This window comes from Danio rerio, chromosome 17 (assembly GCF_049306965.1).
Source record: "Danio rerio strain Tuebingen ecotype United States chromosome 17, GRCz12tu, whole genome shotgun sequence".
Taxonomy (NCBI): domain Eukaryota; kingdom Metazoa; phylum Chordata; class Actinopteri; order Cypriniformes; family Danionidae; genus Danio; species Danio rerio.
In genome coordinates this window covers 55,665,123-55,737,211 of record NC_133192.1, presented here as the reverse complement: position 1 = coordinate 55,737,211, position 72,089 = coordinate 55,665,123, and the positions used below count along the sequence as shown (strand labels likewise).

General features: G+C 39.1%; 3 protein-coding genes across 15 annotated transcripts in view; 1 reads left to right on the top strand and 2 right to left on the bottom strand.

Moving 5' to 3' along the window:
* Positions 1 to 38,987: 38,987 nt before the first annotated feature.
* On the bottom strand, positions 38,988 to 44,114 carry zgc:113372. Of its 9 annotated transcripts, none has more exons than NM_001431091.1 (4): positions 43,817 to 44,114; positions 42,556 to 42,630; positions 40,203 to 40,567; positions 38,988 to 39,753 (listed from the first exon to the last, which is right to left on the bottom strand). In NM_001431091.1, exons 3-4 carry the CDS (start codon positions 40,417 to 40,419, stop codon positions 39,347 to 39,349), a joined length of 624 nt encoding a protein of 207 aa, NP_001418020.1. In that variant the 5' UTR covers positions 40,420 to 40,567; positions 42,556 to 42,630; positions 43,817 to 44,114; the 3' UTR covers positions 38,988 to 39,346. The 9 variants fall into 9 exon arrangements, with proteins under 9 accessions (NP_001418020.1, NP_001025405.2, NP_001418019.1 ...); NM_001030234.2 differs by having other exon boundaries at positions 40,203 to 40,499; XM_005158920.6 differs by having other exon boundaries at positions 39,151 to 39,753; positions 43,766 to 44,073.
* A 122-nt stretch (positions 44,115 to 44,236) lies between these two features.
* zgc:171599 lies at positions 44,237 to 52,248 on the top strand. 3 transcript variants are annotated; one of them, XR_012392853.1, is made up of 4 exons: positions 44,237 to 44,604; positions 45,458 to 45,756; positions 48,195 to 49,742; positions 49,912 to 52,248. XR_012392853.1 is itself a non-coding variant. In XM_017351686.4 (3 exons), exons 2-3 carry the CDS (start codon positions 45,588 to 45,590, stop codon positions 49,028 to 49,030), a joined length of 1,005 nt encoding a protein of 334 aa, XP_017207175.1. In that variant the 5' UTR covers positions 44,237 to 44,681; positions 45,458 to 45,587; the 3' UTR covers positions 49,031 to 49,513. The 3 variants fall into 3 exon arrangements, 2 of the variants coding, with proteins under 2 accessions (XP_017207175.1, NP_001104691.2); XM_017351686.4 differs by lacking the exon at positions 49,912 to 52,248 and having other exon boundaries at positions 44,237 to 44,681; positions 48,195 to 49,513; NM_001111221.2 differs by lacking the exon at positions 49,912 to 52,248 and having other exon boundaries at positions 44,331 to 44,604; positions 48,195 to 49,510.
* Positions 52,249 to 68,982: 16,734 nt separating this feature from the next.
* LOC110438053 (uncharacterized) overlaps positions 68,983 to 72,089 on the bottom strand; it is a 21,597-nt gene continuing 18,490 nt past the window's right edge. For all 3 annotated transcript variants that reach the window (XM_021467495.3, XM_073927664.1, XM_073927665.1), the window contains 2 exons: positions 70,944 to 71,011; positions 68,983 to 70,816 (listed from right to left, as the gene is read on the bottom strand). In XM_021467495.3, the coding sequence (XP_021323170.3) occupies positions 70,718 to 70,816; positions 70,944 to 71,011 (167 nt within the window). In that variant the 3' untranslated portion in view covers positions 68,983 to 70,717. The remainder of the gene's footprint in view (positions 70,817 to 70,943; positions 71,012 to 72,089) is intronic.

Genomic DNA, 72,089 nt, shown 5'->3' with positions numbered 1-72,089 from the left:
GAAAAAGCGTGCCCATAGTGTGCCTAAAGCGCATCACTCCATGGATTTATCAATTTCATTGTAATCGTCACACACCAACCTATCTGGCCCAGTTCAGGCCCAGTTATAAGTTATTAACTTGGCTGAGACTTGGCCCAGATATGGTCTGTGTTTGGCCCTTGTCTGGAAGCCAGATTTGGTCCAGTTATGTACCGTAATTCACTGCGGCATGTGGGCCAAGCAAAACCTGATTGTGTGGGCCAGAGCTGGGCCAGAGAAATTTTGCTATGTGGGAGGTTATAGTTTCATTAAAATGTGTCAGTGCTTCAGGCACGTGGACACATAGAGCTCAACCTGTGCTGTGCACATGCCCTTTTTAGTCTTGGATAGAAAGTGCCCTTCCAAAATGGTCAAAAGTGCCCTCGTGATCCCCCCCCCCACCGCCATTCAGTAGCCGCTCACCAACTTATCCCATCTACCTCCCCCCACCCCCCGCTTTACAGTACACGCGCGACAACACAGCTCTTCAGTACGCGCGTGACGACAACACCCCCCCCCCCCCCCCCCCGGTCTTCAGAAAATTTCAGCTGTCTCATTTCTTCCGTCAAGCCACCCTTGAACAACAGACAGTGTCAGAAGCGTCTAGCCTGGGCTAAACACTGGACTGCTTTTCTGAGTGGTCCAAATATTCTTTAATAAAATTGTTCTCTAAGGTTTTACAGTCAGTGATGGTTTGGGGTGCCATGTCATCTACTGGTGTTGCTCCACTGTGTTTTCTGAGGTCCGAGGTCAGCTCTATGCCAGGACGTTTTAGAGCACTTCCTGCTTCCTGCTGCTGACCAACTTTAAGCAGATTTCATTTTCCAACAGGACTTGGGGAAAAAAATCATCAAAATGAAAAGAAACACTTGAAATATATTAGTCTGTGTGGAATGACTGTATACATTATACAAGTTGCACATTTTGAATAGAATTAGCTTGAATGACCAGCACCTGTATATGGTAGTGCTTGTTATAATCAACGCATCTGTACACTTCATTATTTTCTAAAAATGTATTTGCCATAATTTTTTATCAAATACCATAACCACAAGTTGTTTTTACCCTTCTCGTTCTTCATTTTCAGCTCATCGAATAAAGCAATGACTAATGGGAGAACCCTTAATTTAGACCACAAATTAAAAAGGCCGTAAAGTGTAATGAGCTTATTTTCATAAAGTCACTCGGACTGTTATAGGGATTTCTCAGCCTCCCGCACAGATGTACAAACAAGCAGGAGCTACATGTGCTGCTTATAATAAAGCCCTTTGCCATTCACATGAACTGTAAAATCATGAGTCAGATGGGTGTAGAGCTCTGGGTCACACTGCCCCAGTTTACCAGCAAACCCTCCGGCCCATACATGAATATCTGTGGAGGGGGGGACACAGGGAGTTAAAGCACTGGAAGAGAGAGTAAGGCTATTTCAGACCTACACTGACACTTAGTGGTGAAGCTTGTGAGTTTTAACATGTTCTCTCAATGTTTGTGCTCTTAAGAAGGAAAAACTTGTTAGAAAGGTTCAGCAGGACAAAATTTTGTAAAGCATTGACAATGCTTTGTCTGAATGTAAAGTTCTTGATGATGCAGATAAAGTATGAAAAACGACTAGCTAGCCAACACGGTTCACCCCAAAATTTTTATTTACTTACTATTTACTTAACTTCAAGTGGTTCCAAACCGTTTCTTCTGTTAAATACAAAATATATTTTAGGGTGAGCTAAATATGCTATAAAAAAAGTTTCTTATTTAGATTTTTTTTCAAGGAATGAACCGTTAACTTATCCAGCATATGTTTTATACAGTGGATGCCCTTCCAGCTGCAATCCAGCACTGGGAAACATCCATACACACTCATTATAATCATACACTGTTGTCAATTCAGTTTACCTATACCACATGTCTTTGGACTGTGGGGGAAACCGGTGCACCCGGAGGAAACCCATGCAAATATGGGGAGAACATGCAACTCCATACAGAAATGCTAACTGACCCAGCTTGGAACTTGAACCAGCGACCTTCTTAAAGCTGATTTATACTTCTATGTTAATTGCATGCGTATGCTCTGTTGCATAACCGTTGCTGTGCGACACGCATCTCTCCAAAAAAAAATTTAAAAATCGCAATGACATGTAGCGCAAGCTCTGTGATTGGTCGACTTGGTAGTGCTGATGAGGTGAGAGTGTTTACAAGTGTGGAGTCTCGTAAAAGTGATCAAGATGGAAAGTGTTGTTTTTTGTTTACCTTATGATTAAAGTTGTTGCACATCCGCCGTGTACTATTCGTACACGTCGGATATGACTGCATATATATAAATTATAAGGTCTTTGCAAGTTATATTTCAACTCTTTGGAACTAGACACCATGTAAAACTTCTCTGAGTTCATGCATTGATTAATTGCATGCGGAATTGTGGCAAGCATTCATGGCCTTGTAGAGAACACTCTATGCCTCATTCACAATAGCAGCCACTTTGTAGCTGTCTGACGCTCTGAGTGGCGACCTGCTGCAAACGCAGGTCTGTGTAGGTATTCAGCACAGAGAATGCCACCGGCTCCTGAGTGAGCTGAGAGAAGATCATGTGAGTTCTACTGGTGCCCCTATTGGCTGTCGCTCAAGAAAGTCGCTCTTCATTTGCATAAAGTTGAAGATTCTCAACTTTGTCTTGTCACTCAGCCTGATCTCACGAGGAAACGTAAGTATTTTACGTTTTGTCAGTTTAGTGGCTAATTATTTTCGTACATCTGAACTACGAATCGTACGATTCGTAGTTCAGTTGTACGAAAATGTACGATTTTAAAAAGGAGGCATGGCACCTAACCCCAACCGTCATTGTGTGATAAGCAAATCGTACTAAATTGTACGAATTAGATCGTACGTATTCATTCGAATTAGCCACTAAAGCAAAAAGTTACGAATTGCCGTGGGATTGCGTTGTGTCACTCAACATGCCTGCCTGGTCGCCAACGGTCGATGTCGCTTGCGTAGACAGTTTGCCAGAAGTCGCTCACTCTGTTAAGATGAACCGTCGTCTGTCGCTGCAAGTCACTCGTAGTAAGTGATGGGTTGTTCTTGAAAGATTTGTTCATTTTAAACTAATCTTGTGACTCGAGATCAATGACTCCATTCAGGAAGAGATTCGTTTTCACCTTTATTCGACAGGATAGTAGAGAGAATTGACAGGAAAGCATAGGGAGCAGAGAGAGGGGAAGGATCGGCATAGGACCGCGAGGCGAAATCGAACTTGGGTCGCCATGAGCACCGGAGTGCCTGTGTCGACGCAGTAAGCACTACACCACTGACGCCGTATAGCTTGTATTTTATGTCCAGCAAGGAATTATGGAAAACATCTGAGGCAAAATGATCCAGTAACTCCTGAGCAAAGCTCTGAGCCGTAAAACTTTCCTCTGGGTGTGCGTGTCATGGGGCTAAGAAGCAAAACACTGGAGAGATCTCCTCTTTCCATAAGTGCTCTCATTGCAGATACTTGTCTTCACCTTTTAACCTTGCGAATGGTTCACTTAAACGCTGTTATGATGTCATCCCTCATGCATGTTGTCAGCACTGCCTTTCAGAGCTCCAGGTCAGGAAACCTTTCCACCGTTTCGGAGCGAAGGAGGGTAAACGTCTTCAATCCTCCGCTGACGAGATAATTCAGACTGAGAGGCCGGTTTCAAGAGTAATACGCTAAAACTAGTTTAAAAGAGAGCAGAACGCTATTTCCAGTGTGTCAGATACCTGCGGGGCTTTGGGGGAAAAGTGCTGTAATTTATAACAGCTTTAATAGCTGTGCATTTTATTTGCTGTTATTTCCTGAAGTCTGGCTTCTCCAGATCCTTGAGGGTTTTTTTAGACATACAGAGATGACTTTTCATATTAATCATTTTTTAACAGCACACATGTCCAGACGCTGTCACTAGCTATGTTTCCATCCAAAAATGCGAATGAACTTTATGCGCAAAACTGGATTATCGCAAAAAAGACGCGCGAATAAAGCAGCGATTCCATCTAACGAGTCAAAGCGAACAAAATCGTCACTTCCTGACTAACTGCCGCCAAATATCAACAGTTAAAACTGAATTTGCTGCAGTAGGAGAAGCTGCGTCAATCTTTTGTTCATCTCATAAATGACTTGCGCCTCAGAAGGCAATCCTGAGACGCAGTGAACGCGCTGTATTAATTATTATCCTAATAATATAATAATGCTAATACTTAAACGGTAAGGCGTTTTAGAATGACCTTTTTTAATGCGCATACTGAAATTTGTGCGGTAACAGTGTTTACATTGTAGTTTATATGCATCTTTTCTTATCGAATAAAAAGTTTATTCTACTCAGTTATGCGCATACGTTTTTTTATGCCTGATTAAATAAGGTAAGCTAATATCCCCTCGTTACATTATGAAGAAGTAATTCATGTATATACAGCTAAAGTCATAATTAATCTCCCTCAGTTGATTTTTTTTTCTCTTTTTTAAATATTTGCCAAATGATATTTAACAGAGCAAGGAATTTTTCACAGTACTTCCTATAATTTTTTTTTCTTCTGGAGAAAGTCCTATTTGTTTTATTTCGCCCAGAAGAAAAGCAGTTTTTAATTTTTAAAAGCCTTTTTTTAATAGCCTCTTTAACAATGTTTCTTTTTGATTCTCTACAGAACAACAATTGTTATACAACTGTAACCCACCGATCCTAATGCACCCAAATTCATCCTACTGAGCTGGGATTGAACCAGTATTCTTTGTATTCTTTGTGATTATCCTAACAAAGAGGCTACAGACGACCATGGCCTCTAGTGTCTGTCGCACCTTTTCAGGTCAGGTTAGTGAGGTTTACCTGCATAGTTAAAGACCATGGCCTTCTTGTCAGAGCAACCAACTCCCATACAAAGAATCAGCGGCTCCATCCCAGCTCAGATCAGGTTGAGTGCAGTAGGACCGGTAGGTTACACGTGGGGGCTCGTCCGGGATGGTGATGTAAACCTCACTCCTCTGACCTCTAAAGGTGCTCTAGTGACAGATGTTAGAGGCTATGGTCTTTAGCTTTCTTGTTAGAGCAACTAACTCCCATACAAAGAATCGCCGGTTCAATCCCAGCTCCGAACGGGTTGGGTGCAGTAGGATCGGAGGGTTATGCCGAGTTCAGACTGCGTGATTTTAGCCCCGATTTTGGCTTGCCGACAGGTTTTGAGAAATCCCCGACAAATGCCTGAAATAACAGGCAAATCGGTGCACGTGAGTGACAATCACACAGTATGAACTATCAAAGACGTGATCTGAGAGAATCGCCGATGAGTCGCCGATGCCTGCGAGATATTTGGCGTGCTGAATATCTGGAGCTGTCGGCGATTCAAATCATGCCGTTTGTATTGCGTTTTGACTGAAAATAACATCAGCGATCGCCTACAGCCAATGAGAGAACAGTATTCACTTGTGTGTGTGTGTGTGTGTGTGTGTGTGTGTGTGTACCTGCTGCAGGCCAGCGGGAGGCTGGGGGAGAAGTTAAAAGCGCTCTTTTTCGGTTTATTTGGACCCACGAAATGTAGGAAAAGCTAGTGGAGGTTTGACAGGACTCAGGAGCAACCGTGTCTGTTTGACGTTTCATACAGAAAGAAATTAGTTTATTATCAATGTTGAGGAGAAATGGCTAATTCCCTTTAAACCCAGGTGAGCAAATATGTACATTTTCTACCCCATCAGAGGCTTCTTTCTCATTATGTAGTAATAACAAAAGATATACTACGTGTTTTTGGCTGTGAGACGTAGCTTGGACGAACTTGTCGGCGATTCTTCCTATAGTAAAGTCATGCAATGTGAAAGTCCCTGTCGCCGATCCATCTTGCAGTGTAAACAAAGCAGCGATGAAACGCTAGCCCAGATAGTCAAGCAGTGTGAAAATATCTGTGACACGACTACTTTGAAAATCATGCAGTCTGAACTTGGCATTACCCAATAATTTCACTAAATAACCTAGTTAATCTTTAAATGCCACTTTAAGCTGAATACTACTATCTTAAAAAATATCTAATCAAATATTATGTGCTGTCATCATGGCAAAGATAAAAGAAATCAGTTATTAGGAATGAGTTATTAAAACTATTATGTTCAGAAATAGGTTTAATAAAACATTCCATTAAACAGAAATTGGAAAAATATACAAGGGGGCTAATAATTCAAAAGGGCTGTATGCTGAAATTGTAAATAATTTCATTTAATCGTCCTGGAAATGGGTTTTTGCAGGGTAGAACTTGTGCATAAGTTTATTTCGCATCTTCGGATGCGACAGAATAAAGATAAAGGTTTGGATCTACATAGGGGTGAGTACATTTTATTTTGGGGTGAACTGTCCCTTTGAAGCATTTCACTTGGCTAAATTTTGACTTTGTCTCTCGCTTGCTTTCTCTTCAAATTTTGGGTTGTTAATAGATTGCAGGACCTCCTGAATCATCGTCTCTCATTCTAACACAAGCCAGATGTGAATTAGTATTCCCTGGAGTTTCGAGCCTTTCAGATTATACACAATGTTCTCTTAATTTTAGTTATGTTTTATATTTCATTAATAAACAGAAAAGAATTTCAGAATTTCCAAGCTTTAGTGAGTGTGATTTCAATTACGTGGCTCAGTGGTTGGCACTGTCGCCTCACAGCAAGAAGGTCACTGGTTTGAGCCCTAGCTGGGTCAGTTGGTGGTTCTTTGTGGAGTTTGCATGTTCTCCCCATGTTTGCTCGGTTTCCCCCACAATCCAAAGACATGCGCTAAAGATGAATTGAATAAGCTGAATTGTGTGAATGCGAGCATGTATGGATGCTTCCCAGTACTGGGTTGCGTCTGAAAGGGCATCTGCTGCGAAAAACATTTGCTGGATAAGTTGGCGGTTCATTCCGCTGTGATAACCCCTGATAAATAAAGGGAATAACCCGAATGATTTCAATTGTTGCAATAGTGCAGTAACTTTTATTTTGAAATCCGTTATTCTCCTTTAGAATGACTTGAAGCAACAGCTTTTTTATTTGTATTAACATGGTCATTAATCCTCAGAATGATGCTTGTACATGAATTATAACAAAGTATGTACTGTTTTATTTACAATATAGTGGGAATATGTCCAGTGTCATCATGCATTCAGTACAGATCGTTTATAGTGAGACAAAGTGAAGCTGTATACAATCCAAACAGATGCTCCAGTGTTTTATTTAATTTAGACGGTTGTTTTTGGGCAATGTGTACTTTTTATTTATGTCTGTCAATCATGTGTATGTTTTGTTTCCCACAGGCTCATCTTCTTGCATCAACAAAAACACTGAAGACAGAATGTTTGGAGCTAAACAAGCCTTCGGTCATTAGTCTGAAATCAGATGGTGGATCCAGATTGAAAGAGGCAGTTGAATCATTTATTCCATTGGGTCACACATCAGATCTGTTGCTTGCTTGTTTGCTTTTTTAATAATCCTTGGTGGTTAGTGAAAGACCTCACGACTAATTCAGAAAAATAGTATTAATGTATTATAGCAAAATATTTGTATCTTGTTCAACTTTCATTAGTTGCTCTAGATCAGGGGTGACCAACCCTGTTGCTGGAGAGCCACTGTCCTGCAGATTTCAGTTGCAACCCATATCAAACACACCTGCCTGTAATTATCACGTGGTGTTCAGGTCCTTATTAATTGGTTCAGGTGTGTTTGATATGGGTAGCAACTGAAATCTGCAGGACGGTGGCTCTCCAGGAACAGGGTTGGCCACCCCTGCTCTAGATTTTTATCCTTATGTAGTGCTGGCGATATTTTTATCTCAACTACTAAATGTGTTTTTTTTAAATACGATATGTAGGAGCAAAACCAGTTACAAACAGTAAATTAGAGAGAAACTATTGAAATATTATGCTGCAAAAAAACTAACCAAGGCAATGTTGTAACTAATTTTTCACTTCCAAGACAGACAAATTTTTAATCTAGTCCACAAGTGCTTTTTATATTGAGAATAAATTGTTATTTTTTTCACCAAATTGTAAAATTGTTGACTTACCATGTGATAGAGCAGATAAAAAAAAATGTCAGAATTTTTCTATTATTATTATTATGCGTTTTTTTCGTGTTTACACGGTCAAAGAACAGATCCGATCTGTGTCACATATGAGCAAAAATCGGAATTGGGTCACATTTAACTGGCAGTGTAAACGGGGCCTTAGAAAACTGGTTTGTGTTGTACTTTTTTTTAAGGTAGCAAGTGTCTTTACTAAGAGTTTTCAGTGTAGACTAAAAATCCCATGACAGCTGTTGAAAACTGTAAAAAAACAAAAAAAAAAACAGTCATAGCTTTGGCTAATGCACAGAACACGTGTGAACAAACCTTAACCTGAGAATTCTCCCTCAGCAGCTCATAAAGTGGATGAATCAGAGGGGAGATGCTGCTGATTCCACACTTCTCACCATTGTTGTGGCTGAAAGCTGACGACACACGAGTCGTGAGATTAGCGAATGGAAAAGTACGGCTGTGGGCTATATCTGCAACACAATCTGGAAAGTGTTTGGGACGCTCGGCAGCGGAAAGGAAAGGAGCCCGGGCCGCCTGTGGTCTGCAGGTATGTGCTACAAAACGTGAGATCTGATGGCAGCACGTTTACTCATGCAGGAGGCTTTAACAGGCCTGAAAACAGCTGTTAGTATACGGCATACCTGCACCGCTATGTCAGCCAGTACAGCGTGTATTGCATCCACTTAAAGGTAATTGGGTGATGTGAGTCCACTTCTTACTGAATAATTGCTTTAAAATGGATCAGACGCTTTCGCTCTGCAGCTGTAACTGAGCAATTAATACCCAAATTAATTTTAACAAGCAAGCACACACATGCTTAGTGAAAAACTAACATCATAATCAGTGAACGAAATCAAACATCAAATCAATGTGGATAAAATCAGTCATTTTAACTAGGAGACTACGCAGTGGCGTAGTAGGTAGTGCTGTCGCCTCACAACTAGAAGGTTGCTGGTTCGAGCCTTTGCCGGGTCAGTTGCCATTTCTGTGTGGAGTTTGAATGTTTTCCCTGCGTTTGCGTAAGTTTCCTCCGGGTGCTCCGGTTTCCCTCACAGTCTAAAGACATGCGGTACAGGTGAATTGGGTAAGCTAAATTGTCGGTAGTGTATGAGTGTGTGTGTGGATGTTTCCCAGAGATAGGTTGCGGCTGGAAGGGCATCCGCTGCATAAAAACGCGCTGAATAAGTTGGCGGTTCATTCCGCTGTGGCGACCCCGGAATAATAAAGGTACTAAGCCGAAAAGAAAATGAATGAATGAATATTACCGAGGATCTATTGAAGGGATAGTTCACTCGAAAATAAATATTACTTAACCCTTTACTCGCCCTCATGTTTGTTTCTTCTGTTGAACACAAATTAAGATAATGATGGTTGATGTTACTTACCGACTTCCATAGTAATAATACAAAAGTCAATGGGTTCCAGCAACTAGCATTTTTCAAAAAATCTTCTATTGTATTCAACAGAATAAACTTTTTAAACAAGTGAAGGGTGAGTAAAAGATGAGTTAATTACATTTTTGGATGAACCATCCCTTTAATGTTCAACAACTGCAAATGTCATTGATTTATTCATTCATTTTCCTTCTGCTTAGTCTTAGCGGAATGAACTGGCAACTTATCCAGCATATGTTTTACACAGCGCATACACTTTCAGCTGCAACCCAGTACTGTGAAACACCCATACACCTATAGCACATGTATTTGGACTGTGGGGGAAAGCGGAGCACCTGAAGGAAACCCACGCCAACATGGGGAGAATATACTACAAACTCCTACTGGTCCAGCTGGGACTCGAACCGGTGACCTTCTTGCTGTGAGATGACAGTCCTAACCACTTAGCCACCGTGCCTCCCACTGCAAATGTCAATACATTTAATTTTTAAGCTTTCTATTATTTGTATTATTTGTTTTATTCATTTTCACTTGCTTTTTATTTTTGTTTTGTCTCATTTGTTTAGTTTTGCTTGTTTTTGTGAGAGATCTTTTAAAACATGCCATAACTCACTCTCTTTCTCTCCCTGGTTTTACTGTAATACAGTTTGTTACAAGAATATAGCTCATTATTTTGATATGTCATTATATGACCTAGTCATGACAGATGGATTAGTCATTATTACGAGATTAATTATTACAAGAAATATCTCAAAATTGAAAGTAAGTCATCATCTATTATTACTGAGAAAGTTAGTCTATTATGCTGCGTTCACACCAGATGTGGAACACGCAGATAAATTGGGATATCCGCGCGTAAATAGCCGTGTGAACATTTGAGGTTACTCGCTTCATTCACGCTTCAAATCCGCTTCATTCGCTCGTCAAATTCACTTCAGAACAGTCACGGACTCGCGTGATGTGCAGGACTTCTGTCTGCCGGGTGACTAGCTTCATAGCTAAATGGCTAACATGGATTTTATTGAGAAAATAACAGTGTTTATGTGCTTTATGAAGACTGAAAAACAGCGTTGATACTTTTAGGGTCGTGTCTGAGTCCACTAGATTCTTTCAGAGGTGCATCCAGCTCTGTGAGCACAAACTCCACCAGAAACTTAACCTGGATGACGGAGGCTTTCAGCGGTGCTTCTGACTGTGCCGAGCCCAGTTTGATTATTTTTTGTCGTGTCAGCTGGAGGATTTCCCCTGGGTCTCCAACAACAGGTGTACGTCACAATCACGCCCCCACAAGAGCCAGCTACTGATTGGTTAACGCGGCGCGAATGCCCGCTGAAGTTCAGACTTTTGAACACAAGCAATTCGCACGGCAAACACACAAACTGCTCAATTCGCGCCGCGCCATTCACATGTATCGCGCCACAGGATGTCTATTCGCGTGTTTGCATTGACTTAACATATAAATCACTAGCGCTTGACGCGCGTTCCGCGTCTGGTGTGAACGCAGCATTATAGTTTCACATTATGATAGAATAAACCTCCTATATATTTTTTATATGGATCTTTCTATACCATACAGATCAAATGTGGATCATCATAACCTGCGTCCAATCCCAGCTAGGGCGAGTAACCAATAAAGTTAGGCCTGTAATCTGCTTGCAGTTCACTTTTCGCGCGTAAACATCGCTGCTGCGCTCGATTAATTTTGGCATTGATTTGCCGCCATACTTTTTGTTTCGTTTTTTTTTTTTTGTTTGGTTTGCTTTATTTAATTAGTTTACTTCAATTTAATCCTATTTTGTCGTAGTTGCAACATTTTGGCATACCATTTCAAAGAGACGGAATGTAAATAAACGGCAGGCGGATATAATGCAGGTACAATAGTCTTTAAAATGAAGGTTTTTATTTTTCTGGATTGCTTTTGAAAATTGTTGGTTGGGTTTAGGGAAGTGGGTGGACAGGTCAATCAATACAATTGATTGGGTTTAGGGAAGGAGGAGGGTGGGTCAGTCAATCAGTTAGTCATTCAGACAGTCGACGACGGCCTCTGGTGGGTTTATGCGAGAACAGCAAGCACCCGCGAGAGAAATCTGAAATCTCAAAAAGCGTACACAGCGCCTCTGGTGGATTTGCTAAAACAAAAACTGCAACAAAAAAAAAAGTACCTCCTGGGACATATTTGGCGCTCTCCATTAATATATCTATTGAGGTACGTTTTCAGAATGAACCTGGGTTGGTTCATCCAATCAGCTACCATGACAATGCAAATAAAAATTGTAAACCCAGGGATTAGGAATGAACAGTGTGAAACAGATCTTAATGAATACCCAGGATTATTTGTTAACCCCAGGTATAGTATTTGATCACTCTAAAACATGATTAAAGATAACCCACGAGGGTTTAAGGTGATACAGGGTTAACAATTTCACATGTGAAAAGCCCTATGAAGCTTAAGCAGTGCATCAGAAAAAGAACTGCAAGTGCTCTGTGTTGGCTCAATCTGACGCTTCTGAACAAAATAATCATGACTGTAAACATAAATCAGCTGAAATTAATTTTAACTGGACCATATCAGTAAAAACGAGAGAGAAATCACAAGCATGTGTTCGCAGTTAGCAGCAGATGCCAGTTTTTAAAATCAAAACATTGTGCTAATAAGCAGAAAATGCAGAATCACAATTTATCCTTACTAATAATACTAAAATATCTTCTGCCTAAATTAATGCTTCATGCTTCTTTTTGTGTACTGTATTTGTCAAACTGACTAATAACTGATGTAGTTTTTAATATGTTTTGTGTAATAGCTTTGAAGTCAGCAATTAAAAGCATTACTTGTTCAGTGACTCATCTGATGTAACAATATTCAATCATTTTCATTCATTAGAAGTACATTTTGTGTCCATTACATCGGTTTAACTCTAAAGCACCTGGAAGAACGCCGACTACTGTATTTTTGTAGTACAATATGTAAAGCTGGGTTGTTTCAGATTGTCTAATTCTTATTCCAGTGAACTCATTGCCAGAAAAGACAGTCTTTCAGTGACTCAGTCTTCATCATCTTCTCTGCTCAGCAGTGTGCAGGTTTGAAAGAGATCTGTCTCACGGTTGATAACTCTTAAGACTCTTGTGGTTACTGAATGTATCATTGGCTGTCTAGACAAAAGTTTTTAAAAAAGACGCCTGTGTCTTCATTACTATTTTCAGAAGCCACCAAACTAGGTCAGAGGTCACAGAGACCTTGAGTGGAACTGATGGCTGAGGACTGGAATCAACTGTTTCTATTGTTATTTCTAGTAGTTATTACTATCGAAAATGTCTAAAGTGATTTTGCAATTTGTACGGTTAAATCTTTTGTGATTCTACTTTTATTCAAGATATATACTTTGTATAGTAAGAATATAACTGCCTGAATGTAGATTATACCGGTTTTTAACCAGTTTTGGTTAAAGAAACAGATTATACTTTGTGTGTGTGTTCTATTTGATTGTTGATCCATTTCACAGGTCTGGAGTTAGCTCTAATCAGTCTAAGGGATGTCTGACGTTTATGCTTAAGATAATGTTCAGAATTGTACGCACAAACCCCACATGGAAATGTTCCTAGTCTATCTGCGTTTTAGCCAATCAGGTTAGAGCACCTATATGTATGACGCAGTTAATGATGTTATACGAGAGTATAATTGTTATTGATTGGTGATTGTAAGTAGAGCGGCCTAGGAACTCATTGCGAGTGTTGAAGCTGGCTTCTGCTCATGTAACTGCAAACTATCTTCAGTGAACTTGATTTATTTATTTAAATCTCTGACTCCGACTCGTCTTCATCTACCAGACTGGTCATTCTTTGGGTCAAACTGTAAACTATCCCTACAACACTAAAATATGCGAGTTGCTCAGAGGGTTTTGAATCCTTTTTTTTATTTTAAGAGTGTGCACTGACACTACTCATGTGCAGATCAGATGTTTAAAGGCAGCCATTTAAAGGAAATTCCAGAATATTTTAGGAAAAGTCTTCAGATCCTGGTATGTGGTGCTCCTCTAGAGAGATGAATTAGAGAGAAAATAAGGGAGAATGTGAGGATTGGAGAGTGAAAGAATGATAAAGAGTCAGCAATAAAGGGTCTTGAAAATTTCTCAGAAAACCGTGCTATTTGTCTGTCTTCCAACATCAAATTTTCAGTATCACACCCTTGAGAAAAAGTGAGATAAAGCAGAGTAAGCATAATCATGCTGACATAGGTGGCATTCACTGATTTAGATCAAAGTATTCAGGCATGTAAACACCTTATTTGCATTATTGCCATCCGCTCATGAGGATGGCAGGACATTGTGCCCTCATTGGAATGTGCTTTCAAACTGTTTGTTGTGTTCCTCGCGTAGTCCTCATTTTGCAGTTCCACTGAATTAAATGACATTCCTATCATATATTTACAGAATAACTACACAATCTTGACAGTACTTTTATAGAGTGCGACTGGAAATGACCTCACTCCCCACAGCTTGTATAACCTGCAGTGCTCAGGTAGATGAATAGAAAACGCTAGTGGACTCATTCGGTGATGAACAAGTTCATACAACTCAATGAATGATGTCTGTCACTGAAACTTTCCCTCCACTCTGAATCACTGAACTCTGCTAAACATAACTTGCTTCCCCAGTCTCTGCTCATTCATCCACAATAGGCTTGTGGAAGCACAGATTAACCCAGCTAAAGTGGCATTTACATCATAATTCCGTGGTACTAACTGGGGGTCCCAATCAGATGGTGAGGTATACAATCTATTTGATAGGCCTAAATATTCATTCTTTTTAACATTATTAAATGTACATGCAAGAATTACTGATCCCTACTGAAAAAAACAGCTTAAACCAGCCTAGGCTGGTTGGCTGGTTTTAGCTGGTCGACCAGGCTGGTTTTAGAGGGGTTTTGGCCATTTCCAGGCTGGTTTCCAGCCTGGTCTTAGCTGGTCAGGCTGGAAAATGACCAGCTAAAACCAGCTTGACCAGCCTGGTTTAAGCTGGATATAGCTGGTTTTGGCTGGGCTCCCAGCCTGGTTAAGCTGGTCAAGCTGGTTTTAGCTGGTCATCTCCCAGCCTGACCAGCTAAGACCAGGCTGGAAATGGCTGGAAACCAGCCTGGAAATGGCCAAAACCCCTCTAAAACCAGCCTGGTCAACCAGTTAAAAACCAGCCAACCAGCCTAGGCTGGTTTACGCTGCATTTTTCAGCAGGGATGTGTTAGTTTGCATTGAGTCAGTTCTAATGTTTGCCAGTTATTTTATTAGATTATTATTTTACTGCTTCTGCTTTCAAGATGGCAAAAATGTTACCAACCCAGGCTCATTCTGAAAACATACCTCTATATACCTCTATATTTTTATGGAGACCGGCAAATACGTCCCAGGAGCTACTTTTTTAACAAGTTTTGTTTTCGCGAATTCAACAGAGGCTGCTGTGTACGCTTTTTGAGATCTCAAATTTCTCTTACAAGTGCCATTCTGGCGTTCTCTTGTAAATCCACTGGAAGCCGCTGTCGACTGACTGTTTGACTGACTGTTTGACTGACTGACAGACCAATCAACTGATCCACCCTTCCCTAAACCCAACCAATGTTACTTTAAAAGCACAGATTTACTCGACCACTCACTTTCCTAAACACAACCGACAAATTTAAAAAGCCATTCAGAAAAAGAAAAGCCCCTTTTTTACCACATTCTCACCCTGTTGTTTACTTATTTTATTTTTTGGATTCTATTTTTGTCTTACCTTTTTGTCGTTTGGAATCGTTTTTTGCCGGGCCCGCCGTTGTGGTCATCTCCTCTGCATCTTAAGTCCACCAACTTACATGGTGAGCTAACTGGACAAACTGGTAACAGCGGGAACTTCGCCCATTCTGAGGTAAGCGGACATCTGTGAGTAAGGTGAAAAGGTAAGCGTGAAAAGGAACATCATCATACTACGTTTACAAACGTAGGGTTTATTTAAAAAAACGAAATGCAGCCATACGTACATCTGGCTACATAAATCTCGATCTCCAGAAATGTATAAAGGACTACGTTTTCAGAATTAGCCTATGTTGAATGATACATAAAATAGGTTTCAAGCTCATATTAGTAGTATTTAACGTTAAATAAAGTACATAATCTGTACCTGAGGTGATCATTGTCATAGTAATTTATGCCGTTGATCAGTCGAGTGATGTGTTTCATAGTTTAGGGAGCATACCGTGTTTTGTTTTTCTGATATGGTCTGAGTAGTTACTCAAGGTGTAACTCATTTATTGGAGTTATTATTAGTGTCTATGTAAATGTAGTCAATGATTCATAATAACGGTTTAAGGGTCAGGTTTTATCATTCACTTGACCTATTTGAAAGAGAATTGCTCACTTTAGATTGAAAGTCATAACTGGCTTCTCATTTTAATTCATGACCTCAACACTCTCCCAAAAATGACTTCCTGGCAAAGAAGAACAGCTGAAATTATCACCCGTCCCATTCAGAGTATTGCAAAGCAAAATTTCCATTTTAAAGTGATTATGGAAGCTCCTGTTTGGAAGAGCACATCTGTCTCCTCTTCAGACTCCCACACTCTTATTATATTGAACACAGATGCTGATCTGACCATTTGCTGCATTTCATGTGACTCACGCTTTGAAATACTTGTACAGAGGCTGCACGGTAAGTGATAGTCACATCTCTAATTCTTTCTCAAGCATCTGTGAAAGTCTGTTCTTTAACTGCATAGAGATGTACTGCGCATGGATTAAAACCATGTATTGTGTCTAAGATGTTGTCTGGTCTGATGTTTTCGGAAAATCAAAAGACACAGTTGAACAATTTAGCCATAGTGTCCCAGTTAACATGAAAAATTGTTTTAAAAAATGTCAGGATAAAACATAAGATAACATGCGAAGACTAGTTTACATAAATATGTGTCTTCATGATGTTGAATCAGGCCCGGATTGGCTTATCGGGAGGACTGGTCTGTTTTTTGGCCGCGAGGGCCGGTTTCCCTAGCTCCAGAATCTGTTGCTCTCAGCAGTCACATTTTTAAAATTTATTTATTTATTTACTTGACCACAGCCTTTTTATTCATTATTTTACCGCAGCTCTGCTCTTTTTATCTATTTTCTTGCAGCTTCGTGAGCAAGATGCAGCCTGCAGGTTAATGAGCCAAATGATAACCATCCTATTTATAGGTTGTGGTCCAGTGGTTAGCATGTTAGGTTTCGACGTTGCTGTCCCGGGTTCGATCCTCGTCAGAATAATTTATTTTTTTCATATTTATTGTTAAGACATATAATACTGTTAGGGTTGTTGAACATTTGAAGTTCTAAAGCAGCTGTTTTCTCAAAAAAAAGACGTGATAGTGTCATTAGAAACTGAATTGGAAATGACTTTATTTTAATATAGTCAGTCGTGAACTGAGGTGGGCCGGTCTGAGGCTTGAAACTCCAGGGCTGAAAAGGAGTCCCACTCCGGCCCTGTGTTGAATGAAACACTTCTGGGAATATTTTTCTGGGTTGTGCTCATTCTCTTATTTATTATAAGTTCTCTGTATTCTCTGAGTTATTAGTTGGCCCACATGGAATCTGCGCGCACAGAATTTTAGATTTTTAGCCCATCATTAATTCTGTTTGTTTACTTGAGTAAATGTGTGTAAATCTATATTTATTCCGTTTTTTTATTAATAATTACAGTAATATTATTGACTAATGTGAAAATGTTCATCTGATTTATGTACAATGCAGTTTGTAAAGTAATATATTCCGTCTTTTTGTAGATACATTACATGAGAGACTAGCTTTGTTTATCAAATAAAATTAATTCATTTATTCATTTTCTTGTCGGCTTAATCCCTTCATTAATCCGGGGTCGCCACAGCGGAATGAACCGGCAACTTATCCAGCAAATTTTTACGCAGCGGATGCCCTTCCGGCCGCAATCCATCTCTGGGAAACATCCGCACACACACTCATACACGAGGGACAATTTAGCCTACCCAATTCACCTGTGCCGTATGTCTTTGGACTGTGTGGGAAACCGGAGCACCCGGAGGAAACCCACGCGAAGGCAGGGAGAACATGCAAACTCCACACAGAAACGCCAACTGAGCCGAGGTTCGAACCAACGTCCTTCTTGCTGTGAGGCGACAGCACTACCTACTGCGCCACTGCCTCGCCTGTCTATCAAATAAAGTGAATCTAATTGGATTTGCATTTTAAACATTAAGAGTCACTTGCATTGTGCATTTGCTATTTACATGGACTTTGTAAGTGGAAAAACTGAATGCTTCACTTACGAAGAAACAGTTAAACACACCATCTGCAGTGTAAGGACAAAGAACGAACCTCCTCCATTCGACCTCTTTACCCCTTTCTTTAAGGAGTAAGGAAATGCTGGAAACTCCCTCCACTAAAGACATCCATTAGCCTACATATTTAATTTTAAGAGTTCACGCTTAGCTGATGATCTATCAAAGGCTTGTTTGGCATGCTGTCCCGGGAGAGAGACCTGAGCTCAAGGGATCCTCGAGCCCCGGGCTCCCTCCCATTCACAGAGCAAATGAAGATAAAGTGGACTGAAGACTGGTTATTTATAGTAGCTTAGGATTCGTGTGATTGGAAGATCATGATTCGCTAATACGAGACCGCCTGTAATAAATAAGCACGTGATCCTCTCGAAATTAGTTTATAAAAAAACTTCACTTAGTTTAAAAGCAAAGATTTGTTTCAAAACTATTTTTAAATTCTAAGTTTCAGCAATAATACAATTAAAAATGGCAAGTGTGAGTTGTAAAAAAAATATAGTAAAAAATTAGTTACTGTGAATCCAGACACATCCAAATCGAAAGCCTTATATAGTGATGTATACCTCTCCAAAACTCAACAGATGGACAAATCTTGTTTTAATTAAAACAAATATAAATTTGCAATTAATAAATAATACTGCTAATAATAATAATAAAATTGTACAAATGCAAATTGTCATGAATAAACTGAAAATGGCATGATGTCACGTTTCAGGATTGAAACAGGAACAAAACCGGGTGTAAAATCCAAGTGCAGATCTTTAATGTAAAATAGTGCAGCAACAGTGACAAAATCCAAAAATCAAAGTAACAAAGTAACAAAATAAACAAACAAACAAGTTAGTCAAACATATTAAACTTGAACTAGACTTTAACACTAAGACAAGATACAAGAGCAAGATCGGGAACAACATACCAACAAGGACAACGACCAACTGACAAACAAAGGATGAATGACTGAATGGAGACAGCTGTGGTTGTAAATCAGTGTAGATGACAGACCGGGTGTGTGTGCGAAAGAATGTATGGAAATGTAGTTCAAAAGCCACTGTAGTTCGCTGGGGGTTGCTGGCGAACTACAGTGGCATCTGGTGAACAAACACAGTCATGACAGAAGAGGGCATGGAGGCAGTGCTTTTTATATTTATGTAGAAAAAAAATTAAAGGATTAAAATGTTTAAAAGAAGAATTATTTTTCTAACATTTAATTCCTTTAATAAATTTCATTTATAAAGATATTTGTTTTGCTATCCATTGTGTATTAAGCATTGTGTACTCGTTCACATAGAACACATGCGAAAATGTGTTGGTTCTTCAGCAACGTTTGCTCCTCTCAAGATTACAAAAAGTAATTTTAACATGCATTAATAGGCGACAAACTAGAGTACTCAACAATGTTCTTTAATGAAAATAGTTTTCTGATTACATCTAACAGCTTTTAGACGAATTGGTTTCAATTGAATATCTTCAAGCTTTCTAAAATGTCTATACATAGCACAGAAATAATCTGTATGGTCCTTTAATAAGAATGTCTCCCTTCTGGTGCATCAAACCCCATTAGTCAATGTGTGCTTGTGTTGGAAACAGTCATCTTGGATGTTGGCCGCTGGACGCACTGAGTAAATAATGGGAGAAATGTCATTTTTTATGAACTTCTGCTTTAAAACACAACTAAAATAGACTGGGACAGCATGCACACTGTTCAAAGCATTTGGCTTTCAGAGAAATGCCAGTTCTTGGCAATGAGTGCTGACATGAGGATGATGGGAAAGGTATTATCCAGACTATGTTGAAACGGTGACACATTCCAGCATACTTGGTGTCATCGGCGGATGGAAAACAACAAGACTAGACCAGTGTTTAAACCATCATTGAGCAAGAGGCCATGAAATGCAACAGTGGCTTTGCCAGACACATTAATATAGTTGTGCTGTGAAAGAGCGGGCCTATCAGGAAGTCATTGAATTTTTGAAATACCGTATATATGGCGCAAATAGCAAACGCTCTGTAAAGTTTCAGTACTTTATTTGTTAATAAATGTCATTGTCGGTTCGCGCTGGGATGTTTAGCACTGGACTAATTTATGAAGTGTAAATGTGTTGCAGAGATCATGATATCCCTGCTGAAAAATCCAGCTTAAACCAGTCTAGGCTGGTTGGCTGGTTGACCAAGCTGGTTTTAGAGGGGTTTTGGCCATTTCCAGGCTGGTTTCCAGCCATTTCCAGCCTGGTCTTAGCTGGTCAGGCTGGAAAATGACCAGCTAAATCCAGCTAAAACCAGCTTGACCAGCCTGGTTTAAGCTGGACATAGCTGGTTTTGGCTGGGCTCCGAGCCTGGCTAAGCTGGTCAAGCTGGTTTTAGCTGGTCATCTCCCACCCTGACCAGCTAAGACCAGGCTGGAAATGGCTGGAAACCAGCCTGGAAATGGCCAAAACCCCTCTAAAACCAGCCTGGTCGACCAGCTAAAACCAGCCAACCAGCCTAGGCTGGTTTAAGCTGTTTTTTTCAGCAGGGATGCGCTTTACATTATGAGTGTAAATGCAATAAGTGACTCAAGCGAAATCCTCCATCATAATTCTGGAAAGAACATCCATAAAATAAGACCAAGGTAAACCAAAAAACTAAGGTTTGTCTTCCAGCTCAAGTTGGTTATGCTGTGCAATGAAAAGCGAACGCAGAATTAGCTCTGGAAAATCATTCCGGCTGGATTTAGTCTTCTCATCGCTCCTGCAAAAGTCTTCAGTTTGTGACAGGCCATATTTAGATAACAGTTCAGCCCTGTCAGTCTCGGGGAGACACAGTGGTCCCTGAAGAAGCTGGTCAGGACGTATGAGAGGCAAGGGAAGGAATTGTGCGTCTGCCTGGAGCAATTCATTTTCACACTGCTTTTTTTTTTTTCTTTACCTCACCAACATTTTAGAGGTTTGGAAGCTCTTCATTAGCCGCCAACGCATACGTCATTGTAATAACAGCGAGCAGGGGTTTATTTGAACAGGCCCGACCATTCATCAACCCCATACCCTCTGCTACTGCGTATAGGTTTCTGCGTATAGACTTGTTGTATTTTCCCACTTGATACGAGACTCAAAGCCACGGATAGCATTTGCCCAGACTCATTAACCAGGCATGGCTTGACATCATCAAGAGAATGGGCCTTTGGTTTATTTTCCACTGGTGATCTCTCTATTGCCCCACGTGCCAATCAAGGCCACCGAGAACAGCGATGCCTGGGATCCAGCTGCTTTTGATTTAACTAACTGGCTGAGGAAGTTTGCGGTGTCTCTTTGAATTTTTTTTTTATATTTGCATAAAAGAGATGGCGAGGCAGTGGCGCAGTAGGTAGTGCGTTCGCCTTACAGCAAGAAGGTCGCTGGGTCGAACCTCGGCTCAGTTGGCGTTTCTGTGTGGGGTTTGCATGTTCTCCCTGCCTTCGTGTGGGGTTTCCTCCGGGTGCTCCGGTTTCCCCCACAGTCCAAAGACATGCGGTACAGGTGAATTGGGTAGGCTAAATTGTCTGTAGTGTGTGTGTGTGGATGTTTCACAGAGATGGGTTGCGGCTGGAAGGGCATTCGCTGCATAAAAAACTTGCTGGATAAGTTGGTGGTTCATTCCGCTGTGGTGACCCCGGACTAATAAAGGGACTAAGCCGACAAGAAAATAAAAAATGAAATAAAAGAGACCAAAATCTTAAGCTGACTCTTAAATAAAAACAAAGATTACGTTCTGCATTCTCTAAAAACTTTTAAGGATATAGCTGTTAAAGGAGACCTTTTATTTAAATATTACAATTATAAGGTGTTTAAACAGTTGTGTGGCAACAGTGTGTGAATATAGTCATACTCTTATGATAAAAATTCATTAAATCAGTTTTTTCACATTTTGATTGACATTCTATCTTTGTACGCGTCATCAGTGAGAGAGAGCCCCATCCATTGGTGAAAATCTCTCCCTCAGTAACACAGACAGCCCTAAGTGAGAAAGAAGCAAGCAATTACAATTTGTCATTTAAAACTGTCAGCGACTGATTCTGTGTTCACACCATAGACTGTAAAATATATGGACGTAGTATCCGTGACGTCACCCATAGGTTTCTAAAGAGCGCAAAAGAAGCCACAAGTAGGCGCGGCCAACCGTCGCCATTTTGTTCGCGCTTCATCACACCCACGGCGGGATACCAAACAAGGGCAAAGAGGCGGAGAGTGAGCGGAGCTTCAGACACCTGCTGGCATTTTGCTTGGACCTGGCTCAGACACACTTTACTTTGGGAGAAATGCTTAATACTTTATCACCTGTGACTCGTTTGTATTCTGACCACTTGTGCTTGGTTGTATACTATATCAGTAAAGTGTTTAGACTTTTAAAAACACTGCTGTAATACATTGAGCCATTAAACATTGTTCTTATGACGTTTTTCAAACACTTCAGATATAGTGTGTGTTAGTAAATGCAGGACTATTGATGACATCCAGCATAACACTGTATGATAATGCTTCAGATGACTGTTCTAGTGCCTACAGGTAATCAATTCGTCAGATTCTGCAGTGCATTACAGCTCTAAATATAAACGATAAATGATCTTAAATAAAACAAATACATGTATAGAGATGGTATATAAGTATATAACTTTACTCACATGGGAAACGGAGGCCACGTGAATGGTTTGTGAGCACAATTAAGTGCCCTCAGCATGCCATGCCATCTAATAATTGTAGGAAACAAGTCCAAAAGCCAGTTGACTGTGTAAAGCCACATAAAACAACACAGAAATACGATAAATATGCCGAGTTCAGTGGCTAATCTGCAGGAGTCAGCTGAGGTAACATGACGGCGACCAACGAGACCTAGCTGTCACTCAAGTGGCCACGCCCTTAATTATGCAAACTTAATATAACTTAATATAAAGGAAACGGATGAGTTATAAAAAAATTCACCCCCTCACAGTTGTCATGAAGGGTAATATTAGCTGTATTAACCAAAATCCTTTTTTGTACCAGGCTGTAAACACCTTTTTTCTGCTGTAAAGTTGGCCATTCTAACAGTGGGCTCAATTGAAAGTTGCTCTATTTTGCGGCCAGGACTAGCGGAATTTCGAATAAATTGCAGTTTTAGTTACTTCCATATTGGCTTCCTGAGGGAGAGCAGGGGGTTGCCGCTTGGTTCACACCAGACATGATGTGCGCGAAAATTAACATTTTGAGTTTACTCGTTTGCGCTTCAAATTTACTACACAATAGTCGTGGATTCGCATTATGCTGGGCTTCTGTCTGCCTGATGACTCTAGTTTCGTTGCTAAAAGGCTAACATGGTTTTTATTGAGACAGTAGCTGTGCTTTAGGAAGACTGAAAAACAGCGTAGATTCATTCGGCGCCATGTCCACTAGATCCTTTCAAAGGAGCACCCAGCTCTGTGAATTTATCAACTCCTCCAAAAAATATACCTGATTGATGGAAGCTTTCAGTGGTACTTCCGACTGAGCAGAGCCCAGTCTAATCAGCTGTTGTCCCGTGTGGACAGAAGGATTTCTCAAGTAGGTATCGCAGCAGTAAGAAGACCTCCAAGTGGGAGGGACTTAAACCACAAATAGGATGGGTTTAGGTGGTGTAGGTGGGGGAGATATTTATAAAACGAATCAGGTTACTGTGAGGTTAGGTTCATGATTGTGGTAGGTGTAGACATTAACCCTCTGGGGTCGAAGACCGCGTATACGTGTTTTGACCTGTGGTGTCGTCAAACTGTTGAAATGAACTTAAATTACACTTTCAGTTTTGATTGTACAGGTGAGACCAATACATCAATCGAATCTGTTATGTGTCTACTTTTTTTGTGTACACTCACAACAACAACAAACGTGTGTGCTTTTGCAAAATAAGGAAAACAAACAGTGTAGGCATTCTGTCTTTTCTCTCTCCGTAAACTGCTTTTAGAAACGCTTCAGTAAAATGCGCTGAAGCTCCGCGAATACAAAACACACACATATGAGACATGTATTTCTAGAAAGCTTAAAGTGTCTACTTTTAAACACAGCTATGCATGTTGAAAACAAACATTGCTTGAAAAAGTAATCGATATGAAATCAACGCCATGTTTAGTTTCTTAGCCTGATCTCATTAGTTTTAATGCAACCACGCCCACGAGGCATTGTTATTACAAGCGTCTGAAGACGTGAGCAGACGGTGGTCAGAAAAACACGTCACTAAAATGAAAGGAAACTCGGCAAATAGTCAACAAAGATTATGATTTCTGATATCTATATAAAGCTTGATATGTCTACTTTTGCATTAACCAATTCAATACGAAAACAAATTATCTCTTTTTATGTAATCCGTATAAAAGTAAGGACTGTACGGATTCCCCTATATCGCCTCATTACAGTAGCGTGGTCCCGCCTCTCAGTAAGCGCGCTTCATATGTAAATCCAGATGTGAAAACAACGGAGGTAAAGGACCAGTGGCAAAGCGAGCTAAAGTAGAGAAGTGCTCCGAGTTTGGTCAGTATAATGCAAGTAATGATGGTCTGTGTTATGCCGACAAACTGTTAGATGAAGATGTAGCCTTCAACGTCACAAAAATGTATAAAAACACTACAAAAGTGGACCGGGATCAAATAATCCTGCGTCTGTGGGTCTCCGCTGATGTCAAGAAGAAGGCCAGTTGTTACAGCGAAATACTGCTATTTTCCTGCGCTGCTCCCCATCACAGGATACCTGTCTGCAAGACTACATTTCTAAGTGTCCTTTGTAAGTTTATTCTTTAAATAACTACTGTGATTACGGAATGAGAGGATGATAACTTGCGCTAAAAGCTTTTTCACCTGCTTTCTTTTACTCAGTTATTTTTGTTAATTTGGATTAATCATCATTCTTTAAAATAACATTGTTCTAATATGAGATTACCAAAACTAACTCAGAATCATATTATTATAATTCAAACTTTGTATATACTATTCCATATATTTATGATGTATTGTTTTTTTTTTACCAATTTAAGATGTTTAACAATATTAAGATAACATGTTGCATTTTGGCATGTTTTTGACTTATTTATAAACTATAGACATAAAGTTAAATTAAAAATATCCTGGGTTTGAAGAATATTGTGTTCCTGGACTTCATTAAGCTTAATAGTTTAATGTATAAAATTGTGAATGAGCTTGACTGTTGATGCCTTAAATAATAATGTTAAAAAAAACAACATTTCTCAAAATGGATAAATCTCATTTTGCAACTAAACTCTTCATTTAGAAAAACAAACAAAAAAACAAAAAAAAACTGTAGATTTGCTATGTGTAAGTTTAAAAGTTTGCAGAGTTTTATAATGTACTGACTCTCACAAACGTATCTCAAGTTATTTTGTGTGATTAATATATTTTAAATAAACTGCAAACAAAAAAGTAAATAACTTTTCTCTGATTCCTTCTTGAAACTCTTCCTTCCTAGTCACATACTGTACCTGTCTGATGGCTCATTATGCAGCTCATTATACAGGTCTTTGTCCTCTCAGGTGTGACTCACTGCATAATGATAGTTCACGCCTTCCCGCATAAACCAATTTCACTCAAAAAGTGACTTAGAATTTTTAATTCATTGTATTGTTTTCTGTGAGCAAGTGAACAAGATGATTCTCACATCATTTTGAAGCAAAAACACCAGACTACCAGATCCAGTTCCTAAAAGTCTTGTGCACAAATGTTCTCTGTGTGTTTCATGGCCTTGTTTCAGTGACTTCAAAATTTTTGTTTTTCACTAACCACGCATAAACGTTTCTTTCTCAAAAACACTAACACATACAAACATGCTGCTTAGGTATAATTGTAGCCCAACTTGTGCTGTTTACAGTGTTATCACATTTTAGCCATTAATATGTTTTTAAGATACTGAAAACAACACAAATGTCAGTGCATGTCAAAACTTCTCTAGAGCCCCAAAACACCCTCAGATGGTTCATAAAACACAACAAGTTACAGTGAGGTTGGGTTTAGGGTCAATATATGTGTAGCAGACGTTAATAAATCACAATACGTTACTGTGAGTTTGGGTTCAGGGTTGAGGTAGGTGTAGACATTTATAAAGCACAATATTGGACTGATGTACAAGTAATTAAATAAATAAAAACTCACGGTTTGTACAGCCCCCTTGGAGCTTGAAGGCCTGAATGTCCGCTAAAGTTCAGATTTACAAACTCAATCGATTTGCGTTTTAAGTGTGTCGCAGGATGTCTATTCGCTTCTTTCCATTGAGTTAACAGTTTCCAAAGTCCTTTGCGATTGATGCTTCATCCATATCTGTTGTGAATGCACCTTAAGAGGTTGCATTACAAATATCAAGTTTTAAGAGTGTCCATAGACTGCATTCTTCTGGACCATTATTTATTTACATTTTCAGTTTACATAGAGATAATATAAGTCCTGTTCTGATGCTGATGCAAAGATGTTTGTTACTCCAGCTTTTGAAAAGAGCACCATCTCATTTGATTTTAATGTGACCATCACTAAACCAGCACAAATTGGATGAAAGCCTAAAAGTTTTAAAGAGTTCACATAAACCCTCTTGGAACATCAGAGACTTATTTTACATTGGTGTCAGTGTTGCCAGATTGGAAATGTCAAAGTATCGTACCAGAACCTCAAAATTATCGTATTTGGAGGAAAATTATCGTGCATGAGTCAAACTGATAGTATACAGCTATTATCTAGACACATAGCGTTTTGACACAACGTGCAAATGACCACAATACGTAAAAAAAAAACTAGGTACCTTAGTGGGAAGGTTCAAACTCCACCTCTGAGTTGCTGTCATTGCATGTTGCCAGATGTTGAGGGATTTATTCTTCCGTACAAATTGGATGCCGTAATGGACTGCAAAATAGTGCTGGTTGGCTTGAAAGCAGTGCACACTCTGAGGTGTGCATGCTTTGTTTGGATGAGACTAACTTTGATGAGACTATTGTTTTAACATTATTGCTTAAAAGATCGACCTCAAACTGAAAACTACTGACCTAACCACGGGCACGCGCAGCAGGAGTGTTAACTCGTGAGTTAATTCTCCACGTTGATTGGCTGAGAAGAGGCAACGTAAGATGAGATAGAAAACGTGCATAACTCCACCTACTCCTCACAGACAGTAAAGAAAAGATGCAGCTAGATCGATAAGAAGCCCGAAGATTACAATGAAGTTACTTTTTAATGCCATAAAATTTTGAAATTATCGTACAATATAGGGTTTTTCTCATTATTGATCGTACATCGCACAGAGGTCGAAATTATCGTACAAATATGATAATTATCGTATGTCTGGCAACACTGATTGGTGTAAAAAAATGGCATAATAGATTCCCTTTAAGAGACTTTTTTCACTATAAAGAACATTTTCAGCAATAGAAATTTTACATGGATCATCAACGCTAATAAAGAACCTTTTAGTAAAGATATTTTTAGCTGACTTCAGTTAACTGTTCTGACTGAATTGCAATTGTTTAATGTCATTCTGTGTTTTGTTTAGGCTAAAATATGCTGTGCTATTCTGGTTTAATGTGCTGAGGGAACTATGAAAGACCTTAGTGGGCAAACTTGCTGAAAAGTGTAAACACTGTCATGACGTTGTAGCGCTTCAGTATTTGCCTGAGCGGCCTGGCATGTCAACATCTGACTCAACAAGTGGCGTCAGTTTGTGACAGTATTCCTGCTTGTCCAAACATGGAGGATGTATGAATGGATGCTCGGAACAAGAGGTTTTGCTGGTTTACATGAGCCAATAAGCACCTGCTGTTAAAAGATGTCATTACATTCTCAAAACCGAAGGTCTCAAAAGGCCAACTTTGGTTAAACAAAGAACCTTTCGTTCAACAATTCTTAAAGGGCCATGAAACCCCCTCGTTTCAGCAGGGTGTTTTCAGACCTCTACTTTGGAAAAAGTCAGAAAAGTGGGCGTGTCCAGCTCTGTTTAGGGGGGAGTGTCGGAGGAAGAAAAGTGGGATGGTGTGGGAGTGTCTATTTGGGCACGCGCGAGTTTCAGAGTCAAAATACACACACACAGTAGAAAGACATCTGTAGTCGAATTATTTGCCAAATTATTAAATGTTGAACTTTAACTGCAGTTTGGCTCTTTCATTCAGGGAATTCATTCATGCCCCTCGCGACAAACGAGATATTTGATTCGAGGAGCTGCTCTAAGCGTGTATTTTTCATGCAATGTTTTATACCGCACGGCGAATGAGAGAAAAAAAAACTCTGCATTTCCCGGAAACTTAGATGCACACGGCAGGTAGTGTCAGAAAGCCGCGTGTGTTATTCCGGTCACTAAAAGCAGTAAAAACCCTACACGAGGTTAAAGTTTGGTTATGGTGCTAACGTGTTTACACTCTGTGCAATAGTTTGTTCGATACAAACAAACTGAATAAACAAAGAGCACTGGTCGCTCACTTACCAAATCTGTAGAGACAGGACAATCACCAGCAACTAGAGCCGCGTCTTTATGAAGAGAAGACTACAAGCGAATCCGGATCTCAGCGTTTGCAGATGAGAACAGCTCTCAGGTAAACATTGTCCCTCCTTAGACACGCAAGTTATTGTTGTCGAGCGTCGCGTACACTGTTAATCCACACGTGAGTCTGAGCTCTCACAGAGAGAAAATGAAAACTAAACTTAACAGCAGCAAACAATAAAAGCAACACTTCACGCTTGTTTTGCCAACACAACGTGGCGTCTCTGTCGTCTAAACACTGTGATAGTAATGAATATTAATGAAGTTGCACAATAAAGCGCGCTGATTGGTTTGAACCAAGCCTTACTCATGCATTAATGCATCACACTGTAAGACGTAATAAGACTCACTCTGGCACAGACACCCAGTCTGCACGCTGGAATACACGCTATTATGTCATGGCCGTGACGCAGCTTAAAAAATGTGTTTCAAACCGGAAGTACGAATTTGCTTGAAATAACGCAAAAACAACCAATTTACACTTTTTAGTGAAATATAGGTGTCCTAATAGTGTTTATAGCAGTGTGGGACACATATACGACTGTCAACAGCTCAAAACATGTGTTTTGGTGTTTCGTGACCCTTTAAAGTTTCCGTGAAATAAAAATAGTTTTGTAGATGTCAGTTTCAGTCTGTCTTTTAGCTAGTGTGTGCATTAAAACAGTGACAAAATTCGCATTAAGAAGATATAAAACTAACACTAACATGTAAAGCTTGCAGTTTGTTACTTCCATCTAAGTCGATCAACGATTTGTTTTCATACATCACCCCATCTTTTTTTGCCTCCACAGCTTTTAGCTTTACTCTTATTATCATACTAGAAATCCCCCAAACCACGATTTAATCTGTTATTACATTAAAACACCTCTTTCTTACTCACACAAAGTTGTGTTTGGGGTCATAAAGATGTCACTTTCTGAGCAGAAAGACAGTCTGAAGTGCAGGATAACTGATCTCCTGCACACCTGGGGCAGGATCTGCTGCGGGTGGAGAGACATCTTAAATTTGAGTGATAGGGTAGAGTTTGGCTTTGGGGTTAAAACTCTTCAAGTCTGACTTTTTTTTAAAAACAGAACCCCCCTGCTCTTGATTTTGTGCAACAGCTGCTTGAAACGGTATGTGTGTTAAACATCCTAAATCTTAAAGTCTTAACAGGCCGCTGCAGGACTGCATGACGTGTACAGTACAATATAGAGGCTGTGTAAACAGGCAGACTGGGTGGGATGAAATCCAAAGAATTTTCCATACGTCACCCTGATGACTTTAACATGTCCTGCAAACAACTGCAGACGTTCTGACAGAAAACCCCCTTTGGCCCACACGACGCCCGGATGCATATCCAAGGCTTAAGTGTCTTTGTTTGGACCTCTGGATGTGTATTCGCTGGAAGTGATGTTGGATGTCTGTGACCCCTTCAGCAATCAAAGTACCTCATGTTCAGGCATTTGTTCAGTCATAAATACGACTATTTCTACTAGCAGGCTGGAACACTTTGAACAAGACCACAGTGAGAGTGTCTGAATGAAAATAAAAGATGACTGCAAGTATATTCAGTTAAACAGTATCAAGATTTAGCCATAGCTCTTATTGTTTTGTTAGCTAGTTTTAAAGTATAGCATACATTTTGTACAAAGCACCTCATGTTCACTCAAATATAATTATTTTTATTAGGAGGCTGGAATACTTTGAACAAGACCACAGTGGGAGTATCTAAATAAGAATAAAAGCTGAATGCAAGTACATCCAGTTCAGCAATATCAAGATTTAGCCATAGCTCTTATTGTTTTAGGTATGCTATACTTTAAAACCAGCTAACAACTGTAATGTATTATACGGATTAGAGACTGTCAGGAACAATGATGCTTTTCATAACCATCAATCATTCATGCATGTTTGTAATTATTCAGCAACTGTATTACATTGCATTGGGTTTCCTGTTGGTTTTGATTAGCTCCCACTTTAAAGCACAGATCACAGGACAAATTCAATGCTGCCATCTAGCGGCGTGATTTCATAATACATGGAAGTTGGTATGGGAGTCATGGAAGTTGGTATGGGACACACTTTCGGCAACTTAAAGATTACAATACAACAGGGGCGGACTGGCCATCTGGCAATTCTGGCAAATGCCAGAAGGGCCGGACCATTTTTTAAATGTGGGTCGGTATGCTATTTTTTTTTATAACATTTTTTTATATGTATTGTTTTTACATGCAGGCAGCTTTTATCTCTTGCAAGATGTGAATATTATGATAATGATGGTGATGATGATGATGATAATAATAATGATAATAAATGTTAAGCATTGGCCCATTCGGCAATAGCCGACTGGTTTTGAGATGGGCCGACCCAATCAGAGGTTACGTGGACGTAATCAAAATTTGGCGAGAATGTCAAACAAACAGTGAGTGCAACACAAGCTAATTGTCAGAGATGGACCGTAAAAAAAGGAAAGGCGGTGCCGAAAAGGCCAGAGAAAGCCAAAAATTGCTCTAAAATCAGACGCTGCCAAATGCATAAAATTAACTGAAATAGTTTCGTAAGGACAATGTCGACAGCAAGAAGGTCAATGGTTCAAACCTCGGCTGGGTCAGTTGGTGTTTCTGTGCGGAGCTTGCATGTTTGTGTGGGTTTCCTCCTGGTTTCCCTTACAGGACCAAACACATGTGCTATAGGTGAATTGGGTAGGCCTAATTGTCTGTGGTGCATGTATGTGAATGTGTGTGTATAGGGGTTTCCCAATGATGGGTTGCAGCTTGGAGGACATCCACTGCGTAAAATATGGTACTGCTTACATTATTTCACCATCTATACAACAATATAAGAAGTGAATGTGCGTGTCCGTGGATGGGGCTGTGTCGGTGTGGTAATGTGAGCTGGTGTGGCTACAGTGCCAGGGCTGATTTTTAGTCCCAGTCCGCCCCTGCAATACAGGTTTATTAAGCAAGTGTTAAACCACATTAATAGTATTGTGTCTCTTTGAACTCCGTATCACAGCAACTTTTACTTTGGTATTCTCTGGGTTAGGGTTATTATGCTGACTTTTTTGGCTTCACTCATTTGCCTTGGCAACATTTCTCATTTTCATTCAGTTTACTATGAAACTACTCTGCTAAGAACTGAAATATACTCATATTTTAAATAAAATCTTTGTTTTTTTTCTAGAATAACTTAAACAGGGATTCTGCAGGTTTCATCGAGTCAAATTAAAGACCATTTTAAGTCTATTATGAATTAAATTTCAGACTTATAAATTGCTAAACTCTAAGGATTGGGTGAATGGATAAGATTTTTACTTGCCTTAAGTCATTTCTTAGGCACATACTTTAACTGAACGTGTTAAAACAAGCAAACTCTAGTTGTTAATTTAATGTGTACTTAATAAAAAAAAATTTTAAAACTATAATCAACTAAAAGTTTTCACAACAGTCTTTTCTCACCTGTATGAAGAAGAGAATGTTTAATCAAATTATATTGTAGGGCAGATAATTAAACACAGTTAATACATTAAACTTTTTTTAAAGCTTTTTAGCCAGTCAATTGAGTTTGAGCTTGCGAAATTCTGTCGTACAGCAAGGGTGGGATTAATCAAGATGATTAGAGATTAAAAAAAGCAAGCGATTGGTCCATATTTTAAATATAGTAGTCACGTGATCTGATTTTGCAGGACAGAGTTCACCAAGCTTGAACTTTGCAACGCAGTGAACTGCAAAACTTGTCACACAAGCTCGGAAGTTCTAACCGTAGTTTAAATGAAAAAATTGATGGTTGAATTATTAGAAAATAATGAACTCCTGAATTTTAACAGCTACTCCACTTCATGTTGTAGTGAGTCATCTCAGGTGTGTGGTATTTTCTAATAATTCAGTGGCTCATCGTCAATTATTCCTAAAGCCGACCGTGGTCACACTGCACTTTCATACGCACGTGAATGTGGCAGATTGGAAACGCAAGCTTGTGCTTCAAGTTTCGCAATTTTCTGCATAGGAAAGTTCAAGCTTGGTAAACTCTAACCTGCAAAACAGCATCACATAACTGCGTGAGACCAATCGAAGATCTAAACATGACTTCTCTGTGGAGAAATTTAAAATATGGACCAATCGCTTTTTAATGACTAATCATCTTGTTTAATCTGGCCTCTTTTTGCAGTGTCGAATTCCAGAATTTCCAACACAATCTCACGGCAATTCGTAACTATTTCATTTAGTGGCTAATTCGTATGAATTCGTACAATCTAATTCGTACAATTTAGTACGATTTGCTCATCCCCCAATGACGGTTGGGGTTAGGGGTGGGGTTAGGTGCCACGCCTCCTTTTTAAAATCGTATCATTTCGTACGACTGAAATCGTATGAATTTGTACGAATTAGCCACTAAACTGGCAAAACGTAAAATACTTACGTTTTCAGGTGAGATCAGGCTGGAATTTCACAAGCTCAAACTAGTGTGAACGCAGCAATACACAACCACAGAGTGAAAGGACTATAACTATAAACTCTTAAGTGTTCTAATTCCAGAATATTTTAGACACTCGTGTCATTTTAACTTTTTATTCTAATTTACAATTCATTTTTAGAATAAGAAACTAAACACATTACAAAATGTGACTATAAAAGGTCTGCTTGGACAGTGTTTCTGCATGTAGTTTTCATATGTGAGCACTCAACGTATGCTGTTGTCTGTATTTTTTCTTATCACACACTTCAAGCTGCTTTCCATTAGCAGCACGACTGCTGTGATCTGATACCATTTCATAAAACAAACATTTCCAATGTCCTTGAGAAATGCAAATACCAAATCCTTGGGATAAATGAAAAACTACAGGAGTGATTTTGCCAGACACATGGAAGAAATCTGAAAGATATCAGAGTTGTTGGTTTTTTTTTTAAAGCACAAAATGCCAACATGATTCATACAGGATACGTAGAATCAGATTAAAACAGCAACATAAACAAAGCTAAAATAGTTAGACCTACATTTCTGATTTTTGTCTGGGAATTCACACACATTTTCAATCCATCTGAACACAAGCTGAAATGAATCAACTGCAATACTTATATCAATTAAGGGTCCCACTTTATATTAAGTGTCCTTAACTACTATGTACTTACATAAAATAAAAAAATACAAGGTACTTACTGTGTTTATAATGTATTTGAGAACACTTGTGGTGCTTTTGAGTTGGGATAGAGGTTGGGTTATGGACAGGTTTGGTGGCGTGGGTAGGTTTAAGGGTGGGTAAAGGTGTAAGGGATGGTCAACAGTGTATTTACATGTATGTAATTACATCTGTAATTAACTTTTGTAATTACATTTGTATTTAATCAAGCATAAGTACACAATAAATACATGTATTTACACAATAAGTACATTGTAACAAACTATTAATTCCTGTGTAAGTACATATTAGTTAAGGCCACTTAATAGAAAGTGGGACCCAATTAAGAACCACATGAAGGCTGTACATCTCTCTTAACATTACATTCTCAACTAAAACCCTTTGTGTCTTGGATTTGTTTGGTGTTTTTCTCTGTTTTACTAAATTTATTTGGTGATACTGAGAATATTGCTGAAAGAAATGATTTAAACTTGCATTCAAATCTTTGCAGATATACTTCAAGCATTATAGTGGCGATCAGGGAAGACGGTTTAATGTGCACAGACTGTTAGCCATCAGGCAAGACTTTTTTAGTTCTATAATAAAGTTAATCTTGTTATTCTTGGCTTTGTAAGTTTAAGATAATATAGAATCCCATGGAGAGAAGAAAAAATGAAGCGGGAAAGGACAAGCACATTAAAGGCTTTTTTGCAGTTGGGGTTATTGTTTATTGTCATCATTAATCTTCAATAATACTGAAGATAAATCTCATGGCCTCAGCTACAAATTCCACTTTTGTGGCTGTTTCTTATTGGCTGATGGACAGATCTGCAAAAAGATTAATGACATGACAACGTGGCATGAGAAATGCCTTTTGTGCTGATCTGAGCAAAGCAGATCCTCCAGAAGTGAGTTAAGTGCTTTGTAGGTCACTGCAACATCAACAACATTAACACGGATTTATTTACTGGGTCAAGAGACATGCAAACACTATACTCTGTACAGCAGTTTATTAACATGATGGAAAAACAAAACATAACACACCAGTTTAAGTAATAGTATGTCTGCGTTTAAGTGCCTCTTCATTGTTACCTGCGCAGGATCAAGATTCTTTTTAATACACTACCTGGCAAAAGCCTTGTCGCCTATAATAAATATTAACTTGACTACCACTTGATTTTGGAAACAGAAGTGGCTTATATGAAAGGCAAAGGCCTCTAGATAGTTAATTTTTCCAAAATAAAACCATATCATGTCTACCCAATTACAGAGACATTTATTATTTATGCAGCTTCTTGACAACAGAATAATAATAATTCCTTACATTTATATAGCGCTTTTCTGGGCCCTCAAAGCCATACCGGTCAACATTGGGCATAAGGGATAATATATATATATATATATATATATATATATATATATATATATATATATATATATATATATATATATATATATATAACAATTCTGAATTTAAAACCATTTAATAGTTACAAAACTATAATTAAAGTACTTTTGATAACTTTAAAGAAATATCTGAATCTAGGCCCAGGCAGAATCTGCAGACATTTTGTAATATTTCAGTGCAGAATTTTGTTAAAGCTTTATGCGAAATGATTTTGGGAGTATCATACCTAAAACTTCATGTATGAAAAAAAAATAGATACCTTTTTAAACTTGTTTAATGTTTCCAATGCAAATCCAATTAGATTCACTTTTTAGGTAAACAAAGCAAGTCTCAAAATATCTATTAAAGGCAGAAATTAATACTTTTTTTTACTGAATTGTTACTGAAATTAATTAACTATAAATTTACACAAGTAAATAAACCGAATTAATGATGAACTTAAAATCTGCTGAATTCAGTGCGTGCAGATTTCAAGTTTACCTACTGGTAATGATGCCCTGTTATTTTAGGGCTTTATAGGTGATAATGGTCTGGAATGTTGGACCATGATTGCCTTTTTAGCATACGAGTAGAGAACACAAACAATGATCTGCAATGCAGGACCATTATTACCTTTTTAGCATATAGGTAGAGGAAACAAACTAGCCAGATGGTAATGTGTGAATTGTGGTATCAGCTTAATTAAAATAAAGTCAGTATCTGTGCTTGAGTGGATTTTTTTTTATTATTTAGCAAGGTAAAACTGCTTTTCCCTGATTTGAATCACCACAAATGTTTGTATATTATGTCACACACATAGTTAATTTAACACACGCAGCCTCTAGACAAGTGGTTCTCAAACTGGTGCGTGTACTACTAGTGGTACGCGGAGGATTAGCTGAATAATTGAAGTTAAAAAATGAACACACTTTTAACTCTTTGATGCGTACGATAACACCAATGTGATCAGTAAATTGATTGTAATAGGCTAAACCTTTTGTTTTATTTTCAATATTCTAATATTAGTTATGTATTCTATGATTTGAAGTCAATCTCCCCATATTTGTAACGGTTATTGGGGATGTATGCCATATATTTACATCCAACACAAATAGCCTACTCTATCGTGCAGTAAGCAGTTCTAATTTAACTATGTAAATCAAACAAATAAAGCCTATATTATTGAGGTCCAATGAACATTTCCAGATTTTGATGAATAGGCTACTACTATTTGTTAATGCTTTACATTTAAGTACAGCAGTTTTGTGTTTACTTTTTAAGAACAGTGTCATTTTTTATTATCTTTTAAAAGCACATTTTAATTAAAATGTTGACATTTTATTTATTTTTTACTTGTAAGCACAGTGCAGTGTTAATGTTCAAACTATTTATAATGTTCAAAGTGGCTGACAATAATAAATATACTTAATAATAGGAATTAATCTGCCTCTTTTTTTTTAACTGTGCTTAGCTGTAGCTGCTTAATTAGGCCTACTTTGCTACTCTATTTCAATGCTGGTCTTTGGTGGTACTTGGAGAGACAATTTTTTTCTGAGGTGGTACTTGGTAAAAAATAAAGTTTGAGAACCACTGCTCTAGACCAGGGGTTCCCAAACTTTTCAGGCCCCCAAAATGACAATGCCAGTGACTCGTGACCCTCCCAATATCCTCTGAGGTGGTTATAAATGCAGAAACCTTGCATGCAATGGCACACACACACCAATGGACCCAAGTCTAGTCTTCTTTTAATTTTTTTTTATGTATGAGAGCTGTAAATGGGCCACAAAGTTTAACCAGGTGTTATGAAATCTGCTGCATCTGACGCTATTGCTGTGTCTTTAATACAATGCAATTACCCCAGGGGTTGCAATCCAATAGAAGTAGTAACTATAAGCTACTATAGTAACTATGGTATAAACGACTATTTTTTTTCTCTTCAGAAGGTTATGGATAAAATATGGTAATTCTTATGGTTTAATAAAAATAGATTTTTGGAAACCACCAGGCGACCCCCCTTCATTGTCCCACGACCCCTCGGGGGGTCCCGCCCCCCACTTTGAGAACCATATGCTCTAGACTACTACTATATATACTTTGCAGGAGTCAACAATAAGGACTGCACAGTGGCCCATGGCCAGCGTGAAAGACGCTCAGGACAGTAGACAGAATTGTCACTGGCCACTGTAGGTCAGTAACGATAAGCACATTATTTTTTTTTCCTAATTTTTTTTAAAAATAATATCTCTTGGAAGCAGATAATTGCATGGGTACAAAAAAAGTCGTCAGTTTGGCAATCCAGATTAAAAAAATAATTTAAAATTGAAATATAATAGCAGCACATTTTGCACACTGCTCTTTCGTTTGCATAAAACATTTATGAACATTTTTAAAATGTTCAAATTCTAGATTCACAGACATTATTTTGCCACATCATTTAAAATATGTGGCTAAGAAATAGCTATTAACTTTTTATTATTTTGGTGGGGCCAGAAAAACTTTGTCAGGGCAAGTAAAAATCTCAAACACTGGCCCGATCGGCCCAGTAGGAAAAAATCCTTAGCGTTGGTTGAACCTTACTTTGTAAATAAGGAACAAGCTTTTAAAAAAATGGCTTTTTCATTGAGGTATGATTTGAATAATTTTCTTTATTTGTGCAAAGATTTGTAGGTAGATCGATATAATAGCTACTGTAGTTAGCTAATTGTAAAGGTAAAAATTGAGTATGTTTACATGGGTAACAATACGATTTTAATATGATTAAGACAATACTCTGATTAAGAGTCTACCATGTAAACATTTTTGATTACCCTAATCCGACTAAAGTAATAATTTAACTAAACAGAAATGGAATTAAGACATGTGAAGTATGCATATATTAGTGGCATAATTGAAGTAAACACCACAATCAAACTATTACCATCACGTAGGACTTTTCGCCGTATTTTGTGACAAGATACACACATCACGAAATGCAGAAGTTTTTTTTTCCTTTACATTTAGACTGCAGTACCAAATTCCATTAAAACAACACTCTTCCACCAGTCCCTACTTCATATTCGCATCAAATACCGTAGTTTGTCACGAGGCCTTGAATGAAATGTTCATGATTGAAAGTGAAACTGCAGTTGAATTCGAAAACTGAAAGATGAAACACCCAAAATTACATGAAACTCTGCAGGAAACATGGATATTGTCTTATTAAGGCAAATATTAGTGATGTGCGATACCACTGGTTTTCAATCCGATCCGATACCAAGTAAAATGAAGGTGAGTATTGGCGATACCGATACTTTACCCAAAAATTACTGTTTGCGAAATTAAGTAACAAGTAGTTTACTTAAAAGTGTCACTTCATACTGAATACGAGACATTATGGGTTATTCTTGCTCATTGATGAAGAATTATCATACAAAAAAGAGCCAACTTACATATTTATTGACAGCATCTGAGCTTGTATATCTTAAAATGCCTGCCTGAAGATCTAAACATTAAAGCCTGGTTTATACTTCTGCGTCAACTGACCGGCGTAACCCACGGCGCATGCAACGCGCGTAGCTGTGCATTTATACTTCTGCGCGCTGTCTCTGTCGGTCTGCATTAACACTTCCGAAACGCTAGTTGGCAGTGAGGTGTAAATGTTCCTCTGTGTCGAGTTTCTTCGCTGCTGTTTTGCTTTTCCTGAACACTTCCTGGATGTACAAGTGGCTCAAACTCGCTCATTTTGAGGCAGGAACCGGCGGACGTGCAACAACTTTAACTATGAGGTAAACACAAAACAAAACTTTCCATCCGGAGCTCCTTCACGGGACTCCACACTTGTAAACAATCGCTCCATCAGGCTCGCACCATTCACGCGGCTCTCGGTCCCGCCCAGACTCGTCAGCGCTACCAAGCCGACCAATCACAGAGCTACACGTTGCGGCGTGTAGTTACATTTTTTCAGAGGTGCACGTCAGCGACTCCGACGGCCACGGCGAAGGGCTATGCGTCAGCGCCATAGAATAGGCCGGTGTTTGACGCACAAGTGTTAAATCAGCTTTAACACTTTTTATTTATTTTTTATTTTAACTCCAAGCTGAACTATTTGTCATTTAACTATTTATTTCATAACCAAAGTTCTAAACAATTTTGTTTTGAGAATTCAGTGAACTGCTGTTGTTTATCACAACATCGCCACATTTTCTCCCTCTGTGCTTTGATAGCGCCTGCCATTTCTATGCAATTAATCAAAGTTTAGTTTCAATTTTGGCCTCCACAACAATTATGACAAACAACAATCGAGATAAAATGGCTATTATAATGGTAAATACTGATTATTAATGGTCATATGCTTTCCCCCTCCCAGAAGTCTGCATTCATTCCTCCAAGAGGAAAATCATGTAAATTAGGTCTCTACCAATATCAAAAGCATCTACATGCACCAATATCAAAAGCACATCTACGCAATTCAATTCAATTTTTAATATGCAGATCTGCTTAAATAAAAAAATGTATCCTGACATATTAGGTAAATGGAAAGAGATGAAGATCAAATTAAAGAAATGGTAAAAGAAGCAAATACTCAAAGAGAATGGATAGACTTCACATTCAGCCTCTTATTAAACCTCAGTTCCACATGAGATCTTTTAGTGCTCCATTTAAATTACGTGTCCTGCTTTTCTGTGCATGTTTGTGTGTTTCTGAAGTTGTGACAGCTGTGTGAAACGCTTCAGACACTGCTGACATCTGTAGGGTTTCTCTCCAGTGTGAATCCTCTCATGACATTTTAGGTTTGGTAACTGGGTGAAGCTCTTGTCGCAGTGTGAGCACTTGTACGGTTTCTCTCCAGTGTGAATCCTCTCATGTCTTTTCAGGTTTTGTACTTGAGTGAATGCCTTGCCGCAGTGTGAACACGTGTATTTTGTCTCTCCTGCGTGAATCACCTGGTGCCGTTTCAGTTGTCCAGCAGTAACAAAAGTCTGACTGCAGGTCAAACATTTCTTCCGTCTCCTTTTCTTTAAATCCTTTCGTTCATCGTATTCGCTCTCCTCACTCTCGTTTAAGTCTGAAAGCACAGTAAATAACTTTAGCAAGTTTTTTTTAAAAACTGGAACAAATTATGAAGTGAAAAGAAACAGGGAATATTGTAGACACTCAAACTTTAATTTTGAGACTTTTTTACGAATTGTTTTCTCAAATTCAATGTCAGGTTTGTAGCATGCATTTAATATCAAATTCTGGTAAGATGATTAAAAAAAACATCTGAACAAGATGTAAAACAAATGCAAACATTTAACAGCTCAGCTGTTATTTAGTTTGTCCTCATAATAGTAAATGTTTATTAATTAAGTTTCATTCTCTATTTTCTAACCTACAGTCTATTATTTATTATTTTTTTTACATTTGTAATCTGTTTAATGTATACTGCACAGAATAAATAAGATGATCCATTAAAGGTTTTTATCCTTAAAATTAATCAACATCATTAATACAGGATTAGATATAAACACCAACCTGTTTGTTCTTCAGTCTCTTCCTCTTTAAGTTCTGGATCACTCATGTTCTCTGTGTCCTCAGTCTCTTCCTGTTTAATTCCGCAAGTTTCAGGATCATTCATGTGCTCTCGGTCATCGGTCTCTTCCTGTTTAATTCCGCAGGGTTCTGGATCATTCATGTTCTGTCGGTCATCGGTCTCTTCCTGTTTAATTTTGCAGGGTTTTGGATCACTCATGTTCTTTCTGTCCTTCAATAAACTCTCTTTGTAGATTTCACTTCATTCAGATGGGAATATTCCAGTATTTTATAGCTGGACTGAAAGGAAGGAGGAGCTTCACTACAGGAGGAGGAGCTTTATAAATTGAAGAGAGGATCTGCCAAGACTAAAAATATTTCAGTTAACATTTTCTTCTAATTAACATATTTGTTCACTTAAATTAAAACTTAATTTTTAATACAACTAATTACAAAATCTTGTTGTTATTATACTATCAGAATTCCAACTTATTTTGCAAAAAAAAAAAAAAACATATAACCACATATCAAATATCAATATACAGGTAAACAATCAACTTTTTGTGTTTTGTAGAAGGAAAAAAAATGCTTGTTTAATAGTAACAGATTCACTTTATTTCCAAGTGATGTTTAACAGGCCAAAGACATTTTCACAGTAGTTCCTATTAGTCTTTTTTTCTTCTGGGGAAAGTCTTTTGTTTCTTTAGCTGAAATAAAAGCTATTTTAAATTTTTCAAAACGAATTATTTGTCCCTCAAGAAACTGGCTACATTTACGGACTAGCTCCACGAGAAAATTTATTTGACGAATCTACATCTCAAGAGCAATCCACTGACCCCTCTGAGGTTTAAGCTATACACGCTCTCTAGTTTTGATTGTATGTTTTGAGACTATGAGTGTTTTTTTTTGTTGTTGTTTATTTTGTCTCTTTTCTTTGTTGTTTACTTTTATATTGTCTTTTGTTTGTCTAAAGTAAGAGTCAATGTTTGTTCTTGCTCTGTGTGTGTGTGTATACAGTTGAAGTCAGAATTATTTGCCCCCCTGAATTAATAGCGCCCCTGTTTATTTTTTTCCCCAATTTCTGTTTAATGGAGGGAAGATTGTTTCAACACATTTTTAAGCATAATAGTTTTAAAAACCTATTTCTAATAACTGATTTATTTTATCTTTGCCATGATGACAGTAAATAATATTTGACTAGATATTTTTCAAGACACTTCTATACAGCTTAAAGTGACATTTAAAGGCTTAACTAGGTTAAAAAGGTTAACTAGGCAGGATAGGGTAATTAGGCAAGTTATTCTATAACGATGGTTTGTTCTGTAGATTATAGAAAATTTTTTTAGCTTAAAGGGCTAATAATTTAGTCCCAAAATAGTTTTTTTTTTTAAATTCAAAACTGCTTTTATTCTAGCCAAAATAAAACAAATAAGACTTTTTTTCTAAAAGAAAAAATATTATCAGACATACTGTGATTTCCTTGCTCTGTTAAACATCATTTAGGAAATATTTAAAAAAAGAAAAAAAATTAAAAGAGGGCTAATAATTCTGACTTCAACTCTGTATATATATATATATATAAATATATAGTCTGGGAGCCCAGCCAAAACCAGCTATGTCCAGCTTAAACCAGGCTGGTCAAGCTGGTTTTAGCTGGTCAGTTTCCAGCCTGACCAGCTAAGACCAGGCTGGAAATGGCTGGAAACCAGCCTGGAAATGACCAAAACCCCTCTAAACCAGCCTGGTCGACCAGCTAAAACCAACCAACAAGCCTAGGCTGGTTTAAGCTGGATTTTTCTGCAGGGATGACACCTCCATAGAGTTAGAGATGTTGTGCAATCAGCTAAAATGTTGCCAGAATTGTTTTTTAAGTATCTGCAATGTATACTGCGTCACTAAAAATGATTAGGGTCATCTCAATGAGTTGTGTGACAAGTCAATATATTGATTATTGTGACAGGTCTAGTTCTATTGTCTAATTAAAAAAAAATCTAACATGGCCTATCTCAGTCAATATTAAAGATATCAAGGTTACATTTATTTAGCATGCCAAATATTTCACAGGCGTCTGCAGATCAGATTGTGTCTTTGATTGAGGTAAATTAGGTTTTACATTTATACATTCGTTTGTTTTTATGAAGAGACAACTTGTGACGCGCTACTTTAAATATTCAATCTGAAATCGCATGCAAGCGTGACTTAAAAAATATATTAGCACTATTTTAATGACTGTGAACAATACTGTACTTTTATAGTCTGCTAATATGATTTCACAATTTAAAATTAGCAAAGAATACTTTTATCAAACTATATTTAAGGAGAAAGTCAGAATGGGTGAATTTAAAACCAACTGTACCTCAATGTGTCTTTGATAATGCTGTGTGGTTGTCGGCTGCTTGAATGAGCACAAATTTTGGCGATTTCACAAAACCTGTCGGTGAGGAAACATAGTTTAGAGTTGGTTTTATATTCAGACTTTCTCATTTTATAAAATATTAAAACAGAATGTAAAAAGGCCGATGTCAGATCAATCATCATGACTTTCAATTATTCATAACTGCATTTTAAAACAGCTGATAAACACGCTTATCACAATAGAATTTTTTACGTCATTTATGAAGAATATCACTAATATGTGTTCAAATGAGATGTTATCCCTTTTTTTAATTATATAAATGATTAAAACCTTTTTGAAACAGATCATTTGTATATGATTCATCACATACAACATTCTAGTGGTAAAGTTGGTATTAGATTCGCACATTCGTTCATTTAGAAGTCTCTATATTGTTTACCATGTTACTTTGAATATTCGATCGGAATTAGCATGCAAGTATGACTTTAAAACAACATTAACACTATCTATATCACTGTGAACAATGTTGTACTTTAATAGTCACTGGCTGCTAATATGACTTCCCTATTTACAAAGAATACTTTTCTGAAATTATATTATTAAGGAGAAAGTCTGAATATCCAAATATAAAACCAACCAATTCAAAAAATGTAATGGGGTAAAGTTGGTTTTATATTCACACATTCTGAGTTTCTCCATAATAATATAATTTCAGAAAAGTATTCTTCGCAAATGATAAATAGTAAAATCAAGTTAGCAACAAATGCAGACATCAAAGTACAACATTGTTCACAGTCAAATAAATAGTGCTAATGTTGTTCTCAAGTTATACTTACATGTGATTTCAGACCAAATATTAAAAATACCATGGTAAACAATACATGATAGAGGTAAAGTTGGTTTTATATTCGCTCATTCGTGTGTTGTTTACCATGGTATTATGAATATTCGATCGGAATTAGCATGCAAGTATGACTTGTAAACAACATTAACACTCATCTAATTCACTATGAACAATGCTGAACTTTGATAGTCATTTGCTGCTAATTTGATTTCCTTATTTACAATTTGCAAAGATTACTTTTCTTACTTACATTATTAAGGAGAACGTCTGAATATCCAAATATAAAACCAACTTTACCTCTATCAATATATGGAGCATGACACAAGTTGTCTCTTAATGAAGGTGCAAATATACACCCAACTTTACCTCAATACTAAACGCCGCTTAACTCTAGCGAGCAGATACAAAGATATTTACTGTTGTTTGGTCCCAGTGATGCGAAGACCCGACGACCAGGGCAGATGACATTGGAACAACTGTGTCAGCAGAACCAACAATCGTCTTGAAACCAGCTTCTTCTACGACTTTCAGTCATTTGTTAGTCACCCGTCTGGACGCAATGACCGATTTCAGTCCATAACTAACCAAAAGCAACTTGAAGCTTGGCGCGCGACGTCGACAGTCTTCAGAGAGGAAGACTACACTTCAAACAAAAGCATAATAAAGAAAAGAGTAAAAAGGAGTCTCCAACAGACCCTACTTCTTCTTACAGTTTACGGCGGTTGACATCTATCATCGTTCCGGTGCGCCACCTTCAGCTCTGGTGTGTCGATCAGTCTGTACTTCATCGCTGACACTCCGGAGCTGAAGGTGGCGGTAATGCAACAAAACGATGACGGACATCAAGCGCCGTAAAGTGTACAAAAAACATGCAGGATCCGTCAGAGGCCACACGCAGATTGCTAATAGCTGTTTTCTTTATTATACTTTTGTTTAACGTGTAGTTTTCCCTCATAGAAGACTTTCGACATCGCGCGTCAAGCTTGAGTCAAGTTACTTTTGGTTTGTTATCGACTGAGATCGGTCATTACAGCCAGATGGGAGACTAACGAGACTGAAAGTCGTAGCACGAACATTAAATCATTCCATATAAAAAAAAAATCTGGTTTCAAGACGATTGTTGCTTCTTCTGACAGAGTTGGACAAGTTCCAGTGTCATCTGCCCTGGTCGTCGGCTCTTCGCGCATCACTGGGACCAAACAACAGTAAATATCAGTTTATATCTGCTCGAGTAAAGAGGCCTTTAGTTTGTGCCACAACTCTATCAGCACCCACAATAGAGGTAAAGTTGGTTTTATATTCGCACATTCGTTCATTTAGCAGTCCCTATATTGTTTACCATGTTATTATGAATATTCGATCAGAATTAGCATGCAAGTATGACTTGAAAACAACATTAACACTGTCTAATTCACTGTGAACAATGTTGTACTTTGATAGTCATTGGCGGCTGATTTCCCTATTTACAATTTGCAAAGAATACTTTAATAAAATTATATTATTAAGAAGAATGTCTGAATATCCGATTATAAAGCCAACTTTCATTCAGTAATTTCACTTTGATGGCAAAGAAAAGGTTATTTTCAACACTTTTAACATGAAATAACTGAACATAAACACAAGAATCTGAAAAAAAAATGCTCACTGTAGAAGAAAATTTCAGATGGCACTTTGAGGTTTTTTTCTTCTGAACTCGTTATATGCGTTTCTAAAGTAAATGTATAACTACCATACCAAGTGTTATGTTTTTTTCTTTTATAAAATAATTTTTAAGTTGTTACCCACAGTCGATGGGTTGTCTGTTTTTTTAACAATTTGTAAATTTCTTGGTTTATACTTATCTATTCCTGTATTGATGTTTGATATGTTCAACTTGTCATTTTTTTGCAATTAAAACCAGTTAAATTTTTGATAGTATAATAACAAAAAAAAAAGATTTTGTAGTTGGTTGCATTAAAAATTGAAAGATTGATTGAAGCAAACATAAAATGTTAAGTAAAAGAAGAAAATATTAACTAAAGAGAAAAATATTAACTGAAATCTCTTTAATCTTGGCAGATCTCTTCCATCTATTAAGCTCCTCCTCCTGTAGTGAAGCTCCTCCTTCCTTTTAGTTCAGCTATAAATTCTGGAATATTCCCATCTGATTGAAGTGAAATTGCAGAGTTTATTGAAGGACAGAAAGAGCATGAGTGATCCAGAACTGTGCAGAGTTAAACAGGAAGAGACCGATGACAGAGAGAACATGAGTGACTCAGAACCCTGCAGAATTGATCGGGAAGGCACCAAGGACAGAGAGAACATGAATGATCCAGAACCCTGCAGAATTAATGAGGAAGAGACCGAAGAACAAACAGGTTGGTGTTTTTTTTCTGACCCTTTATTAACGATGTTGATGAATTTTAAAGATAAAAACCTTTGAACTGGTTTATTCTGTGCAGTATACGTTAAAAAAATTATAAATGTAAAAAATAAGTAGTAGACGCTTGCCCCTTTCACACATACAGACCTTTGTGGAAAATGAGTAGCAATTTTGTATGTGTAAACAGGCTCTTTTGTAAAATATCGGTAAATTTGTAATGGCAATTTTCAGGAAAGAAGGTTGTAACATTACTGGTAATTTGCCGGAAAGAGCGCGTTTGTGTCTAGAGCGTGCTGACAAATATTTCGCTAACCAAATCAGCCACTTTTGACGCTCATAAACAATCATAAAGCCTTCGTACTTAGGAGGTTTGCTAAAGGTGCGCAGCTGTGATTCAGTGAGGCGTTTGAGTCATTAATAAATTACTACAGTTTGTGTTCACTGAACAGTAATAATGATTAAATAATCCACATTAAACGGTCCCTTAAAAGTCACGTCTCGCTTTCAGTTTCGGGCTTAGGTGCATTTTGCACTCACACACACAAGCGTACCGTGCCAAAGCCCAAGTGAACCGCGCCTGAGCCCGATTCAGAGCACTGTTTGGATAGCATAGTGTGAATAGGCCCTAATATCCTTTGAACATTTTTCCAGACACATTTAGCTGCTAGATGTTAGTCAGATTACGTTTCTGTTCCTTCTTAATGCCAACTGTGTAAAAAATATCGATAAAATCCTTATGATAAACCGCCGTCCGTTAACCTTCAAGCTGTGCTTGACGTATGTGCACTAGAGCTGCACAATTAATCGCGATCTCGATTCGACCCCCTAGATGATCTTAATTCTGCATTTCTACGATTCTGCCAATCATATTTTCAAGTTCAGGAGAGAAGAAAAGGCGGCTTGTCGAGTCTTTTCTTTGTTTCAAATATGTTGCTCAGTGACATTGACACCTCCAAATGATGTTGAATGAGTCACATACTGTATTTATAAGGTATTATTCACCTAAAAAAATGTCAATTTTTGTCTCCAAATAATTATGTTTTCGCGGCTGGGAAATCACACGTGACGTGACCTGCTGACCGTGAGCAGAAAAGGCGCGCGTCTACTTTAGTGAACAGAACCTGCATATGTTGCGAGTAACAGGTAATACAGTTGTAAATAATATTCAGTTTGTGGCACAGAGTGATCGTTTGGGAGCCGTGCGGGAAGTATTAACAGTACTTAGCAGTCAAAATGAAACCGAAAGTGTGCACTTCATTTAAATGATCATATCGCATTTTAGAGTTATGATTACGACAAGCATTTGATATGTTTTTTCTTTCATAGCGAACCCACAGTTGTGCATGAAAATAAATGTCAGTATAACTACTCTAGCCTATATAATGTTGAATATAATCTGATAATGGCAAATGTCTGATTTTACCAGTGAATAAAATTGTCTAATATGACAGATTGCAAGCATATATCTCAAACATAATAATTCAACATCAGAATTATTATAAGTAGAATAGAATTTTTTATAGAAACCAGTAGACCTACACATAATAGTATTATCAATGTTGTGCCATCTGTTTGTTTTTACCATACCTTTATTTTACATCTACAGAATCGTAAAGAATCCTGATCTTTATTTTAAGCAAAAAAATCGAGATTCTCATTTTAGCCAGAATCGTGCAGCTCTAATATGCACGTGAAGGAGCCGGTAAATGCCAGCGCACACATACTATGAACATCTCGACATCTGAAAGTGTTCCTCCAAATGTTTTCATATAAGTTGTTCACAATATTTATCCATCTATGTAATTTACCATGTAATGTTGTCAAGCGTTTTAACACGTAGCTGCAGTTCGCGTTTCTGCCTTTAGGTGTCTTACAAAGCAGCCGCATAAATGGTTTCATTTTTATTTAACACTTTAGCATCAAGAAAAGCCATAACTCTTCGATGTTTACAAATACAAGCGACACCGTTTATAGATCATTTCTGGTTAATGATGTCAGAATTTACCGGTATTTTGGAATGGATGTGTGAATGGTCTTTTCCGGAAAATTTACAGAACGTCCGTGCCTGTGTGAACGGAGCTTTTTTTTTTTTTATTTACCGGTAAAGACATTCTGAAAATTGTCTGGGTATTTACCGGTATCACTGTGTGAAAGGGGCTTATATCTGTAGGTTAGAAAATAGAGAGTGAAACTTGAATGCTAATCATTTACTATTTTAAGGGCAAGCTAAATATAAACCGAGCTGTTAAATGTTTGCATCTATTTTATATCTTGTTCAGATATACTTTTCCAGTTTCTAACCAGAATTTGATATTAAATACATGTTACAAAACTGAATTTGAGAGAGATTATCTACAATGTTCAGTATTTTTCACTTCATATTTTGCTCTCCAGTTTTAAAAGACTTGCTAAAATGATTTGCTTTGATTTCAGATGTTAAAGAGAGTGAGGAGAGCGAAGATGATGAACGAAGTGATTTAAAGAAAAGAAGACGGAAGAAATGTTTGACCTGCAGTCAGTGTGGGAAGAGTTTTGATTGCAAAAGCTATTTTAGGATTCACATGATGATCCACAATGGAGAGAAACCGTTCACGTGTACTCAGTGTGGGAAGAAATTCAGACAATCGTCACACCTTAATCGACACATGATGATCCACACTGGAGAAAAGCCGTTCGCATGCACTCAGTGTGGGAAGAGATTCAGATATACATTAAACCTTAATCTACACATGATGATCCACACTGGAGAAAAACCACACAAATGTGATCAATGCGGCAAATCATTTTTGTCGGCTGCGCAGCTGAAGGACCATCTTAGAGTTCACACAAAGGAGAAACCTTATTCATGTTCTGTGTGTGAAAAGAGTTTTTCGCTGCAGTCAACTTTGATAAAACATCAGAAGATCCACACTGGTGTGAGAGAGTTTGTGTGCTCTGAATGCGAGAAGACGTTTGTTACAGCTGGACAACTGAAACAGCACCAGGTGATTCACACTGGAGAGAAACCGTACACGTGTTCACACTGCGACAAGAGATTCACTCAAGTACAAAACCTGAAAAGACATGAGGTAATTCACAGTGGAGAGAAACCGTACAAGTGTTCACACTGCGACAAGAGCTTCACTCAGTTACCAAACCTAAAATGTCATGAGAGGATTCACACTGGAGAGAAACCCTACCGATGTCAGCAGTGTCTGAAGCGTTTCACACAGCTGTCACAACTTCAGAAACACACAAACATGCACAGAAAAGCAGGACACTTGCCTTAAATGGAGCACAAAAAACAGGGGTTAAGAGACTGAATGTGGAAAGTCTATCCATTTACTTAGAGCAGTGGTTCTCAAACTTTTTTCATCAAGTACCACCTCAGAAAAAAAAATTCTCCCCAAGTACCACCAAAATGAGCAGTATTGAAATACAGTAGCATGGTAGGCCCAGTAAAGCAGCTACAACTCTGCACAGTTAAAAAAAAACGTGGCAGATTACTTCAAAAATATAGGCTATAAGTCATACTGTATATGGCATATTATATACATCATTTTTGATAAATTTTGAAATATATGTAGCATGTACATGACATTTCATACACGTACCACAGTTTGAGAACCACTGACCTAGAGTATTTACTTCTTCAACAATTTTTCTTTAAATTAATGTACATCTCTTTCCATGAATGCTTCATTTACCTAATCTGTCAGTATACAAACTTTTTTATTCCAGCAGATCTGCATATTAAAAAATTAATCGAATGTGCTTTTGATATTTGTAGATGTAGATATTAGTGAGGACCTAATTTACATGATTTTACTTTGTAGAGGAATGAATGCAGAATTATGGGAAGGGGGAGGCATATGACCATTAATAACCATTATACTATTAGGACTATTAGGACTGCAACAACAAAACAATTAACTATATAAAAATCGATTACTAAAAGCACAAAAAAAGAGACATTTGATTATTAAAAACACTTTAGGGCAGGTATGGGCAAACCCGGTCTTGGAGGGCCGGTGTCCTGCATAGTTTAACTCCAACTCTAATCAAACACACCTGCTTATAGATTTCTAGTGATCTTGAAGACACTGATTGGCATGTTCAAGTGTTTTTGATTAGAGTTGGAGCTAAACTATGCAGGACACCGGCCCTCCAGGACCAAGTTTGCCCACCCCTGCTTTAGGGCCTACTCGCACTATGCCATCCGTACCGTGCCCAGGCCCGTTTCCCGGATCGTTTGAGAAGTGTGAGTGCGCTGAATCGGGCTCAAGCACGGTTCACTTGGCTGGCCCTGGCCCGGTTGGAAGAGGTGGGCCTGAGCGTGGTTCACTTGGGCAAAGGCGCGGGTACGCTAGTAGTGTGAGTGCAAAACACACCAAAGCCCGAAACTGAAAGTGAGATGTGACTTTAGGGACTGTTTCATATGGATTTATTAATCAATCTTGCTGTTCAGTGAACGCAAACTGCCGCAGTTTATTAAAGACGCAAACCCCTCACTGCACGACAGCTACGCACCTTCAGCAGACCTCCTCATTCCTGCAGCAAGAGAGCTTTATGATTTTGAGTGCAAAAAGTGGCGGATCTATCTGACTGCGTGTCACCGCATCCCTAAGGACTGTTTGGCGAAATATCTGACTGCATGTCACTGTATATCAAACGACTGACACGATATAACTAGAGAAATCTCCACTGTGCTGCTGAGTGAGAGAGCGCTTCTCACTGAACAGCACAGCAGCAATGACGTTAGCGTGCCCAGGCCTGATTGTGGTGTGAGTGCGGGCTGTCGACAGAGACGGGAGGGGGGACAAGCGTGCTTTGGCCCGGTTCGAGGCAACTATACCTAGTGTAAGTACGGCCTTAGTTCAGCTCGGAGCGAAGTGAACACGGCCTCTCTCGTGCACTGATACAGAATTCGGTGCCTCATAAACACAGGGATAAGCATGAAGGGAGTTTAACAGCTGGGTAAAACACTACAGAATCCTACTTTTGTTCTGTTTTGAATTCTAATAATAAATAATAATTCTATAAAAAACCTTTTAAAGCACCGATAATGTAGATTTTATGTAGTTTAACAACAAAACATCAGTAAATAGTGCTATTCCACCTAGCCTGCTTTACTGAGGTGAATTTGGTTTTATATTCACATTGGTTAGGTTTTGAACAATGACAACCTGTAAATAAATAGACTACATAAAATATATATAAAAAAATATTTTATGTTGAACCTTTTAATTTAAATTAGGTTATTAAAGACACAAATATAAATACACAGATAGAACCCTTAAAGGGTATTCAAGATAAAAAGCAACCAGAGTATGAATAAAAACTCAAAACTCAAACTACTCTTTTCTATTGCAAATATTAATGTTGACTATACCCTTTTTTATTTTTTGTATTATAATTAATATTATTATTATTTTTTTACAATGAGGATGTCATAATTGTAAGATTTTTAATATTTTTTGATTGTTAAATATTCAGTATAAAAAAAATGCTGCTAAAAAATTCTGTTCATCAAGTTGGTCAAGCTGATTTTTTTTTTTTTACATTTCTTGTTTGTAAAGGCTAAATACAAAAGTGAATTTTTTTGACTTTGCAAATTCAGTTTGCAGACATTTGTAGGTACAGACATCCATTGTGTGCGTTCTTGGCGTTTTTTTTCCTGGCTTTTTAATACTTTCCATTTTGGAAATATATCGACCGAAATGAAGAAATTTATTTTGATATAAATTTTTGCCATATCGTCCAGCCCTGGGCTTCAGCCGCCATGTGCCATCTAGACAGACCTGGCAGAGCCAAACAACTCTCACCTCTGGAAGCGCTCTGATCAAATCCCAAGGGAGGCTGGAGACATCGAAACCGAGTGGTCCATATACTCTGACTCAATAATTGACACGGCCGTGAGGAACTGTGGCTGTAAGCCTGGAGACTGCAACAGATTAAAGGAAATCAGAAACCCTTTGGTGGGGTATCTGTCTTAGTGGTGTGAGACTTCCAACAGCTGCCGCCCACAGCAAGGGCAAAAACACTGTGTGGATGAGGTCCACATGCCAGACTTCTGGAAAAATTAATTTCACATGATAGCATAAACACAGATAATGACAGACATCCCAAGTCTCCCGGAACTTCCAGGAGTCTCCTGCAAATGCATAGAGACTCACGATGCCCGCAAACGAATGATAATCTCCCGGAAATCCCGTCTCCCCCCTGGTCTTTAAATGCGTTGCACACCCCTCTCCACCGCATCCCTCCCATCTCTTGAGGTACGTCATGAGTACACCTCCCCACCGCTCTTCAGATACGCCAGAAATGACTTTTTTCAACTTGGGATGTCTGTAATGAGACAGCGAGACAATTTTTCATATACTGAGCTGCTCAACACGCTGAGAGTGAAACAAAAGCATGAGAGGCTCACTGATGTACACAAGAGTGCCGATCTGATGCATTACACATTTATGCAACCAATAAAGAGGTAGATAATCACAATGCAGCAGACGACTATCTCGTTTCTTGAATATAATAAACATCAATGAACATGATTACAATAAAAGATCCTAGAACAGGGAAACTGAAAAGACAAGTAGGACTATTTAAAGGAGAAAGAGGTGACGTCAATTAACACAGTACAAGTTTCTGTTTGTGCAATAGTAGAGCTTACCAGAAATGTCAATGTGGAAGATGGACTGATTAACGGTTTTACATACCCAGATTAACACAGATGGTGTTTCATTTGTAAAATTAATCAGTCTGCATGCGGATAGCGTGACTATACAGAGATGTCAGATGAGCCACTGAAAAGGAACAGTTCAAAGACAGTTTCCCTTGAAGCTTGCTTTTGCATGCACCATCCACAAAGTTCAAGAAATGAGGACCGATTGTGCTGTTGTTCCTCTAAAGAACATATTTGAACCAGGCATCGCATACATTGCACACAGTAGAACAACATCACTTACTGGATTACGAAAAGAACATTTTCTGCAATCCTAAAATAAGTTAAAGTAGACTTTCACGATGTTCAGTCCCTTCTACACATTTTACAAGATCCAAAGCTAAGTTCAGCCCTTAAAATTATTCAGCGTAACACAGAGGGAATGCAGTTTCATAATGAAAATGTAAAATGCTACCATGAGCTTCTCTTGGCTGATGTTTTGTGTCTTGCACTGATGCACACCTGTCTGGCTCAATTTCCTGAGCATCTCAATTTAGATAAATACATCATGTACAAACAACAGACAGGCATCCTACACTAAACTATGCACATCTGGCTACCAGGAATGTGGTGGAGTGGCTTTCTATGTAATGACAAATAACTTACAATCGGGACCTCTGATGTATTTGCAAAGGTTACAGACTTGGAGTATTTGTAACCTAAGGCAGGACATCCCACTGCCCAAGAAAGGAGGTGTTACGGGTGAAGGATGGTGAAGTGGAGGTGCTTTGAGGCCAGAAGCACCAGTAGAGGGGCTGTCTTTGAAAGAATTCCCCATCAAGGATTGCCACCTTGATGTGGTGGAATGGCTTTTGTATTCCATTCATCCCAAGAGCAAATGCTTTTGGAGTTTAAGAAATATAGGTCAAAATCGAAATGAACTGGAGCTTAGCAGACTTAAAACTATTTATCTGTCAAAGTTTCCCAGATGTTAACTTAAGTTTAATTGATACAAGCTAGCAAAGGCTGACAGAGGTAAGAAGATAAAGATATTTCTGGTTGCATTTGTAGAAGACTTAAAGCAACTCTTGGCTAAAATAGGCTGTAGGTTTTGCCATTTGCAGAATTATATCAGGTTTGTTTGCTTTACATAATATTTCAATGCACATTGTGTTGTGGTGTTAATAATGTGTAATAATAACAATTACCTACACAGGAATCAGCACCTCTGTACCAGTCACCAATTGAACCTGAGCCAGGAATCAACATTGAGGCGATTGATCCTAGTGACACTTCAAATCAGGAGCTCAGTTGGAAAATAGAGGAGATTGCAAACAGCACAGTGGTAACCAGGAATAAACCAGTAGCATTTTGTTAGGGATGCTAATTTCGGTTAATTTTGCCAACTGAAACTTATTAAACGGATATCAGCCATTAACTAGTCAGATTAATATTAATTAGTTCATTTTTTTTTATTAATCGATTTTGTGTCTGACACATTAAATATTGCGATTTAAAATTCTGATTTGTTTTAACAAATGAACAGCAACATATAGAACATATTAACGACAGAATATCTATATTTTTTCTCGAGTTAAGTTCTTAGAAAATTATTTATGACAATCATACAATTGTGAGAATGAGGTAACAAAGATACGTTAAAGAGACACCAACTGACTCAGAAGAACTGTGGAGTGTCAATTTCTCAGTTTGTAGAAAAGCTTACCAAAACTCTTCAAAGCTATTGGCTTTGTTTTCCTTCAAGAAAAACTTGTAGAAAAGCATGTGGTTCAGAGAACTGTGCAAACAGAAGTAATAAGTGAAGTTGAAGACCTTTTACGTTTTTTCCATCGTAGTTATAAGGACATCTATAGTAAATATCTTGATAGGTTTAATATACACAACAGGAACCCACTGTTTTCCTTTTTGAAGGATACTGATTTCATTGAAGATTGCTTCAGTGCTGTTAGCACCACTCCATATACTTGGTAAGTACTGCATAAAAAAGTGAATTAAATAAAACCGGTTGAGTATGTCCTAGGTGTTGACTCGATGGGGAGCAAAGAATGTTTTTAGTACATTCCACTGTTGGACATTTTGAAATTATTTGTTGGTAATCAGTCAACATCAGAGGATATTTTTGAAAGGAGGGTAACTCGTCAAATCCCAAACAGATTACAGTGACGGAGCAATTTACACATACTTGATTTAGAATAGTGAAGACCACTTTTTAGGAATTAATTTATACAGTGATGAGTTTGAGGTTGTGAATCCAATTGGATCTAGAAGATTGTTCCACTGAGTCTCTGCATTTTACTATACTTTTGAAAAAATACAGAGTACCAAAAATTGTGGAACCACCTTGTTGACTCGGAGAACTTGCATTAAACTGATAGAGAAGCAGGGTTCAAACTAATCAGTGTTTAATAACAGCAGGCACAGAAGACACACAGCAGCTTCACTTAGTATCGACGCACATACATACTGAATGACTGTGTGACAGAGTGAGAGCGAGGTAGAGGGGGAGGAGCTACACAGAACAATACAGATCCCATATACGCAGTCATAAGGATCAATGCACTACATCCCCTTTTCTAAGCATACATATAACACTTTGAGTTTCAAATGCATTTACATCAGAATTCTTTTCAAACTGACATAAATTCACTATGCAATGGAATGTGCACCTTATCGAACAAGTATACCTACTTAAAACATTGGCAATAACTGTAATGAACATTTGTGCATTGTGATTAATAAACTGTGAAACATATTGCACGTTAAACTGACATTGTTGATTAATGTAACAATGAAAAATAATGAATGTACAGTTTATGTGTACTTTGGTGTATAGAGCTTCAGTCTTTGTATTTTGAGTTTGGGTGTATGGTGCGTCCTGACCGTGTCACATAAGGACAGGTTCTCGTTTGTGTGTGTGTTTGAGAAGTTAGTTGACCTGTGGTGGTTTGAGTGTGTGCGACAGGTATCTTTTGGAGTGTATCTTCGCTCTTGGTTGGATCTCCAGGTAGTTTGTATTCATCATCATCATGCTGATGTGGTTCTGGCTCTTTCACAGATAGGAGATGTCTGCGGTTTCTCCTATATTCCTTTCCTCCAGACAGAACTATGTAAGATCTTGGTTCACAGCAGATTTCCTTCACAACTCCTTTGCGATCATATCCATGAGGGGTTTGCATTCTCACTGTTTGTCCTTTTGAGAGTGTGTTTAGTCGTTTAGATGTTTTGTCATAGCTGCGTTTCTGACTCATCCTTCTTTTTTTCAGTTGTGCATGAATGTCGTTGGACGAAAGGGGAGAGGGTTTCAACAAAGAACTGTGAAGTGGTAGGGTAGAACGGGTTTGTCTGGACATTAGTCTCTGAGCTGGGGAGCCTAGTTTTGAATCTCTAGGAATATTTCTCAGATTCAACAGGTTGAGATAGACGTCCGTACCATCTCTTTTTGATTTTTCCATGAGCTGTTTGGCACTACGAACTGCGCGTTCTGCTAGGCCATTTGATTGAGGATAGTTTGGACTACTGGTTGTATGAGTAAAGTCCCAGGCCAAAGCAAAATCATTGAACTCACTGCTCACAAACTGTCTACCATTATCTGTTATGAGGGTTTGAGGTGACCCATGGACAGAGAAATGTCTCTTCAGCTTTTGTATGACGCATGTTGAGGTCATGTCTCGTAACTGATCGATCTCGTACCAGCCTGAATACGAGTCAACGAGAACCAGGTATGGATGATTGTTCCATTCAAATATATCGGCTGCTACGGTTGACCATGGCAGGCTTGGAACAGTATGCAGTTTCATAGGTTCTTTTTGCTGGTGGGGTCTGGTACTATTGCAGATGGCACAGGATGTGGTGTAAGCATCAATGTCTTTTGTCATAGTTGGCCAGAAAAAAATGCCACGTGCACGTTGTTTGGTGGCTTCTGCTCCAGGGTGACCCCTATGCACGATTTGAGTGTATTGTAAGCGTAGTGTTTCAGGTATTATCACTTTGTGTCCTTTCCACACGAGTGAGTCATCCGTGATCAATTCATGTCTGTATGGGTAAAACGGCCACAGTACTGGTGGAAGACTGTGTAGTTTGTTTGGCCATCCATGTTTAATCGTGTTTGCAAGCAACTGTAGGGTGGCATCACCTGTTGTGTGGAGTTTAAGTTCATCCAGGCGTGATGATGAGATGTTACAAATGTTCATTACCTCAAATGTGTGTTTGTCCTCTGGATGCTCATGTGCAGATGTTTGTGGGGCTCTAGATAGAGTGTCCGCTATGTACATTTGCTTTCCTTTTTTGTACACAAGGGAGATGTTGTACCGTTGGAGCTGTAACAGCATTCTTTGGAGTCTGGCAGGAGTGCTGTGGATTGGACGTTTGGTGATTGTCACCAGAGGTTGGTGGTCTGTTTCAATGGTTACTGGTTTGCCATAGATGTAATCATTAAACTTGGTGCAGGCAAACACCACAGCGAGGAGTTCCTTTTCAATTTGCGCATAGCGCTGTTCAGTATCTGTGAGAACCCGTGAAGCATAAGCTATGGGCTTGTTGTCTTGTAGACACGCTGCACCTAGACCAAATTGCGATGAGTCGCATGTTAGGGTAACAGGGTTGTCAACGTTGTAATATGACAAAACAGGAGGGCATGTGAGGCAGTTCTTTAGGGTATTAAAACAATCTTGGTGCTGCTGCAACCAACACCATGTTGTGTCTTTGTGTGTCAGCTGGCGGAGGGGTGCAGATATGTCACTGAGGTTTGGGATAAATTTGCCCATGTAATTAACCATGCCGAGAAATCGCATGAGAGCAGTGGCATTAGCGGGTACTGGCATTTCAGTGATGGCTTTGATTTTGGATGGATCTGCATTTAAACCGTCGCTGCTGAAAATATGGCCTACGTAGCTTACCTCCTTCAGCCTGAATTTGCACTTTTGTGGATTGAGTCTGAGATTGACTTGTCTAGCTCGTGCAAGCACTTTCTCCAGGTTGTCATCGTGTTCCTGTATTGTGCGTCCGCCGACTAGTATATCGTCAACAATCACAGCGCAAGGGTATCCAGCGAAAATTTGCTCCATTGAGCGCTGGAAAACCTCACTAGCCGAGTTAATGCCAAATGGCATTCTGAGGAATCTATATCGGCCAAATGGGGTGCTGAATGTTGTTAGCAGTGATGATTTGTGATCTAAAGATATCTGCCAAAACGAACTCTTTGCATCAAGTACTGAGAAAACAACAGAATTTGACATCTGTGTTGCAACTTCCTCCACTGTTCTCATTGGGTGGTGCGGTCGTTGAATTGCCATATTCAGATCTCTTGGATCTATACAGATTCGGATGCTGTTGGAGTCTTTTTTGTGAGCCGCCACCATGGAGGACACCCAGTCAGTTGGTTCTGTAACTGGTGTGATGACATTAAGATCCGTCATTCGTTGAAGTTCTTTTTTGACCTTATCCTGCATCGCGACTGGAATGCGTCTTGCGGGACGAACAGCTGGGGGTACATTAGGGTCGAGCTTTATGGAGTATGTGACAGGTAGTTTACCTACTTCATCCTTGAAAAGATCATCATACTTGGTCAGAATTGTGTCTGTGAATTCATCTTGACTGTATGTGTTTAGCTGATGAACTTCTTTGTTGAGTGTTAGAAGTTTCATGCGTATGCAGTCAGACAGACCCAGTAATGGCTGTGCAGAATTTTTGATGACATAAAACAGTAAGTCATAGGATTGGCTGGCTAAACTGCATGGTAGTATAACTGTACCAAGTGTGTGTAGCTCGTTGCCACCATATGCTATCAGTTTTGCTGTGCTTGACATGCTGAGCTTTTCTTGTTTTCGTAAGTGCTGAAAGGTGTGCAAGTCCATTACATTACATTTAGCTCCCGTATCAACTTTTAGTTCCACTGATTTACCGTGAACGTGCACAGTGCTGTACAGTTCACTTTTATGTGCTGCATTGGCTGTGGAATAAACATTCGCATCAGTCACTCCATCAACAAAGAATGATTCACTTTCTTCGCTACTTGACTGGTGTGGTTCAACATTGTGGACTGTTTTTGTGAAACGTCGCTTTGTTGTGTTTGATTGTGTGGACCTGCAGCATTTTTTGAAATGGTTCCACTTTTTGCAACTATTGCACTGTTGGCCAAAGGCTGGACACTTATCTCTTTTAGCTGGGTGATCACCACCGCAGTTGTTACAGTTTCTTATGGCTGTTGGGCCTTTGTTGCTTTCTGTGTGCTTTGGTTTATAACGTTTGTTCTTTCCTGTGAATGCCTGGTGCACCGCATGGACAGTGGCAGATGTCCTTTGGAGTGTTGCTAGGTCTTTAGTGTGTTGTTCAGTCTGTTCATATATCTGACATGCTGATATGGCTTTATTTAAAGTCAGTTCTGGATCACGCAGCAGTGATTTTCTCAGGATATCACTTTGTATGCCACAGAGCAGCCTGTCACGAATAAGCTCGTCCTGTAATGCTCCAAATTTGCAGCTTTTCGCTTTAATTTTCAAATCGCTAATATAGGATTCAAAAGTCTCACCAGGTCTTTGTGATCGCGTGTTGAACTTGTGTCGTTCCATTGTGATGTTTACATGGGGAGCGCAAAGCTCACGAAACTTTCTCTTTAAACACTCAGGGTCTTCCCTGGACTCAGCCGGTATTGTAATAATACTGTCATTTTCACCGGGTACTCTCACCTCTTGTGCATAAACAAAGGACCGTTCGCGTTCAATGGCTTCGGGACCCGCGAGGTTGAGCAAAATGAAAGCTTGTGTACGAGGTGATTTGTCCCCGTGAGCTGCTGCAATGAAGATATCAAACTCTTGTTCGAACATACGCCAGTTTTCAGCAATATTTTCATTGAAAACGAGTGGGTCTGGTCTTCGGAATTCCCCTGCCATTGTTGCTTTGTGCTTAGGTTTCGTTTACGTAGCTTAGCCGCTAGTTAGTTACTCACGAGTCGAGAGAAATGCGTGGAAACTTTTCCAGCGTAGACAAAACTCACTTTTGCGTGTAGTTGTACTTCTGACACCATGTTGACTCGGAGAACTTGCATTAAACTGATAGAGAAGCAGGGTTCAAACTAATCAGTGTTTAATAACAGCAGGCACAGAAGACACACAGCAGCTTCACTTAGTATCGACGCACATACATACTGAATGACTGTGTGACAGAGTGAGAGCGAGGTAGAGGGGGAGGAGCTACACAGAACAATACAGATCCCATATACGCAGTCATAAGGATCAATGCACTACACACCTATTTACGATCTTTCTAAAAAACAAAAGTATTAATAAAAAACTGGTGTGGGAAGGACAAGAGCTTTATGTCCGAGGTGCACTTGTAACAGTATCAGCTTATAATCTGTCAAGTCCATGCTCTTGCAGGCTTCAGCTGTTCATTCAGTAGTTGACAGGTCTGTAGGTATTGTTTGTGCCGTTATAAAGACCTTTCTCTTAAAACATGCAAGGAAGATTGTGTCCTACATACATCAGATACTCACAACTAACCATCTCCAGTTTGTGACAGAAGACCCTACCACAAAATCTTCATATGGTGTAACAGGTCATTGTGCTTTCAGTGCCTAACTTTAGTGTAACTTTGCTTCGTACAACGTGGGGAGAAATTACAAACTCCACAGAGAAATACTAACTGGCCCACCCGGGACTCCAACCAGCATGCATTTTGGTTAATCACATAACAAGTAAATAAAGAAAAATATTACAGCTGTAAACCATCTCTTTTGTCTGCTTTCAATCAAATTTTTCTTGCAGCTGATGGACAAGATGGAGGAGAAAAGGTTTGATGCATTTGATGGCTCAGAAGGTTGATGATTTTGGCTCCTCAAATTTAAATGTACCTTTAAAATGTACTCCTCATGGTGGTGCTTCAGTTGATCTATGTTGATCTTGTGCCTGGATTGACCCTCTGAATGCACATAGTCAACACCTTTCCCTTATATTTTAATCACCACAAAGGGACCTAAATACTCAGGATCTACTTTTCCAACTTTGCTGGCTGAATTGTGCCTTCTGTTACAGCCTTCTCTTAGTTCTTGCAATTGATTTGTTGACATTGTCTTGAGCAATGTTCATCATTTTGTCATGACATCCAATGCCAATGGCAACATCTTCACTGAAATCATTTTCAAAGGAACCATCAAGCTGTGGAAAATAGTAATAAATAATTTAGCTATACATAGCAATGATATAAAATAATTTAGAAAATTTACAACAAAACACCTCAAAATTTTCAGGGACTTCACATGGATAGCATGCTTCTCTTCCAAACATTATAAAATGGGCAGAACTGTGTGGTCAGCTGCTTCTTTGTCCTTAGGCCAAACATAGCAGCATCTAAGTACTGGTACCAGGTATTTGGTTTATCCTCTACCTGTTTAGCTAGGACCCTAAAAAATGTGATAAAATATAAAGAGAAAGCTGTACAAATATATGCAGGATTAAATCTGTAAACACATTTTTGGGTTAGTTGAGCATGATTAAAACAGCTGCGTTGTATGGGTTACTACAAACGCATATTTGGGCCCAGGGACGGACTGGGACAAAAAATCAGCCCCTGGCACTTTAGCCACACCAGCCCACAATACCACAACGGCACATTCACTACTTTAATTTGGTAAACTTATATAAGCTTTACCTATTTAAAAGATATTTAAACATTTAATGTATGTGACTGTAACAAAAAACAACCCATTTATATATGCAATCAGGTCATTCATTTTCTTTTTGGCTTAGTCCCTTTATTATTCTGGGAATCACCAACTTATCCAGCATATGTTTTACACAGCGGATGCCCTCAAAGCTGCAACCCATTGCTGGGTTACCCAATTCCCAATTGGCCTACCCAATTCACCTATAGCATGTGTTTGGAAACCCACGTGAACATGCAAACTCCACACAGAAACACCAGCTGACCCAGATGAGGCTCGAACCAGCAACCTTCTTGCTGTGAGGCGACAGCACTACCTACTCCGCCACTGCACTGCCCCCTTTCGAGACTAGTTCAGTTAATTTTATGTATTTGGCAATGTCTGACTTGACTGCTTTTCGCTTTTTATGGTCCATCTCTGACAATTAGCTTGTGTTGCACTTACTGTTTGTTGACATTCTTGCCAGATTTTGATTACGTCTGCATAACCTCAGATTGGGTCAGCCCATCTCGAAACCAGTCGGTCGTTGTCGATTGGGCCGATGCTTAACATTTATTATTATTCTTGCTATTATCAACATAATCATCCTAATATTCACATCTCGCAAGAGATAAAAGCTGCCTGAATTTAAAAAACAATACATATAAAAAATAAAAATAAAAAAGCTGACCGACCCACATTCAAAAAATGGTCCGGCCCTTGTGGCATTTGCCAAAATTGCCAGATGGCCAGTCCGCCCCTGGTTGGGCCCATACTTGGTCAACCCAACTGAAAGGGCAAAAAAAAATTTCTCTCAACTTCGAACATCTGAGTTGGGTTATTTTGACCCAAGCGGTTTATTAATTTTTCATGAAACTTTCTGGATTCATCACAACGTCAGAAGTCACGAAGCTCGCAACAAGCAGGATTGTAAGGTAAACATAATTTTTATATTGAGCATTTTCACATTTTCCCCTCACCTTCAGGTTAGCCGCATTCGTTAAAACGCCATGCCCCTACATATGGATTATGATAGTTAAATTGACCCTATGGTGAGACAAGCATTTCAGCTGGTTTACACGCTGTATTAATCATGCAGAGAAAGTAAACACTTGTCCTGCTGTTTTCTCATGGAAGAGGCACAGTAATGGCAAGGAAAATTCTTTACCGAATATATAGCTGTCCTGAGATGTTTGAATCAGAATTTGAATTGTTTTGGGTAAATAATGTAGCTTATGCGCAAATACAATGTTTAAGTGAAGTTTATTCATAAACTAATTTCGAGAGGATCACGTGCTTATGATTTATCACGTCCAGTCTCGCATTTGCTAATCACTAATCTTCCAATCATACGAGCCCTAAGGCACCATAAATAGTCTAAGTTTCCAGTTCACTTTATCTTCGTTTGGAAGAAGCAGCTTCACCGTAGCTAGCTCCGTTGAGGAACCAACTCTAAACCAGCATGGACAACTAAAGCAGCAACAAGCTACAATCTTCAGGATCTTCATTTGGAAGAACGCTCTGCTCTGCTCATCAACTACAAAGCTACAAGTGCTACAAGCTACAAAAGCTTCAAGCTACAATCTACAATATACAATCTAAAAGCTTCAATCTACAAGCTACAATATACAAGCTACAGCAACAACAACAACAACTACTATTGCTACCATTTCAAACAACTACAACTCCAACAATTTCATCAACAGCTTAAACAACAACACCAAAACCTTCCACTTCAAAGAGCCTCCACAACGCATCTGCTGTGTCTTCAACCTTATTTCCCAGCAAGATATAAGCCAAAACTCCAAAGCTATTGCAATAAAACGGAACCCTCACCTTCTCCTAGCAGTACACAAGCTATCCATCGTTTAACAGATTGTTTGCTGGAATGTGTTCAGCAGAGCAGCAGCTCCAGCCACAAACAATGTTGAATTTGATCAACAAAATGGCCGCCAGGCTTTTGCACCTTTTGCATGGCCTGACTGAAACTTCTTAAGCCAATAGCTGTAAAGATAAGCGTCTCCATCCAATGAGCTAAAAGACTGGAGATGGTCCCGCCCTCTCTCTTGACTCTGTTGCAAAGACCTTATGAATGAATAGGCCAGACACGCTTGTAAATTTAGTTAAAAAAAAAAAAAAAAAAAAAAAAAAAAAAAAAATTCCATTTGACATTTAACTTCTAAAAAGATTATTACCCAACCAGTAAATACAAGCTATTGAAAAACATTATGCCATCAAGCACAGAAGTCCAATTGTAATACGCCAGCGACTCATGTGTTGATTTACAAGCGTCATATAAGATTATATAGCAAGTCAGTCGGATGTGAAAACGGCAAAGAAACAAACTTCCCACTTGACTGTTATAAATACAAATTTAAACTTCACTATCACTTCACATGCTCAGTCTTCAAGGGGTACCAGTTTTCCAGGACCACCAGACTAGCCATATCCCATGTCCTCAGCTCTCCATTCATCTGTCATCCCGTTAGGAGACGAACACCCACCCCTACCATCCTTGCACATCGTATCAATGAAGTCATCGGACCATGCATTATCAAAAAAAAAAAAAAGCTTCCATTTACAGCCGCCCATGCCCTTATTAAGATGCCTCGCATGGATATAAACTAAAACAGTTTTCATGTCTGCCATACTTGTATTATTTTGCAAAGATTTAATTTCTGATTCTCTTTGTTTTTTCTATTTTAGAGATCATGACTGCTGGCTCCAGAAGCTGACCCTCATCCAACCTATTACACTCCACATCCTCTTCACAAAGGATACATTCCATTTTTCACTTTATCCAATCTGTCCTAACCTGCAGTCTGCAACCTCCGAACCTGAAACCGTCGATTATCTTATTAAAAAGAAATCGACAACAACTTCATGATTGGAACTCCAAGGCTCCTCCTTTTAATATCTCGCGCATTAGCCCCATTGGTGTCGCTACTCAAAAATGTTCTGGCAAAAACGCCTTGTAGTCGACCTTTCGTCCCAACACAATTGCTCCTTTCCTAGCATTAACAGCACTATCCCATTGGACGAATATTTACTTAACTACCACGACGTTGATCAAGAGATCTCTCTCATAAAGATAGCCAGTCGTAACACCTGGCTAGCCAAAGAAGACATTTCCCCTACCTTTAAAATCATGCCAATCCACCCAGACTTCTGGCACCTTTTGGCATTTATTGGCGAAATCAATTCTATTTTTCGGATGCAAAAGCAGCCCAAAAATATTTGACATGATGTCAGAAGCTTTATGCTGGATTCTGTCTAATATTTACGAAATCCCATACCTCATTCACCTTCTAGACGATTTTCTTATTTCCCCCCCGTCATCTCCTCCAGCCAAACACCTAGCGATCACCCAGCAGGTTTTCGCTGATCTCGGAAGGACCCAGTACTTCAATCGAATTTCTGGGTATTAATCTAGACTCGCATAAATTCCAAGCATCCCTTCCTAAAGAGAAAATCAATCGAATAATTTCTCTATCCCAAATTTTCCTCGAAAAACAAATGTGCACACAACGAGAACTCCTACCAATTCTCGGCCATCTAAATTTCGCTATGCGCATTATTCCTTTCATTTCCCACCTCCTTCAATTATCCACCACAGTTCATGGTTTAGAAGAAACAATTTTTCTCTCCAAACCCAGTCGCGATGAACTTTGCTTATGGATCTCTTTCCTTAAGCAATGGAACGGCTGTTCCTTTTTCTACAGCGACTTGATTGCATCCCCTATTGACATCAACACATACACAGACGCTGCCCCTCCAATAGGTTACAGTGGCTAATATAAAGGACACTGGTTTGTCTCAACATGGCCAACCCAATTGTAATTCTATTCCAAAGACCAATGTTTTTCAGCCCTCTTCAAATTCTACCCTATCATCGCAGCAGCCATCCTGTGGGGGGACGAATGGTCTACATCTAGCATTCTCTTTCACTACGATAACGAAGCTACAGTGCATTGCATTAACAAAGGGCGCTCCCACTCCCAATCGCTTATGCCATTTTTAAGACACCTTATCTGGATATCTGCTAAAAAACAATTTATCATGATGGCTGAACATGTACCTGGTTGCAAAAACCAAATCGCTGACTCTCTCTCTCATTTCTCTTTGCAGATATTCTGGCAACTAGCCCCGGAAGCAGACCCTCACCCAACGCCGGTCCCTCCTTATTCAGTAACGATATTTCCATAAACCACCCATTTCATAATCTTCATCAAACTTCTCTATCTCTTATCCTACAAGCAATAGCTCCCAGAACCCTCAATGCATACCTCACAGCATGGAATTCGTTCAAACAATTCCATACCATGCTAGACAACCCATTACACTCAAAATCCTTACCTCATGCATCTACACCCTCTGTAAAGGTTACATTTCCTCCCATACAGCCCGCACCTTAGATGCTATGTTCAATCTAGCATTTTTTTGGGGGGGGTTTCTTAAACGTTCTGAATTAACAGTTACATCCAAATTTAACCCTCTACTCCACCCCACCATCTCAGATCTAGCTTTGCAAGACAGGGAAACTATCTCTTTCCTTATCAAACAAAGCAAAACAGATTAATTCCAGAGAGGACACTCTATCCTCATTTTCAATATTCCTTCACCTACACGCCCATTCCAAACCCTCTTAGCCTAGAAAATCTCAAGAGGCTAACCCACTGGCCCCGCTTTTTACTGATGACGCTAACCGTCCAGTATCTCGATTCTGGTTTCAAAAACACCTTAAAGAAATCTTTCGCCTATCAGGTTTTTCCCAGAGCCCTTTTCCAGCCACTCATTCAGGATTGGCGCAGCCACTACAACGGGCTCTCACACCATCAGATCCAGACCCTTGGTCGCTGGTCTTCTGAAGTTTTCAAATCTTATATACGTCTCAGTAAATACCACCTCAAGAAAGCCCAACAGGCTTTAACCAACCCCCAAGCACCTCCTCGCACGGCTCCAACTCAAAAAGGTGTCTAACAGAGCCTCGACTCTCGCAAGAGTCATCCAAACCAAACCCCGCAGAAGCCCAATTGTCCACCCATGGCACCCTTACATGCTTGCCAAGGACTCCCTCAAGGGCCATTGCAGTTAGCATCTTCTGCAATCACCAATAGCTATTTACAGATGCAGACGTTTGTATCCACATGTTCTTTGCGCATTTACTGCGTTTGTACATATGTATTATATTTGTGCTTGTTCCCTTCTTCCAACTTTTCCAAATCTTTTATCCTTATAACCCTACTTTTCAGCCTCTCGTTCCTTTCTTCTCTACACTCCACTCCTAACTAATCTATTTTACACTCTACCTCTAATGATCTTGTTTCTCCTGTCTAGACTCTTCAGACACCCGAAGGGGCCCCCTTGAGCTCCAACTCTCGCAGGATTCGGCCATAGCGGCCACAGTCCTTTCTTCTTCACGATGTTACCTATTCTTTTTCCGCCTAGACTCTTTCTCCAAGCTCCAAACCCCGCAGGGGTCCGTTCAAGCTAAAACTTCTTCACTCTACTTCAACTACCTCTCTTCTCCTTATGACTCACCCTCTAGCTCTGACCCCCACAGGGATCGCTCCGAGCCCCAATCTCTCGCAAGAGTTATCCAAATCCTCTTTCCCACTCACTGATATCTATCTCCTCCTATCCGCAATCTACCCTCAAGCTCTGACCTCCACAAAGGTCGCTCAGAGCTCCAACTCTCACAAGAGTTACTCTCTTCCACTCACTGCTACCTATCTCCCCCTATCTACACTCTACCCCCAAGCTCTGACCTCCACAGAGGTCGCTTCAAGCTCCAACTCTCGCAAGAGTTACTCTCTTCCACTCACTGCTCCTCCCAGCTACACTCTACCCTCAAGCTCAAACCTCCGCAGAGGTCACTCCTATCTGCACCCTACCCTCAAGCTCAAACCTCCGCAGAGGTCACTCCTATCTACACCCTACCTTCAAGCTCAAACCTCCGCAGAGGTCGCTCCTATCTACACCCTACCCTCAAGCTCAAACCTCCGCAGAGGTCGCTCCTATCTACTCCCTACCCTCAAGCTCTAACCTCCGCAGAGGTCACTCCTATCTACACCTTATCCTCAAGCTCAAACCTCCGCAGAGGTCACTCCTATCTACACCCTACTTTCAAGCTCAAACCTCCGCAGAGGTCGCTCCTATCTACTCCCTACCCTCAAGCTCTAACCTCCGCAGAGGTCACTCCTATCTACACCCTATCCTCAAGCTCAAACCTCCGCAGAGGTCACTCCTATCTATACCCTACCTTCAAGCTCAAACCTCCGCAGAGGTCACTCCTATCTATACCCTACCTTCAAACTCAAACCTCCGCAGAGGTCGCTCCTATCTACACCCTACCTTCAAGCTCAAACCTCCGCAGAGGTCGCTCCTATCTTCAAGCTCAAACCTCCGCAGAGGTCACTCCTATCTATACCCTACCTTCAAGCTCAAACCTCCGCAGAGGTCGCTCCTATCTACACCCTACCTTCAAGCTCAAACCTCCGCAGAGGTCGCTCCTATCTATACCCTACCTTCAAGCTCAAACCTCCGCAGAGGTCGCTCCTATCTACACCCTACCTTCAAGCTCAAACCTCCGCAGAGGTCGCTCCTATCTACACCCTACCTTCAAGCTCAAACCTCCGCAGAGGTCGCTCCTATCTACTCCCTACCCTCAAGCTCTAACCTCCGCAGAGGTCACTCCTATCTACACCCTACCCTCAAGCTCTAACCTCCGCAGAGGCCGCTCTAAACTCAAACTCTCACAAAGCTCCATCTTTCGTAAGAGCTACTCTCCTCCACTCTCTGCTCCATACCTTCACTCTACTCTGGCCCCCGCAGGGGTCACTTAGAGCTCCAACTCCTACAAGATTCTCTCAAAGTTCTCTTTCACTGCTTCAAACCACCTATTCTCCCCTTCTTCTTAACCCCGAAAACCATGACCCCCGCAGGGGTTCCTTCAAACTCTAACTCCAGCAAGAGTTATTAGAATCCTCTTTTCACCCTTATTAATCCTATCTAATTAATGCCCATGCATTTAACCTCTTTTCTTCTACTATATCCAGCAGCCGGATATAGCTCTAAATTTCCTGCCTTTTGGGGGGTTTTTTCTTCGAATACGCGGCTGCTGTCCCGAGCGATTAATTCTGCATTTTGGGGAGTTCTGAGATCCACCGAGCTCAGGCTCCCTTCTTGCTCTGCCAACGGGAGGAAGCCCCGGGCTCGAGGAGCCCTTGAGCTCGGGGCTCTCTCCCGGGACAGCATGCCAAATAAGCTTTGTAAATCATCAGCTAAGTGTGAACTCTTGAAGTGAAGTTTATTCATAAACTAATTTCGAGAGGATCACGTGCTTATGATTTATCACGTCCAGTCTCGCATTTGCTAATCACTAATCTTCCAATCATACGAGCCCTAAGGCACCATAAATAGTCTAAGTTTCCAGTTCACTTTATCTTCGTTTGGAAGAAACCCCCCTCCTCCCCTATTCTCCTCCTTTACCTGTAATTGGGCGGCACGGCGGTCCAGTGGTTAGCACTGTGAACCACACAGCAAGAATACTGCCGGTCCTAGTTCGATAGGACCGGTGAGTGTTTCTGTGGGGAGTTTGTATGTCCTTCCCGTGTCCGCGTGGGTTTTCCCCGGGCTCTCCGGTTTCCTCCCACCATCCAAAGACATTCAACATACTTAACAATCAAGCTGGTCTAATTCCTTACGTTCCCTTAGCTACAGCGGCAGGGGAGTTCTGAGATCCACCGAGCTCAGGCTCCCTTCTTGCTCTGCCAACGGGAGGAAGCCCCGGGCTCGAGGAGCCCTTGAGCTCGGGGCTCTCTCCCGGGACAGCATGCCAAATAAGCTTTGTAAATCATCAGCTAAGTGTGAACTCTTGAAATGCCTGAGTAATGCTACTAATTCCTTTTTTTTTACCTTTTCCCTGATTCATTTCTTTTGATAATGTCTGACAGCGACTGTTAATGACAAGCAACTGTTAAACTAAACACTTTTATACTAACTAGCCATAAATAAACATTATTGTGGCTTATTGCCACCTGTTTGTTTTTTAATTATAGGTTTTGTTAATTTTACATTGTGTTTTTTGTTTAGGTTAAATTTAATATAGTGAATGTGCGATTATGATGCCATGAATATTTACATGTAGACTTAATAATATATTTGTCATGATCATCAGAGATCCAGCCCGTGCAGATTGCTGGTAAACACACAGTTCGCCAACGAACTACAAATCCGCTCTTACATGGACTACAAGATCCAGTCATGCACTACTCACACCTGGCCTAGATCCTGTCTGATTGCAAACGCTCACAGCTGAGGCCGCTCATGAACTGATTACATGGACTATAAAGAGAGCACCCACACACACATCTTTGCTCAAGCTAGATGAAGTTATGAAATATCGTATTCATTAAATCAGAAGCAAATGTTATAGTTAAGAATAATATATTAAAACAATGGCAATATATTTGGAAAAGGGATACAATGAGTAATTGGAGCATAGGTAAAGGAATAATAAAACAGAAGGCATAATAACACGATGGGGAATAGGACACACCGGTTTAAATGAAACATCATATTTCATAGGAAAACATCCAACTGGCTTATGTGATCATTGTCAGGAAAAGGAACAATTTTTTTTGTTACTGTCAAAAATTCATTATAGTAAAAGAGAAATATTAAAGAAAGAAATTATGAAGCAAATCTTGGCATTAAAATTACACTTGATGAGGCCATGATGAAAGCTTATTAAACTATCTAAATAGAACAGGACTAATTAACAATTAAAAAAAAAAGATTAAAAATAAATAAATTTTTGAGAGGTAGTTAACTCCGGCTCACACTTTAGTATAGGAGACGGCGGTAATGCTACTTAATGTTTGTTGCCGACTGCCATAAAACAACAAAGAACATCTGTGCTGAGTCTTGTTATACGGTTTGTGAACAAAACAACACTCTTCTTGACTTGTTTCTGACCCTCGCTTTGTTTTGTTTATGCTGCTTGCTCTCAGCCTTTTAACCATCCACCTGTAAATTGACCACGACTTTGGATTGCCTGTATACATCTGTTTGCCCCTGAGTTGACTCTTGCTTGCCTGACCATACTCAAACCTGTGTTTGGATCTGCATTTCTTTTGTCAGAGTCCACTTCACATTACAATATTGGAGCATATGACATCATGGGCACAAAATTAACACTAAAATAACTAAGTCATTTGTGTTTAAAGAAGAACAGAATTTATTGGCCAACAAACCATCCATATGTACACAAAACATTTTCAACAAACAACACAACATCCCCTGCACCTCAGACATTTTTTTTTAAATTTCAAACACTAAACCAGCCTATAAATGACAAAAAAAACATTAAATATTGATTTGTAGTTGCAAATAAGGCTTTGAAAATAGCGTGAACTCGATTGATTCTATGCAAAGCATTAAGGTTCTAGACTAACAAAAAAAAGTCAAATCTATAACAAGTATCATAACAGATAACTTCTATCTAAAGTTTCCAATATACATGACAGCATGTCAGTTAATCATTTTAACTTTGTTTCAACTTTTAATTCCAAACGTTCAATCTGTTGTAGTAAGTGCAGCAAAACGAGTAACTATTCGCATATTACACCAAAGAGTCAATACAGATTGAATAGCTTACAAACACAATTCACAAATCCATGGTTGTTCTTCTGGTGGCAGAATCATCCTGAGGCAGTAAAGATGAAACCATCTCTGGCATACTTTGCATTGGATCTGAAAATAAAATAATGTAGACACATTTGTTTCTAAATTGTTGGAATTACAAAATTTACCAAATAAAAACACTTTTTAATTAAACACCTATATGCTACTCAACAACCAAAACTGGTGTAGTCATTACCCAGATGCATTCATCTTGACTCTGGTCATTGTGTTTTCCGCACACAGAGCAGTACTCCGCTGTTGACACTATGATAGTTAGAAAGAAATAATACATTTTATTTAAAGCGCCTTTTTTAAGAAACCCAAGGTCACTGTACAACGTGTGTGTATATACACTTAGGGTGCTTTCACACCTGTGAATCGATTCAGTTGTTCTGAAAGAGAGATTACAATTGTTACATTGTTGCTCTTTGCTCTTGGTGCGGTTCGCTTTCATACTGCAAAGTTTCTAAACAGACCAAAATAGCTAAAACAAGTCACATGTAAGAAAACTCTCCTTACATTGGTCAGTGTCAGGGTTTATTTTGCAGAGTCCCGCTCAGTTGTCAGGAGAGGTGGTGGTTTGGTGGTGTTTGACAAGGTGCGTGCGACATGTCTGAAGAGTGAGGAGAGGCGGTGGGGAGGGGTGAGAAGGGTGCGCGACGTAGCCTATTTGAGGACTGGGAGGGAGACGCGAGATTACCGGGAGATTATCACTCGTTTGTGGGCATCCGGCAGACTTGCGAAACCCTCTCTTCATATAGCCGTATGCCTATTACATATCCATAAAACACTGTGACATAACCGCGCTCGGATCGCATCGCTTTCTCACTGCAATCGATCTGCACCAGAGCAATTGATTTGGCGTGGATCCTAGCGCAATTGCTGGTTTGACATATGCCAAATGAACCGCGCTAACTGGGTAAACGAGACAGGCTCCGAAACAAGTGTAGGTGCGAAAGCACCCTTAATTCAAAAATTGAAAATTGTATAAAAAATAAACCGACAGTATAAAAATAGATGATAAAATTCAAAGACATGATACAAAATGTAGTATGCCGTTAGAAAGAGCAAGTTATTTTGAACAGAGGAGTTTTAAGTCTGGATTTAAAAAGAGGAAGAGTCAATAGCTATGTTTCCATCCACCTATTTTTATCCGCATTTTGCATATGCACATAAAAAACGGTTGTTGGAAACACCATGATGTGCATAAATTTTCAAAATGCACATAAGAAAAACTTATGCACATTATTGAGTAGGATAAACTTTTTTCGATAAGAAAAGATGCGCATAAACTACGAATGAAACACTTATCGCACAAATTTCAGTATGCGCATTAAAAAAA

What these genes read in the sequence shown, in the direction of transcription:
- zgc:171599 (XM_017351686.4), top strand. Translation starts at nt 45,588, where the DNA reads ATGAGTGATCCAGAACTGTGCAGAGTTAAACAGGAAGAGACCGATGAC. An exon ending in AGAGACCGAAGAACAAACAG is followed by an intron (nt 45,757 to 48,194) that starts GTTGGTGTTTTT and finishes CTTTGATTTCAG; the next exon opens with ATGTTAAAGAGAGTGAGGAG.
- zgc:113372 (NM_001431091.1), bottom strand. Translation starts at nt 40,419, where the DNA reads ATGAGTGATCCAAAACCCTGCAAAATTAAACAGGAAGAGACCGATGAC. An exon ending in AGAGACTGAAGAACAAACAG is followed by an intron (nt 39,754 to 40,202) that starts GTTGGTGTTTAT and finishes CTGTGCTTTCAG; the next exon opens with ACTTAAACGAGAGTGAGGAG.